The sequence below is a fragment of the Equus quagga genome, chromosome 1, assembly GCF_021613505.1.
Source record: "Equus quagga isolate Etosha38 chromosome 1, UCLA_HA_Equagga_1.0, whole genome shotgun sequence".
NCBI lineage: Eukaryota > Metazoa > Chordata > Mammalia > Perissodactyla > Equidae > Equus > Equus quagga.
Window position 1 is genome coordinate 2,646,209 of NC_060267.1, and position 71,585 is coordinate 2,717,793.

General features: G+C 43.7%; 3 protein-coding genes across 3 annotated transcripts; 2 read left to right on the forward strand and 1 right to left on the reverse strand.

The window, feature by feature from the left end:
• The first annotated feature begins 4,668 nt into the window (after positions 1-4,668).
• IL26 (interleukin 26) lies at positions 4,669-24,838 on the forward strand. The gene is given in 9 exon segments (XM_046674477.1): positions 4,669-4,839; positions 4,935-4,947; positions 4,950-5,002; positions 5,174-5,382; positions 13,189-13,297; positions 17,082-17,212; positions 21,981-22,103; positions 23,635-23,676; positions 24,691-24,838. Coding segments are annotated over 9 exon segments (999 nt in total).
• A 7,246-nt stretch (positions 24,839-32,084) lies between these two features.
• Positions 32,085-34,283, reverse strand: LOC124243326 (guanine nucleotide-binding protein G(i) subunit alpha-2-like). Its single transcript, XM_046668939.1, has one exon. It carries the CDS (start codon positions 34,166-34,168, stop codon positions 33,101-33,103), a length of 1,068 nt encoding a protein of 355 aa, XP_046524895.1. The 5' UTR covers positions 34,169-34,283; the 3' UTR covers positions 32,085-33,100.
• A 33,385-nt stretch (positions 34,284-67,668) lies between these two features.
• Positions 67,669-71,306, forward strand: IFNG (interferon gamma). Its single transcript, XM_046643351.1, has 4 exons — positions 67,669-67,851; positions 69,012-69,080; positions 69,174-69,356; positions 70,677-71,306. The coding sequence occupies exons 1-4, from the start codon at positions 67,738-67,740 to the stop codon at positions 70,809-70,811; spliced, it is 501 nt and encodes a 166-aa protein (XP_046499307.1). The 5' UTR covers positions 67,669-67,737; the 3' UTR covers positions 70,812-71,306.
• Positions 71,307-71,585: the final 279 nt, after the last annotated feature.

A 71,585-nucleotide genomic window follows, 5' to 3' on the forward strand; every position in this document is an offset into this window, starting at 1 on the left:
CTCTCTAGTTGTATACAACTTACTTATAACTTTAACTTACCTATAACTTTAACTTATAATCGCTCATGTCCAATCATTGTCCATTACTCCTTCCTCCCCCACCATTAGGGTGTGTTATGAAATCAAGAATTTTCTCTGTTTTGTTTATTGATGCACCCCGAGGCCCACTAAGCACCCAATAAGTATTCGGTGAATGACTGAATTAACGATGAGTGGTGAAAAGCTACAGGGTACGAGTCACCCAGCACAGGGACCATGGCTGAGGCTCGTGGTGAGTTTCCATGCACTTCTCGTCCCCGTGCAGCTCCATTTACTGAGCTTCCATATGGCCTTTCCTTCCCATCCAGACCATTTGCAGCACTCTTTATTCCTTCTCTAGTCTGTTCTCATCCCTCCCTCTATTGATGTAAGCATGTGAATGGCAGGTGTCCTGGTGGAACTGTCCAACCTCTTCTGGAGGGACAAAAGCAAGGTACCATTGTATTGAACATATGTGTCTATCTATAACTATTTCTTACTTATATCTTCTTGTTTTATCCTGGAAAAAACATATTGAATTTCAGTGTTTTTTCGGGATGAGTGGTTTAAAATAGATCCACCTGCTTCTTACTTATAGCCGTATTGATTTTAGGATTTATGACCCTATGTGGAATCATGCCAATCACTGAGGTAGTTAAATATCATATTTCGACAAATTTAAGATGCTATATATTGGAAATTGTACCATTATTTTATTTACCACTAAGATAGGAAAAAAGTGGTGCTGATTAAACTGTGATACAATGCTTTCTTAACATTTAACACTTGGTTGTTGCTTTGCGAGAAAATTTGTAGTTTTGATCATTCAAAACTAGACAGATACTTGTTTCTCTAACAACAGATTTGCATCCTGCTGCTGTCCTTTGCATTCCTGTGAACACATTAACTTTTGTTTCAATGCTGAATCATGGGGTAGTCTTTCTGAAGATATTCAAACAGCGGTGAACTCAACACCCATGGTAACAACCATGCCCACAGTTCAATCGAAGCGATGACATCATTAGCGCTGCACAGGAGAGCACACCTGCATGTGGACTGTGCCTCGGTGACGTAACCGTCGTATCATAAAACAGGTTGTGATTCCAGAGATATTAAAATGCAAAAAAAAAAGTGTCTTAGAGCCAGTTAAATGGTTTAGTAATTTAGGAATCACAGATGGGCTTTTTCCTCCTACAGTAGAGCAGGAATGAATTTGCATCCCTGAGGGCTCGGAGGGAGCTGTGATGCTCTGCATGCCTTCGCGAGCTCATTTTGCTCACTGGATATGCTTGACCATCCCAGAGGGCTGCTAGCATTCTTTTGGGTGGGAAGGGACTTAATTGTAAGAGAAATGGCTGCCGTGCTGGCATCTGGGAATTGGGGCAGCCGATTGTGCTTTTGGGCTGATACGTTCTCCTGTGCCTTACCAGGAGTGGTGGCCCTGAAATATACACTCCATGGTCCTGGGCCACTGTCGGGACACGGGTGGGATAAGTGAATTCCTCCTGCCTACACACTCTGAAAGATCATGGATCCCTGTTCATCCTTCACTTTTTCCACTTTCCTCAACCATTTCTCAAAGCTGCTGGAGGCTTGTGATGAACTTTAACATCATTCAGAGTATCACACATGCATTTTGCAGTGGTCTGAATGTTTGCATGTGTGTCCCCATGAAATTCATATGTTAAAACCTAGACCCCAAGGTGATGGTACCGGGAGGCGGGGCCTTTGGGAGGTGAGTAGGTCGTGAGGGTGGCACCGTCAAGAACTGATTAGTGCCGTTATAAAAGAGGCTCCAGAGAGCTCCCTGGCCCTTCCATCCTGTAGAGACACTGAGAGCTGGCAGTCTGCAACCCAGAAGAGAATTTTCACCGATGTGACCATGCTGACACATTGATCTTGGAGCTCCAGCCTCCAGAACTGTGAGACATAAGTTTCTGTTTTTTATAAGCTATGCAATCTGTGGCGTTTCATTATAGTCCCAAAACAGACTAAGAAACATTTATTATTTGAAAAATAACAATGCAATAGCTGCCACTACCAGGGTGCTTCTATAGCTGACATTGTGCCAAGTATTCTATATTCATTATTCCAAGTATTCTATATTCATTATTCCAAGTATTCTATATTTATTATTCTACTTTTTGTTCACGACAACACTTTGAAGTATATACAATTATTGCCCCATTTTAATGATGATAAAACCTGAAGCTTAGAGAGAATTAGTAACTTTCTCAAGGACACACAACTAGGAAATAGTGGATCTGAGGCTCAAAACCAAGTCTCCTCGTAATGAAATTCAGTTTTTATACAGTTCTGTATAAGAAACTTGTGAAGGTGATGGAAAAAAACACATCTGAGGAGCAGAGATTTGTCTTTCAAATTGGTGGCCAAGGCATCCTGTCCTTGTTCAAATGGTTCTTCTGTTACTGAGGAAACCTTTGGAACACTCTTCTGGAATTGTCTTCAGGACCCATGTTTTGAGTATTTTATTCGTTCTTTCAGGTCAGATCAGACGGTTTAGAGGACTCTAACGAGGCACGTCTGCTGACTGAGCTGTTGGATAACTATGATCAACCCAGTGACACCGTTTTCAGTCACAAAGAAATGACCACAGATTTCTTGAGTTGGCTGTAAACCGAAGCAGAGGCCTCCTTAGGATATGTGTGATCTCCCTTGGGGAGTGATGATTTGAGGGATACAAGATGTTTATGGAGATGCGATTATCAGAGGTTAAAAGACAGTCAGAACCCACAGTGACTTCATTTATCAATATTAGCAATCCGAGCTGCACTTATGTTTTGTTGGTGCACATTGGGGACTGAATTAGCTGCTCGAGGCAGCATATGGCTGCTAGAAGGATTTCTTGTGGTCCTTTTATTGCGTCCCCACCGAGTGTAAAAAGCCTATATAATTAGGCAGACTTTAGGCTTGGTGGCCATATAAGTTAGCCCTAATTGTCCTATATCCACCACTCATGGTGTTCATGTTAATCCCATGCTCTCTGAAGGCATTTGGGCTTCTGATCCCTGGTGTTCATGCTCTTTTGTCCCAGGAAACTTTGAATAGAAGGCATCCTTCTGCTCAAAAAACCCTCAGAGTATTTCATGTGCCAGTTCAAATGCCCTTTAAGCTACTCTCAGCTAAAAATACTTCTTCCTTTTCCTGAATTTTTATAATATTTCCGCAAGCCTCCCCTTGCACTCCTGATCAGCTGTCTTCTGTTGTAGCTCTTTGTGAAGAGTCCTCATCTCCTTTCAGAGGGTGTCTCCTTGACCTTGGGGAACCGAGGCTCTGGCTCTTCAAAGAGACCCACTCGCTTTTGGAAACAGCAGAAAGTACTAGCAAGTGTTTGAACCTCTCCCTTCGTACTTTCTCCTCACTTCTCCACCAGCCCTGATCGCCTTGACTTAGAGCTTAGTTTTGGGTTCTGATGCTTCTTACGGACTCTGCCTAGTTTTGAAGATTCTCGTCTTACTCACCACAGATCTCTGGGGTTGACCTGCCTGGTGCTTCAGTAACTCTGTTCATTCGAGACCTTGATGACCGATTTCTGCTTCTCACTATGGGATCCGGGGCTCTGTCCACCTCTTATCTTGAGGCTGCTACCCGGAAGGAACCACACTTATGGTCATGGGAAGAACTGGGATGGAACTGAGGATGGGAGTCCATGGAGCATGCACCTTTGTTGCCACCTAGTACCTAGCACTGTTCTTTTATGGGCAGAACCTTGATAAAAATCTGTTGATGGAATGAATTAAAAATGAAACTATGGTTCTAGCAGCATCTCCTGACGTGGAAGGACGTTTACTCAGCTAATATTGGGTGTGCTTCCTCAGGTGAGGCACCATGGTGGGCGCTGAGGATTCAAAGATGGCAAGGTGGAGGCTCCTCCCTCAAGGAATTCACACTCCACTGGAAGTCCAGAGTTAGAGAAACGTCTGGGTGGTCAACTTGGACAGAGATGGTAGAGAACCTATGAAAGTGTGGGCTTTAATCCCAGGTCCAGTTCCAAACAAATCCTGAATATGTAGGGGAGTTACAACCTCTGAGCTGGAAAAATTCCTGAGAAAAATCGGAAAACTTAGCTCTTGAGTCTTGATGCTGGCTGTAGAACTGTGGCTTCTGAGGGGAGGGGAGGAGCCAGGTGAGGGATTTGGCATGGGGGCAAGTGGAAGTCATGAACCGGTCTCCCAGGGCTGCCCCTTCTACCCTTGGGTTAAATTTTTCTGGGATACTGGTTAGAAAAGGAGGGTTTTTTTCATATGGGAATTAAAAACATTGCACGTCCTCCTGAAGATCAGGCTCTTTTATCGGCATAGCGCAACTTGTAAAATAATGAAATCCGTTCTGATGTGCAACTGAAGTTCTGAATCTTTTGGAGACGGGGCCCCAGCCTTACCAGTAAACTGAGCTTTTACTTAACATCACAGATGGCATGGTCAGCAGTTTTTGATTATGAAGCAAGCTCTACAAAAGTAGAACAACCAAAGTGATCTTCCTCTGTATTGAACTGTACGTTATCTTTCACAGCATCTCTTTGGAGAGGCAGCCTTGAGGGCTGGAGTAAGTAGGTTATCCTCTCATCTAACCAATGCGAGGGGCTTTGGCTGCTGTGAGTGACACTGGCCCAGAGCCGGGTGGACGGAAATGTGGGTAAGTTGCACTTTGAGGTCTGGGTTGCTCTTTGTCACTCTGTCTCCTGCCGTTGTCAAGCACAAACCAGCTGCCACCTCCAAAAGCTGCTACCCTTGGGGAACACTGTCCGGAGCTGTTGACATGCTGTGTGTCAAGGCGGCGTGGTTCAAAGCAACAATTCCAGTAAGTATTAGGCTCTGCTTGGAATGATGACGTGGAATTCTGGATAAAACATTTGTAATTCTGGATAAAACTTATTTCTCTTTGTTTCATTGTAGGAAGACCGCATAAAAAAATACGATTATTAAAAAAGAAAACAAAAAGGCTATTTATGGTAGGCTATAGGGTCTCTTCCTTTTTCATGCTTCTACTTGTTTGATGCTTTTTTCCTTGCATTTTAATTTTTCTGGATGGTCATTAAGTAATAGTCAGGGGGATGTTTCTGTGACATTTTACAAACGCTATTCATGGTTTACCTTATGCAATTTCTTTTATCTTATTTATAGAAAAACTGCAGATTCAAGGACAGCTTCTGTCCTTCTTCATGGAAGATGTTTTTGGTCAACTCCAACTACAAGTTCGCAGGGAAATACACTTTGTGGAAGAGTTTCACAGCCTTAGGCAGAAACTGAGCCGCTGTCTAAGTACGCACTGCAAATACCGGGAGTTTGATCCTGGAAACCTACCTAGAAAACAGTATGTAGAGAGCTGTCTCCACACCGAGGGGTGAGTACAAAGGGCTTGTGGTCCAGATGGAGAATCCTTCACCAGGGAAACAGCATCAACTCATAATGGCACTGTTCACGATTTCTTAAGGAATAGCACATAAAACATATTGAAGGGAGGTAAAATAACATGGAAAGCTCCTCAAAAAATGTTTATTTTTTATCATGCCCTCTTTATATGATTCCCAAGTAATTCCTTCATTCATTTAATGAATATTTCTTAGGCACCAACTATGTGCCGAGCGCTATTCTAGGCTGATACTGCTTTCTTCCTCTCTCTGTTTCTTTCCTTCTTTCTTCCTTCCACCCTTCCTCCCTTCCTCCCTCCCTCCCTTCCTTCTTTCCTTCTTTCCTTCCTTCTTTTTCTCTCATATTGATGAGAGATTTTAGCTTGCCTTTTTCTTATTTATTTATCCAGTTTTTTGTCGTTATATTCTTTTTAAGTCATAGTCACAGTCAAAACTTAAACAACGGCATATGTCGTCTTTGATACCTGAATTATTTGATGCTACAGTATGGTCGCGGCCACCATAAGTAATGGGGAATTAATTAAGAAAGCAAAAGTGACCACATTTCTCTGAAAACATCCGTAGTAATAAAGACAAGTACAGAAAAAAACCCCCCAAAACAAGCATAAGCCAATATCGGATTTGTGCAATATTAGGTGACTTTCCTCTGTAGGGAGTGTTGATCTTTTCTGTGACCTTGTCTGGGTTCCAGGCATGCTTTCTGCTGCCCCCTGGGCTGGGCCTTACAGGTGCGCACAGGTAGGGGGGTGCTGATGACTTCAGTCCTGGGGGTGCCCAGTGGAAACGAGCTGCCTACCTTTGGGCGTCATGGTCATTGAGACTTCAACGCTGGGCAGTTAGAGGTGGATTTTTATCCTTTAAGAGTTAGGGTGTTTTTTCCTTTTTTTTTTCTTGTAGTCCATGAAGTGCTCAGTAACTCAGATTCCGGTCCATGATACAGAGAATTTTTATGAGGGTTAGGTGGTCAGATAGGTAATAAATTTCAACAAATTTACGTTGTCTTTTTCTTTGGTTGGTTTGATTTAAGTTGTGTCCTTGTTTAGGACTTGGGTTGCGTGGCTTTTCATAAGCTGTCCTATTCCACTAAGGTGACAACAACAAGAAAAATTACAAAGCGGTCCCTCTTCGCAGAACACAGAGAGAACGCCCGGGGCCGGTGCCCTCGCCTGAAATAGAGGGAAGATCATTGCCCCTCTGTGCTTTATTCTGTACTTAACCTATGAAGTCACCTCATAAGACCGTGAATAGTATTAATGGTCTTAGATTAAATCGTTACACAATTTTATATTTCACTTTGCCCCCAGCTGGTTAGGTTATTATTACCCCAGTAAGAGTTTTCACCAGTAGACCCGGAGGGGAGAACAAACCCTCAAGGACTTAATGTTTGGGGAGATGGTGGGATGGTGAGGGTCCCTGCAGGCGACAGTGGAGTCCTCTGAGGGACAGCAAGCTTCTCTCATGTCAGCATCTGCAGACAGGATCCTCTTCAGGCTTTTTTTCTTTTTTTTCTTTAAAGTACTTTCGGTTTCTCTTTCTGCTGGAGATCTTAGTTCCTCTGTGTGGGTGCTGTCCAGGCATGAGCCATCTGATTTAATTTAATGTTATCCTGATGAAGTTTGTTAATGACGGCGAGGCGCTGGAGGAAATCTTTGCCTGGCACAGTACTGTGTATCTGGACACTGGAGCCCCAAAAGCCACGTCTGTGTTTTGCCCTTAATTCAGTTTCCTTGGGTCGAATAGCCAGAGAACAGATAACGACAGCGATAACAGATCCAAGCAATGTTCTAGATGAAAACTTACAAAGCGTAGAACTGCCTGGGAACTCTGGTTTTCCTCGGTTTGTTTTTGGAGGAGCTTTTTCCCATGGGACCTCGGTCTGTTAACAGTGATGCTTCTTTCAGGGCCACACAGCAGGATGGGCGCCGGGTGGCACCTGTCACGCTGGTTGTGGCGGCTTTCCAAAGCGGCTGGCTCCCCCTTCTGGCCGAATGCTAACACATCATCCAGTCGCCCTGGCACAGCCTCCCTCCTGAAGCCGGCGCTGTTGGCTTCTGTTCCCGTCTCTCAAGCTCTGGGGTACACCAGCCACCTCTGAGAAGAGACAGTCAGAGGACGGGCCTGAGCTCTGGCAAGCCTCTGCAGACGTTGCTTTAGGGAAATACGTGCTTGCCTTGTGTTTAATCTTTTGGCCAATCAGAATTTTATATTTTTGGCAACAGAAACTGGTGTCTGTTTAATATAAATTCACTGAGCATCTGCCTAGGTGGAATTCTACACTAGTGGTTGGGGCAGGGTTTAGCATGGAGAAGCTATAAAATATGAACTAGGCAGCACTAACTTAGCTGTGATATTTTCTTAATAAAAAATGGGCACTAAATATAGTCAATATATAAACAGCCAATATTTAGAAAATAATTACACTTGCTGTATTTCCCTTGTTGACTTGGTATTGGGGCTGTTACAGGAAAAATGCATAAAACACAGACCTTTGCCTCTAGGAGTTTTACAGTGTGTGTGCGTGTGTTTGTGTATTTTGTGTATATGTGTGTGTTTGTGCTTGTGTATATGTGTGTGTTTGTGTATTGTGTGTGTGTGTGTGTGTGTGTTGATAGGAGGATTCTAGGTGGAAGGAAGGGGAGTGCCAGGTAACTTCACAAACAGTTACAAGAGGAGGACAGGAGACGTGCTGTCGGGACAGTCCTAGCAAAGCTCTGGGGATTTGGAGCAGGAATGCTCACGTCTGGACGGACCAGGAAAGGTTTCAAGAAGGAGGGAGGGGCTTTGAGAGGGGCCCTGGATTCTGTGGGTTCTATTTCCACAGAACCTTAACATATTTCAAAACTGGTCCAAGCCTTCTTGCACGATCTGGAAACAAGAGGAAATGGCCCAACCCCTGTTTCCAGCATCCAGAACTCTCGGCTAACGTCCAGGTTAGCGTGATACTATAGGCTAAATAGGATGTCGAGGGTTTGATTTAAAAACCAGCAATGCATTCGTCATGTTGTTTCCAGAGCTAAATGCTATCTGAGTTCAAAACAGTTGACTTACATACAGAATTTTGGCATATAGTCCACTCGCTTACCACCGTATGTATTTGGGATTTGAATTAACGCCAACAATAAAGCGTTAGTGTGTGCTCTTCTGAAAATCATTTTTCCCCTCAAAACTTGGAAAAACAAAAAAAGCAAAATATATGGGGCTGACCCCGTGGCCGAGTGGTTAAGTTCGCGTGCTCCGCTGCAGGCGGCCCAGTGTTTCGTTGGTTCGAATCCTGGGCGCGGACATGGCACTGCTCGTCAGACCACGCTGAGGCAGCGTCCCACATGCCACAACTAGAAGAACCCACAACGAAGAATACACAACTATGTACCGGGGGGCTTTGGGGAGAAAAAGGAAAAAATAAAATCTTTAAAAAAAAAAAAAAGCAAAATATATGATACAGATTGCTCTGTATAATTTGTAGAATCCAACAATTATTTATTTTGTATCTTAATACGTTGAAGACACTTGTAAGGATTACTATTGTTCTTTATAATTTGTTACCTTGTAAAGGTATTTTTAAATGTTCTAGTTCTATGTGGATATTTTATTTCTGTTGCCACTTTTTAATGGACATCCAGAATTGTTAAACAGAAAAGATTACTATGCTAAAGACACAAAGAGATTTTAATTTTCGATAATACCTTTGCAGATCATATTCTGCCCTATTTTACCAAAAAGGCTTTCACTCTGGGTGAATTTGTTGATTATACACTGAACTAACTGGAATTTTTCATGTATCAAGAGCAAAGTACTAAATTCCTCCTTTAAAATTGACAGTGAACTTCCTTGGTGTTATTAGGACCATCAGGGAAATATTCCAGTCTCGGTGATGGAATACTGATGTATTGTATGACCAAATCTCATTAGCTTGGGGGTATAACCTGAGTTATATCTGAGTCATCCTTGGTGGGGGTTTTGCATCATCAGAGAAAAAACTTAAAAACTGAGTCTATACAATCAGGAATTAGACAATGGATCACATGCTGTCAGCTGGGCGTGATCAGTATTTCTTCCCTTGTTGCAGTTCACATGGAACCGTCAGATCACTGGCTGTAGAGAATGGCACAACTCTTCTGACATTAATACCACCAACCAACAATTGGACATTTCTAGACTTTAGATTTCTTAGTTCAAAATTCAGATACAAAATTAAAATGTCCGTGGCAAGTAAATAGTCCTGGTTTTTCCCCTTATTTGTTCTTTTCCAGATAACTTGGTGCCACTTATTACTATGTGATGAAGGCAAGGAAATACATAATTATCCACATTTTGAGGGTTGATGGATTTACACTTGACGGGCAGCCACTGTGTGGCTGGGACCAAGGGTTTTTCTTCCCTTCTTTCATTCCTCATTTCTTCCTTCTTCCCTCCCCCATCGCTCTTTTCCCCAAACATATTTTCAGAATATTCCGTGTACCTTCTCTAAGGCAATTTGCTAAATTGTCAATTTGCCAAATGGCCAACTTTGTGAATCCATTGTTTCTTTTACTTATTTGGGTTTCATTGATTGGCTTTTATTTTATCTTCATATGATAGAATTCCTTCTTTTTAAGGAATATTCTAATTTGTCTCAGTTCCACATTCCTGCTTTTGGAATTGGAGACTGACAGTAGAGAGAAGGGGGACTGGGGGAATAGGAGAGAGTCAGAAGAAGTGAATATTTTTGAATATGCAGAATTCTTAGGAAGACATGTAGCATTGGTATATTCTTATGCATGGAAAGAATGCCTTTGTAAGAATTCTCCAAAGTCAAGATGCATTCAAGTATGTGCACCAGTTTCAGTACTAGAAAGACACTAGCTGCTATAACAAACCCTCCCACAAATTTTAGCAGCTTCCCATTTTAGAACTTTATTTCTTACTCATGTAAAATTTCAGTTGGGATTTTTCTGGATGAAGTGTCTTTCCTCCACATTATGACTCAAGGATCCAGGCACCTTCCACATGGCAGCTCTGCCTTTCCCCAGGTCTTTTGCATTCAGCCAGGCCAAGGCGGATGAGGGCAGGAAGAGGACATATCAGCTACTTATAAGCCTTGCTCCCAGAGGACACCTTGCATTCTGCTCATATTCCATTGGCACGAACGGGTTGCACGGCCACAGGAAGTGCAAGGAATCCTGGGAAGTGTAGTCTAGCTGATGGCTAGGAAGGAAATGAAATAGATTTTGACTAATAGCCAGCAGTCTAGCTATCCAAGAACTTTTCACTGTATATTATATGACCAGGGCCATGCTTAGCTTATAGGGTACGTTGGTGCAAATTAGAGAAAGGATATAGCCTTGTGTGAGCATGGGGTAGTGAACGGAACACCCCCTTAGACTGAGCACTCGTGCGCCCTCATCTGGACAATGGTACAGGGCGGTTCTGTTCATGAGTGCAGTCAGCGAATTGTTTCTCCTTATGAATATATTCTTCTCATGAATAAGAGTGGAACTGAGGCAGACGAAAGTTGAACTTTCCTTGAAGTGGTGTTATAAGGACAAATGAAAACCCAATCAACTGAAACTAAATGGTTAAAAGAAACAGGTAAATGTTGTGATTTGACTTTCTGCACATCGGCTCACGGCAGCTTGGGCTGCTTCCGTATTTCCAGGTCCTGTGCTGGTGCTGGGTAGGAAAGGCCAGTACAGTTCTGTCCCTACTCTCCAGGGCCTACACTCTTCCTGGGAGTGGTGTAAACAGAGAAGGTCAATGGACCGCGATCTGCGACGCCTGGGAAGGCTGAGTTTAGGGTCTCACGAAGTCACTGTGGAAGCACAAAGGAAGATGTCATTAATTCCATCTGCTCCAGGGCTTGGGGTGTGTGCAGGGAGAGACTCAAAAGGGTGTTACTGAAGGAGGCGATGACTGAGTTTAATTTCTGGGGAATAAGGGGCAGGAATGGCAGGGGAGAAGCTTGAATAAGGGTTTGATGGTATGAAACACCATCCCGTATTCAGGAAACTGGATGTAATTGGGTATGAATGTAAAGTGGCTTGGGGAATGTGAGGAGGAGGCTGGTTGGTTGGATTTTAGCCAGGAGATGCTGATGGGGGCCAGGTGACGAAAGGCCTGGTAAGACTGGCTAAGGAGTTTGGATTGTATCCTGAAGAAAATGGAAAGTCGTTGGATGGCACAGCACGATGAAATATTCTATGTTTTAGGACGATCTCTTTGGTGACCGTGGAGGAGTGTAGATAGGGGTGAGACTCGAGGCAGAGGAGTCAATGAGAAGAGCCTTGCAATCATGCGCCCGGACTAAAGGGGTGGCACACTCTGGGACGAGCCCACGCTTTCTGCTCAAGGGCTGGCTGGTAGTGGTGTCATTCACTGAGTGCAGAGGCAGAAGGCCTGGAGGAAGGTAGGCAAGTTGCTTTAGACCTGCTAAAAGTTTGAGGAGTCCATGCGCAAGGATAATCATGCATAGGATGTATGCTCTCCATGGATGTTTTGTGTATTTGCAAAATTTATGATGCATTTATTAACAGATTTGTTGACACATAATCAGCATACAATTAACTGAATATTTGAAGTGTGTAATTTGGTAGTTTTGACTTGTATACACTTATGAGACCACCACCACAATTAAGATAATAAACACATCCATAACCCCACAAAATTTCTTTGTGTTTCTTGGTAACCCTCTCCCTGTTTGCCCCTGTCCCTCTGGCCCCAAGGAACCACTGATCTGCTTTCTGTTACTATAGCTTTGTCTGCATTTCCTAGAATTTAATGTAAATGGTATTATATGTGTTATACTCTTTTATGTCTGGCTTCTTACATCCAGTGTTATTTTGAGATTCATTCACGTTGTTGAGTGTATCAATAAGCCCTTCTTTTTGATTGCCAAGTAGTATTCCACTGTAAAGATATATTTCCATTTATTTCTCTATTCACCCATTGATGGATATTTTTTTCCAGTTTTTGATCACAAATAAAACTGCTATGAATATTCACATACAAGTCTTTGTTTGGGTAAATACCTAGGAGTGGAATGGCTGGATCATAGGTTAGGTGTGTGCCAAACTTTGTAAGAAACAGCTAAACTGTTTTCCAACATGGTTGTGGCATTTTACATTTCCACCAGTCATGTTGCCCAATATCCTTGCTATCACTCGGTGTGGTCAATGTTTACAAATGTTAACCAGTGTGGCTGGAACCTAGTGGTATCATATTTGTTTTCAGTTTGCATTTCCCCAATCATTAACAAGATAGAGCATCTCTTGATTTGCCTATTTATCATCTATATATCTTCTTTGCTGAAGTGTCCAAATATTTTGCACCCCCAGCCCCCTTTTTAAAATTTGATTGATTGTTTTCTTACTGAGTTTTGAGTAAGTTTGTTTTAAAACATATTCTGGATACAAGTCCTTTGTCAGATATATGATTTGCAAATATTTTCTCCCAGTCTATGACATCTTTTCATTATCTTAACAGTGTATTTTGAAGAGAAGAGATTTTAAATTTTGTTGATGTCCAATTTATCAATGTTTTTCTTTAATGAATCATGCTGGCGAGCTGTAGGGAGGCCGAGGGAGAGCGCAAAGATGGCATCTCCTGGCCTATGTTCCCTGAGAGCACCTCCATAGCCTTTAGATTTGTGGTAAATCTGAAGCCTGTACTTAGGCTGAAGCTCCAGGTCAAGTAAATGGCCTTTTTCACAGGAAGACTGGGGTGTGTTTTGGTCTGCTGTCTGTGCCATGCCCTGGAGATGATAACCTGTCAAGAGCTGTCTCTCTGATTTTTCCTTTTCACAGGGCCCAGAAACATGAGGCTCCATGGACAGACACCACAGCTGGTGCCCACAGTGTCCCCTGTGTGGACCGTGCAAGCCTGCTGGCTTTAGCGGATCAGTGGGCGTGCTTGGTAATTTTTCATTGAATATCAGACATTATAAATTTGACCTTATAGGGTCCTAGATAATTTTTGTATTTCTGTAAATATTATTGACCTTTGTTCCAGGACACAGGTAAATTATTTGAAAGCAGTTTGATTCTTTCAGATGTTGTTTTCAAGTTTCGTCAGTTAGGACCAGAGCCTTGCTTAGCTCAGTGCTCATTTTGCCCCGTGCTGAGGCAGCATGCTTCTGTCAGCTCTACCCAGCTCCCTGTGGCTGCTGTTTCCCCTCTCCTCTTTTTCCTCCTGCTTCTTCTTGCAATTTACTTGTTTAAAAAATCAGGTTATTTGTCTTACAGAGCTTCTCATACTCTATATTTTTCTGATTGCATTTTCATCGGTTCACTTAATATATTCTTTTATTTTTTTAAGTAATTTTTCTTTTTAAAGATTGGCACCTGAGCTAACAACTGTTGCCAATCTTCTTCTTTTTGTCCTTTCTGCTTTTTCTCCCCAAATCCCCCCAGTACATAGCTGTATATTCTAGTTGTGGGTCCTTCTAGTTGTGGCACGTGGGATGCTGCCTCAACGTGGCCTGACAAGTGGTGCCATGTCTGCGCCCAGGATCCGAACAAGCGAAACCCTGGGCCCCTGTAGCGGAGCACGTGAACTTAACCACTCGGCCACGGGGCCGGCCCAATATATTCTTTTCTTATTTCCCATAGATTAGTAATTACATATAGAGACTAGATCAGATTCAGTCTGAAGATGCTTTAAAGATTCCTGTAGATCTCACATACTCTCAGACTGTAGAGGGAACCTATAATCGCTTAGTTGAATTCATAAAATAACATACCTAATTGCTGGTGATCAACGTTGAAACTGAGAAAAAAAATTCCATTAGTTTTCAAGATTTCTTCATCTACTTTAATCAACATTTTGAGAGCCTGAATAGTAATTGGTAATTAGAGAGATACATTTCTTTATATTGATTGTATATAATTAATTGTAAAGTCTAACAAGTCTCGGCACATAGAATATTTGTGTTTCCATTTCTTATAGCATACCTGATAAGTAATTTGTATCATCAATTGCAACTAGCTTATCTACTTGTGAAGCATTGCCAACTATTTATCCTTCTAATTTCAAATATTTTTCTAATTACAATTGGTTAACTGATAAAACTAGAAGTAGGAAGTGAGACCAACCCTGTTCTGGTGTTTCCTTAACTGCGGAATCCAAAACCTGTCTTCAACCATACCAATAATCTCATCTTGTGGTTGTTGGAAGAATTAAATGAGATAATACAGAAAAGGGTCTAGCATGCAGCAGTTCTGCAAAATTGCCAGTGTCTTTCCTTACTGCTTTCCACACACAGAATACTCATTTTCTTCCAAATACATTTTCTCCACAATTTCCAAAGGAGTGGTTCTCTTAAACAATCAAATACCTTTTTAGTGCCTAATGTTAGTGTCGACTTCCATCATGTGTATAATATACAGTAGTACTCTGATTGACAGGTAAAGAGACAATTCGTTCCTGGTAAATATGTTTTCTAATTTTATTATAGAATCTCCTTGTTGACAAATTCATTCCTTGGTTAATGATATATAACTTCTCCATCAAATTGTGGGCACAGCTCTATCACTTCATGTGCTAAATTGCATGGACTTGTTCTTTTTTTTATTGAGATATAATTGACATATAACATTATATTAGTTCCAGGTGTACACCATAATGATTTGATATTTGTATCAATTGCAAAATGATCACCACAATAAGTCTAGTTAACTTCGTTGCATGGACTCATTCTGATACATGATAATTATGCTGAGGATTTATAAAGTTATGCTATCCTAGTATCTTTTTGTATTTAAGGTATTTAGAACTCTTCCTAGTTTTTTTTCTATGATTGGAAAATGGAGAAATGTTTTATGAAGGTCTAAGATTATTGTAGGTAAGTGAGATTATATACACTTATTTATGTCAGATGATTCTGCTAGTTATAGAGAATAGAAAAATGACATCATGCTTGCAAACTCTTCTGATACATATTTACTCAGGTACTGGTTATCCACCATTTGTTTTTTAAAATTAAATGTCTGACTATGAATTTGGTTTTGAAGAGACACTGGTTTATAGTTTAGTTACTCTTTCCTTCTTTCATGCAACCTCCTTGGTTGCAAATATAGTCACACTTTAATTTAATTTAATTAACTTATTTTTTGAAGTTTGTTCTTTATTGAGGTAACATTGGTTTATAACATTATATAAATTTCAGGTATACATCATTATGTTTCAATTTCTGTGTAGATGACACCATGTTCACCACCCACAGACTCATTGCCATGCATCAGCACACAGGTGTGCCCTTTTACTCCTTTTGTCTTCCTCCCCGCCTCCCCTCTGGTAAACATCAATCTAATCTCTGTAGCTATGTGTTTGTTTGTTGTTGTTGTTTTTATCCTCCAATGAAATCTTGCCATTTGTGACAACAATAAACTAATTTTAAAATTTTCTTTCTGACTTTCCTTTAAACCTTTCTGGTCTCAGTGGTTCTGTGTTAACGTCCTAGTGCCCACACTTTCACCAAGCTGACATTTAATTTTTTAAAAATCTATTTTCAAAACAGGCTACACTGATATACTTTTCTCAATTTTTATTTTAAATGCACCTCAGAGGCTGGCCCCGTGGCCCAGTGGTTAAGTTCCCGTGCTCCGCTTCCACGGCCTGAGGTTTGGGCGGTTCGGATCCTGGGGACAGACATGGCACCGGTCACCAAGCCATGCTGAGGCGGCATCCCACATAGCACAACCAGAAGGACCTACAACTAGAATATACAACTATGTACTGGGGGGGCTTTGGGGAGAAAAAGGGGGAAAAAAGGAAGAAGATTGGCAGCAGATGTTAGCTCAGTGCCAATCTTTAAGAAAATAAGTAAATAAATAAATGCACCTCAGATAATATTTGTAAGACATCACAGGAAAAACTGCAAGAAGTTACTAAGATTTACTTAAAACTCTACACCTGCTGCCATACAATAAAGTTAAGTTAATTTAATCTTTAATTCAATCCCGTATCTATCTATTTTTGGGGAAAGTTAGTTTCAGGAAACCAAGGCCATGGCCAGAGTACGAACTATCTTAACCATTAAGGTCAACTAAAAAAAATAAATAAATAACCCAAACTAATCAAAAAGAGATGGTTACAGCCCGGTCTGAAGTTGTATGCTGAGGTAGATAAAATATAACAGATCTCACATGTGGTTTTACACTCCTCCCGTGAGGGTGAGACTGTGAGGTTACTGTATATGTTTATAATAGGATATAATACAATAAAACTCTTTTCGTCGGAAGGATCTGAGGTGTTCTTTGTTAGAATACAGTATGAGTAGTTCCCTCTCCAAAGGACGGTATCGGTGCGCAGCTGGCCCCTCACTGACCCACGTGCTTCACTTCCTCAGAATTATCAGTGGTGAGGGATTTTCCATTTTCACTTAGCTGTCATACACAATACCAGTTTGTGTGATTTTTCAAACATGTGAGGATATTGGGGACACAAATTAAGGATTGTACTATTTGTTCCTCCCATTGTTTTAAGCAAAGCTCTAATGCTGATGAACGCCTAGGACACGCTTCAAACTCTTACTAAGCCAGCAGGCTTCCTGGACCCTGAGCCGTCAGCTGGGGCTTGCATTTCATTCACTGATTCATTCATTCAGCAAAACCTCATTGAGTATCTAGTATTTGCTGAACACTATTCCAGGTGCTGGGGGTTGAACAAAGATTGACAGGTAACACCCTTGTCCTTACAGAACTCCTTGAACACGCTTTCAGCCAGCTTCAGCCAGTCTCAGACTGAGACAGGGGCTGTGCTCCCGCGGGGCTGGAGGCTGGGGGCCACGTGCAGGTTGTCGAGTCTGGGGTTTCAGCTGGGACTGGAAGGGTGTGTCACCTCTCTGCTCTCTCCAGCCTCGGAGCATCCTGCTTCCTCTGCCTGCCTGTCCCATCTCCCTGCTCCTTCTGCTCCATCTTACTCGCGCTTAAAGTGCAACTCACTTGTCTTCTCCTTCTGAGAGCCCACAGTTGATCGCCTCTGCTCTGTCCCCCAGAGCAGTTGTGTTTTTTTTCTTTTGTGAATCACAGTATTTATCACATAGCACTGTAAATTTGCATCACTGTCTGTCTCAGTACACTCTGAGCCAGCACTTGTGCCCAAGGCGATTTTCATCTCGTCGGGTACTTTTATAAACTGAATAAACCAAGGCTGGGTGGGCATGGCTAGCGTCTGGTGAGTATGCAGTAAAACGTATGGACTTGACGATGAGGGACTGGGCCGTGGCCTCGGGTTTGTTCCGTGACTATCTCACGCTTCTCTTGGAGGCGGTCCTGGTGATTCCAGCCTACTGTAAACGGCCTCTAGTCTAGATGGCGTCTGCTTTGGCTGTTTCTCAAATCATCAGCCGTTTCTGCAGTGAAACTGCTGACCCTTCGTTGTGCATTCTGTTTTCAGCAAATGCAACTATACACAGAAATAAAAGGTAAAGGAAACTATTCTTTTACAAACTCCTCCTTCCAAGCAGACCAGTCTGAATACGGCAGTAAAATCTGGCTGTCCCATCGGGGCTGTAGACATCTTTAGAGCAGTGAGGAAAATGAGAACCTTCCGCGTCACATCTTTACCGGGATCAGCTCCAGGAAGTGGAGCTGGAGGCACCAGAGAGCGTCCCATAGGCTCGAGTGGCAACAGTGGAATTGGTAAGTGTTTTTGCTTTTTGGCCAAACTTAGTTTTTCTCCTTTTCTACTCACCTCGTTCCTCCTAGGGCAGCATGTGCCTCGATGGAGCGAAGTCAGAGGCCTTTCTGGTCCTTCCCACCTGCTGTAGGGCGCACTGTGGGTCCCAGCTCTCTGGCAGAGGGGCAGAGTCCACAGGAAAGCCTCAGTGATCTCTCGTTTCTGTAAGAACGGCCAGCGTTGCGTTGGCTTCTTTGGTCTCCCCCTCTCAGTGTTAAATCTTTAAATCCTAACACATGTATATTTTGTATCGTCCACGTGACTTGTTTCTTCTGTGCTTTGTAATTGATCCCTGCATCTGAGAACTTTGATATACTGCCTGGAAAGTAGGCAAGTATTGATTCTGCTTATGAAGCCCCCTTTTTTCCAGTTGCAATTGGGGCCAACTACTTTTATATTCGCTATTTCGGGCCAGAAGGACTTCGCGTCTCCTCAAATTCTCAGTTTATGAAATAGTGGGCGGACTTCTCTAAATTCTTTCCTTAGCTGCTGTCTTGTTTGCAACTGGACTTGGTGTTTCTAGAAGTTCTGTTTGCAGTTCTAATCTGAAAAAAAAAAATCGAAAAAGAAAACAACACCTTTCCACCCCACCCCATCCCCGTACCCATGGGATTTCTCCTTTTGTTCATTATCACATTGTCCATTTTCAGGTTGAAATCTTCTCCCTCTCGGCCAATTGGCTTAGGCTTTGAAAGCTATTTACATCATTTCCCCTCATGTCATCCAGAGCACGGATCTTGCAGCTAATCTCTCTTTGGAACCAGATTTTGCAGGTTTTCAACAAGAGTTTGCCTTAGTTGGAATATCTTTTCCAAGTTATGCTGTTTTTTTCAGCATAATATAGTTGTCTGAAATACAGACTCTGAGGGCAGACAGAGCGCTGGGGTTCAGATCTCCGCTCTTCCCTTTGCTAACTGTGTGAACACAGGCATAAAGCTGGCCCCCTGCTTCTGTTTCCTAACCTGTAGAAGGAGAATCATCATAGCGCCTGTCTCACAGGGTCCTCGTGAGGAGCGAACGAGATAATGTGATTACAGCCTCCAGATGAGTGACTGACGGGACGCGTGTTGACTACTGATATTTTCACCCTACAGTCTCAGGATTTCTGTCTTCACTTGAGGGGGAATTGGGATAAAGAAGGGAGCTCCTGGAACTACTGAATTTTTACCCTCTAATACTGATCTTGTGCTTTGCTGATTTTCCTAGATCTACAGCTACCTTGAACTTAGTGCATCACAGACTGCCTGACCCGTAGTAGGCCCTTGCTGACCATTGTTGAAGCAGTGACTGTGTTCTCTGACGTTGTTACCACTGTCTCAGATCTATCACGCATTGTTTTGGCCTCAAGGATTTGGTCTGGGTTGAAATGTCACCCTGTTGGTTCAGGGCCCTTCTCACACGGAGGGCCAGCTCTGTGCTATGAATTCTACAAGCTGCCCCCTGACTGGAATGTTCTGTGTCTGTAGCTCTCGGGTGCCTGAGCAGGAAAGCTGATTCCTTCCTGTGCAGCCACTGAACTGGAGGTCGGGTCCCTACCTGGGCGGAGTCGTGATGCCATCCCTACCTTTGAGCCGCTGCGACCGCCTTCAGGACCAACTGTCCTGTCTGTCAGTTGTTTTCTCTTGATAGGAAAGGAGCCTGGACGCCACCCCTTGTCCCCATCTCCTCTTTGGGTTCTGGCCTGAAAGGACCTATTGGTTGATACTGGCCATGTTTTATTTGTTTTACTAGGTGTTGTTATTTAACTGTTTCCACTTCATTGAATGTTATCTTTATTGATGCATCTGACACTATCTTGTCACTAGGTCAGGACACCCTGTGACACCTTGGGTGGGTGACTTAACCTCTGGGGCCTTAGTTTCCTTTTCTGTAATTGAAAAGAATTGGCCTGTACCATCTCCTTGGTCTATTCCAGTGCTAAGGTTTTATGAGTAAAGACTAGGTAGATAAAGGAGACTTCTTCACCTTTTTCTTCTCTTCCCTTTTCTCTGATTAACCCCATGAAAGTTTGTGGGAGAAGAGAGGATGGTGTTAACTTCCCCCAACTTGACTCCTAAGCAATTCCTGTGCTCAGATAGGGTTTGAAAATTCACCCCGTCCAAGGAGGCTGGCAGTTTCCCCCAGCCAGGCTACCAGCCATCTTCTCAAGACATCAGCCTGCTCCTTCTCCTGATTTAGAAACTAATATTAATTTTCTGGTGCTTTCTCCTAGCAAGCGATGCCTAAATATTGTACTGTGCAGTGTACATAACAACCAGGGTGATTTTTCAAAAAGTAAATTTTTTCTTGTCATTCCCACATCTCCCACGTTTCCCACGTCTCTCTTGCTCCATTGTCCCAGCCTTGCTGCCTCTTTCTTTCAGTTTCTGGAAAGCACTAAGTCTTTCCTGCCTCACAGCCTTTGCACGCCTTTCCTCTGCCTGAGATATTCTCTCCTGTGCATCCCCCCCGAACCCTCTGTTCTTCCTTCACTTCCTCACGTAGCTGACTCCTTCTCATTTTTCAGATCTTAATCTAAATGTCATTATTCAAAAGAGCCCTCCCTGGCCACTCAGTTGAAAGCAGGTCATTCCTATAAATCCTTGTCGTAGAGTCTGTGCGTTACACACACAGCTCTAATTGTAACTTGTACATTTTTCTATTTTGTCTGTTGTCATATTTATTGTCCGCTTCCCCCATGAAGCTGTAAGCTCCGTGAGGACAGGGACCCTGTATTACTTTATTGCCAGTGCATGGCCGTGCCAGGCATGCTATGCCTCCTCACTGAAGGCCTGTTGGACGGATGGAAGAGTGAGTGTGATTACAGCATCTTCAACAATATGATCTGTGTTTCCTGTTGACTCCTTAGATTTCCTGTGCCTCGTCGGCTAGAAAGATAAAACCCAGTACCAGGATGAAAAGAACATTTTATAAGGTAAGTATTCCACATCCTTGTTTTTGAATACTTTGTTTTTTAAAATATGAAAGATTTCTGCTTTCATATCTCTACTTCATCTGCAGATTGGAAGCGAAGGGATCTGCAGAGCGGTCAGGGAACTGGGTATCCTTCTTTCCTGGATTAAACAATTCCTGGAAAGCATTAAGCAATTCAAGAAGCCAAGTGCATTGATTTGATTGTTATTTTGAAATATAATGAGAATCACCAGAAGTAAATTTATAACAGTGTGTTTCTTTTTAAAAATTATGTACATAGTACTGACAGCAGGTTAGATGATTCAGAATAGACTAGAGGAATTTAACATCATAAAGTTTTGGAGATAAGCAAATTGTCACTACTATGTACATTTTCTGAAGTTTCAAAGAATGCTTTCATCATGGACATGTTTTGTTACTCCCAAGTACATTGTATAAATTTAATTTAAAAGTGTATAACCAGAATTAACTCATGTAACATTTGTGGAGGGAAAATGACAGCTTTCTGGGATACAATATAATGGTACTGAGATTTAAATAGATGCCCTGTATGTGATTATTATCTACTTAAGGGTTTGATGAGTATTAATTATGCCCAGTGTGAACTTAGCTGCTAATAGATTTTGATTTTAATTAAATAAGCTGTGTTTCCTTCTCCTGGATATCCTTCCTATGACAGCGATTTCACTGAGTGCATTGGGTAACAACAGATCGACCACATAGGACACACACGTAGACTAAGTACTGGAAATGGTTTACTAGGAACGACTTTGACAGATAACCCAAGCCACAGAAACTACAAGTAGCCAAGAAGAAATGATGCCTAACTTGCTAATGCTCCTTTGGGCGCTGAACAATTAGGAAAGTTGATAGAGGCAAACAGAAGTCTAAATGCACCTCAGATTCCACCACAGAAAAATTTCCATAGTGTCCCCAGACCTTACTTGCCCAGCCAGCCCTTCAGTTAAATGAGTAATAGGGCCTGACCATTGTTTTCCATTTTCAGACTCTACTTCATGGCTATTGGGCAGTTTCAGCCAGCAGCTTGTGTGATGGCCAACTCACTTTCACAAAGCATCGTCGTGCACCCGCTGCTCACCGACAACACTGTGATCTGGTGTGTTGTGATGTGAGTGGGGGGGCTTCTTGAAGGCCTGTGTGGATTTTGTCCTCAGCACCTCTTCTCTTCACTGCTTTCCCACCATCCAGGTCTTCTTGTCAATCATACGGTCATTTTTCTATTCACGAAGGGCCACCCTGTCTTGATTTATCTCATATTCCAAAATTGCCTCTTTGTTCCCTGTCCCTCCTCCTTTCTGCCTTCTCCATCAACCCTCTTAGGCCCCATGTCTTATCTCTAGTGGGGACCTCATTACTGGACAAATCCACAGGGAGGCAAAGGTGTGGGGAGCAGAGGGGACTGGCCCCGGGGAGACTGGAGGACCCTCTTCCTCACGTGCTGCTGATCTCCGGCCCCCAGTGCAGGCTCCAAGGCCGTCAGTAGTGGGCAGCCTTCCTTCTTGGGGAACACTTGGGAGAGCTGGCATCCGGGGGATCAGGAGCCTCCCCTGGGCTTTGCAGTGGACCTGAGAGGAGGCAGTGCACCCACGGCCTCTCATTGCCCCACTTCCAGGGCCCTTTGTCTTCCAGGAACAGACTCCCCTCACGGTTCCACTTCCACAGAGCCTGGAGTCTCCTCCGTTCTTAAGCTGCTGCTTTATTTAGGGACTCCACACATGAGAGGAGCTGCGAAATAGTCATTTGCTGGTTGGCAAACTTCAGGTCCTTATGGATAGAATTTCCCCTGTGTTCCCCAATGCCTTTGGTTGACTGAATTCAATGTTTTTGTTTGTTTGCTTGTTTCCCAAATTCTTTGGTTTGCTCAGAACAGCCAAAAGGCTGATAAACTCAGTCCGAAGCACTATGGGAATTTACAAGTCATCGCTGAGTAAAAAAACAATATTCATGTTCTGGTGCCTATCTGCAAGCAAATTTTTTTCAAATGCCGAGGAGAAAAGCACAGTTTTAGTGTGTTTGAGTAAAGACTGGTGTATTGAACAGGCAGCTAAAGAGAGAGAAGCTGGGGTCCTTGTGCACAGCGAGGGAACTGTGCTGGTGGGGTCCCTGTGGGCTCAGGGTCCTTCCCTCCGATTTATAGGTGCCACTCTGGGCTTTATCAGAACCAGAGACGGTTACAGTTTGGGAAATGGCCACATAGCCCCAAATGTTCATGGGATGCTCTATCAGCCCCAAAGCTATGGAGCATATTGCTTCTGATAGAGCCCTCCCGGATCGTACCTAGGAGACTAAATTCCCATCAAAATGTTTATCTGTCAGTATGTGATTAGAGCTAAAGGTGTTGAACCTGTCCTTAGCACGGGGTGGAGCAGAGGGAGCCTGAGTACAGTGAGCAGCCTGGAGTGGTGGAAAGAGCCGTTAGTGGGGTCAAGAGACCCAACTAGTCCCAACCCTGAATCATCAGCAGGTCACTCATAGAAAATATCAACGCCCTCGCAAGCCGACCCCTCACCCCTCATCCCTTCCTCTACACCACTTCTCTCCCGCTGGCATGCTTGTATTGACTTGTTTTTTATTGACTGTCTCCACTGTATCAGAATTGGCTCTGTGGGACAGGACTTCTGTCTGTCTGTTCCCTGCAGGGTCCCCAGCACCCAGAACGGGGCTTGGACACAGGGCTCTCGGTAAGCATGTGGTGAATGTGTGACCCCATGAGTGAATGGGTTGAGGCCTTGGCCCTGCTGCTCTCTTAGGACGTGTGGCCAATGTCAGGTCACTTCGCCTCCGGGTCCTCCATTTCTGGATTGGTCCTGGGTGAAGTTAGTAACCACGGGTGACCTATGCAGGTATCTGCACAAGGAGGGTCTTCCCTTAGTCCAGCTACGCTGCCCTCTCAGGGGCTCACACACTCTTCTTCTCTTCCCACCACCTACCCCCAAGGCCTGCTTTGCCTTGTTAATTTCTCCGGATGCTTTAAGGTTTCATTCAGACATCATCCTGCTGTTAATGGTTTCACCCATGCTTTTCTTCTTCACAGAACCTATCATAACCTATAATAATACAGAATCCTCTGTATGTTTAATATCTGTTTCTCCCACTAGATTGTCCTACTGTCTGATTCACTGCAGTTCTGCCCAGACCTTTATACACAGTATGTGCCCGATAAATATTTATTGAATGAATAAGTGAGTGAAGTAGTGAACTGGATTCGACAGCCTGCGAGGTTTCTTCCAGTTTGGGCACGTCTGCTGCCGTAATTTTCACTGGTTGGCGTGAACCGTGAGGAGGGTAACATGACAGTGCTCACCCCCTTGAGTCCTCTATGAGCACCATTTTATTATCTGCAAAACAGTGTATTTAAATCAACATAATTTTTACTTGCCCCAAATAAAAGGTACCTGTAAATAAATATATGACTCTTAAAATTGGTTACTGAACTTAAACGAACACGTTCTTAGCTGAAACATGTTCGTTTGAGTACCGTGGGGAATCGTGCAAACCCCAGGTGGAATGTGTCTCCTACATTGGGAAACACTGCATTATAATGAATTTCCACTGCCTCATTCTGGTCCAACTTAGAAATAGTTGCCAATTAGAACTTGGTCATTTTAACCTACCCACAGATACCAGTTTAGAAAAAGTGAAGCCACGATGTTCAGGTTTCAAACTGGTTTCAGAACTCCTGTCATTGTTTCCAGAGACGGAGGTACCACAGACGCTCACGCAGTCAGTCAGTCATTCCGTGGGGCTGATGAGTACGGCTCTCGACAGAGGAGGCTGGGATGGTGGCACAGCCCTCGTCCTTCCCCCGTCAGCCTGCGGGGTGAGTGGGCTCTGCGCAGGTAGCCGAGATGGATGCCGCTCCCCGGGGAGGGTCGCTGTGGGAGTCCCTGTTAGCGGTCAGATGCGTGCGTGGTGGCAGGAACAAAAAGTAAAAGCTCAGCCAGGCTGAGGAGAGAAATAGAAAATCCCGAAAGCAGATGCAGAACTGTGCTGTGACTCCCCACATGTCATGAAGACTCATGAGAGTGGAGTCCTTCACTCGGGCTGTCAGGTGTTAACTGAGAGGAAGTCCAATTGCTTCTGTGAACATTTACTGAATGCTCACTATCTGCTAGGCACACGGTCATGGCTGAGGTAATAACGATAAATAAAACTCAGTATCTCTCCAGCAATGTAGGACCTAGGAAGAGAGATAGTAGACAAACAGTCACACGGTGAAATGCGAGCACTGACGGAGCCTCGTGGAAAGTGCGGTGGAGTGGCCATCAGGCCACGCTGCCCTGAGGAGTGGAGTTTAAGGTCGTGTATCCTGTAGGACTCGGCTCAGGTGTCGTCTCTCCCAGCAAGGCTTCCTTGGTGCCCTCCTCCCAGCCTGGCTCCCTCCTGGGTTCCAGGCCCCTCGCACAGCACGTTTCCAGAACAGCAGTTACCACGTCGTCTTATAGGTTTCTGCCTCCTTGCTCATCTCCTTCTTGAAGGCACAGCCAGAGACTTACTTAGCGTTGTGTCCTCAGTGCTCAGCACAGTGCTTGTCACACAGCAGGCACTCAGGAAATATTTTTGGAAGGAAACAATGGCAAACAACAGTGGCAGTGAGGCTGGAAAGGGGAAATGGATTGGGGAGAAGACAGGAGGTAAAATTGGTAGAATTTGGTGACCAACTGGTTAAGGAGGGATGGGTGCGGAGGAAGCAGTCTGAGACGACTCTAAGGTTTTGTGTTTCTACTGATTTGTAGTGAACGAGGACTCAGAAAAGGGCATTGTAGTGAGATTCTAGCATTTCCTTTTGGCCAAACACAGAAATGCTTTGAAATTTGGACTTCATAGGAGCATAGAATCTCATAATTTGAAAGGACCAGTCAGGCCACATGGTCCAACTCTGCATCTTATACTAGACCCTTCTTCGTAACACTGCTCCCATCTAGCGTATGCTTACATTGAGAAGAGCCCTCTGTATCTGTAAATAATCCTGCTTTTGGAAAACTGTTTCTATTGGTCTGAAATCTGTCCTCTTGAAACTTATCGTACATTTCTCCTAGTTCCCAAACTCGGGGTTTAGAGTGATTCTGACCCGCCTCCCACAGGACAGGTGGAGTCTTTAGGAGGATGCTGGGGAAGAGGAGGTTCTGCCCCTTCCTCTTAAAGGCTCAGCTGGAAGTGACGACCACCCTCTGTGCGCACAGACCAGGCCAGAACTTAGTTACAGAGTCACAGCCAGCTGCAAGGAAGTGAAAATGCAGTCTGGATTTGGGGTAGCCACGCATCCAGCTAGACATCGAGGGCTCCCTGCTCAGAGAGAGGGGAGAACACTGTCAGGTGACACAGCCACACAGTCAACATTTGCAGACAGCGCTCATTTCCTCTTGCTTCCATCTCAGCTTCCTCCCCTCCTCCCACCTGGTCTCTCTCCAGGCTGAGCAGCTCCGGTTCCCCCTGTTCTCCGTGTCATGGTTTTGGGTGCTTTCAATGGCTGGAGCAGATTCCCTTCCAAATGCGTTCTTGACACAGCCTTGCTGGCTTCTTGGGGCCTTGTTTTCTCAGAGTCATTCCCTTGCTTTTCTCTTTTATAGTTTATTAGGGTTTTAAAAAATCATATAAATAATATACGCTTGCTGTAAAATTGAAACAATACCCCAGCATATAGAGAAAAAACAATCGCTTCTCTCTGCCTCCCTACCTCTGCCTTCCCGTTGATGTCAGTTTGCTAGGGCTCTTCCCCAAATTTTTGTATTTTTATCAACAACAACAATAAAAATAATATGCATAGATATCTTTCCCTTTTCAGAAACAAAAATAGTATGACGCCCTTTATTCTATCCTTCAACCAGCTCTTTCCACTTAACGTGTCAAGGACAGCCGTCCAAGTATGTATGTATATACATCAAGTTCATTTTAGGAGCTGCAAAATATTCCATGGAATGTGTGCAGCAGACTTCATTCCATCACTCCAGTCTGTTGTTTTGGTTTTTGGTCCATACAAACAGGCTATAAGGAGCATCCCTGTACGTATATCCTGGTCTGCGCTTTTATTTTATAGGAGTGCTTTCTAGAAGCAGGATTGCAGGGTCAGAAGATATGCTAAATACTGCCACATTATTTTTCATAGCTCTTGTATTGCTCATTCCCCCCATTCCTGCCAGGACTGGATCTTATTGCTATTTTCCATTTTTGCTGGCCTGATGGTTGAAAATGGCATCCCATTGTTTTAGTTTGCATTCCCCCAACAACTTGTTAAGTTGATCATCTTTTCATGCGTCTATTCCATTTACACTTTCTTTTTCTGAGATGTATACCTCAAAATGTCCTATGGGCCATTTACTTAATAATAAGTTTGCAATCTTACCTGAACCTAACTACAAACGCCTGCTGCCTAGGATGCTGGAAACCCTAGCCAGGGCTGGCTCCTAACCTCAGCCTCTGTGACAGGATAGAAACTCTTACAAAGGAGTGGGTGAAATGGCTTCCCAACCATGCGGTTGCATTTCCTTTAAACGGAACTGTTTTCAAAGCAGTTGATTCGAAATGAGGCTCTGGTGATTTTCTGTTTTCCACTTCCCCATATCATTTGTGAGTGCGTCCCGCCTAGTTTAGCTCAGGCTTACAGGGGCTTAGCTGAGGAGGCACAGTCGGGGGCTGGAGACGAACAGCCACAGCTTCAGTAGCCTCTGCATGGTAAGATGATATTTTGAGACTCAGGAACTGGAGAAAGCTTTCTCTTCATAGAAATCAGGCCCCTCTACGCCTTTTTAGCTACGATAATTTACAAGATTTGGTGATAATTTCCTGCAAAGTACAAGCTACAGTGGATGGTGGTGTCTCAGCTTTTCATCCATGTATCATGGATGGGGCCCTACCCTGGGGCTCCCTGGTTGCAAGGATTGGTGCAAAATTCAGGAATGGCCTGTGATCCAAAAAGGTCCAATCAAAGTGCATTCCAGGATTTGCTCCCTGGGGAGAGAGTCTCTCTCTTTTCTATGAGCCTTAAGCTTGAAGGGTTGCAGGCTGAACTGCTGCAGCCATGTTGCTACCATGAGGACAGAGCCTGGCTGAGAATAAAGCCAACATTTTAATCACTGTGGTTCTGGGAATCCACCTTCCTCTAGCTTCTTTCAACCTCACGTGGGTGCTGCTTTGCAGTCTCTTAAGTGAGCTTCTATTTGAAAACTACAGATAGGAGGACCCGAGGGCTTGGTTTTGGGCCTCTCCAAGTTTCTATTAGAGCTTGCTGTTACATCCAGTTCAACCCCATGGCTTTAAACACTGTCCATGTGCTGCTGACTCCATTAATGTCTCCAGGCTGACCTGTCCGCTAAATTCTGTACTCGTACATCCAACTGTGTACTTGACGTTTCCATGTAAGCATCTCAAACATAATATGTCAAAAACAAAAATTTTGTTTTCTCTTCTAAAATCAGCTCCTCGTCTAGTCTTCAGCAACTTGGAAAACAAGATGGAGTGACATCACAGTTCAGCATAGACTCTGGAGCCGGCAGAGCCTGGGTTCCAGTGCAGGCTGTCTTGTAAAGGCTGCGGGAGCTTCATCTCTCTAGTCCTCTCTTGCCTTCTCTGTGCAATAGGAGTGATGGTAACAGGACCTGTTTTGTAGTATTATTTATGAGGATTAAATGAGATATTATATATGTAAAGTAGTTAGACTCATGACTGGCACGTCATAAAACTATAAAGCAAGAGTAATTATCACTATATGATAAATTACCACCCTCTCAATTGCTAAAGCCAACCATCTAGGGTTAGTCTCGATTTCTTCTCTTCCCTCATACCCCAAGCCAAATTCATCATCATGTCCTTTCAGTTCTACCTCCCAAACATACCCCGAATCTTTCTGCTTCTCCCACCTGTGTTAGTGTACTCTGGGCCATGTCGCTGGCCTCTCTGCAAAAGCCCCCGCTGACTGCTCGCATCATCTCCACGCCCCTCCTGCCCTGAACCTGGGCTCATCAGTTTCCAGAGAGAACTCGAAAGTGCAGGTCAAAGCATAGCCCTTCCTGTTTGCTATCTTTTAGTGGCTTCCATTGCACTGAGAATAAGCCTTATTATTTGGCCTAGAAGGTCCTATTGGAACTGCCTGGCCTTTCTCACCGACCTCATCTCTTGGCTGACCTTTCCGATTCTGAACCATTCAAGTCCACTGTCTGGGCCTTTGTACTTGCTGCTTGTTCCCCCTGGAGCGCTCTCCTCCGGTTCTTGGCACAACTGGCTTCTTTCACTCATGTCTTGGCTCAACTGTCCCTTGCTTCTAGATGATGTTCCTGACCATCTTCACGAGAACAGGGGACTTGTGCAAACAGTTTGTGACCCTACCTACTCATTCATTGTTGGCACCTCTCTTATTCTTACCCCCAGTCTTGCCTGGGTAGATTTCTCCTCAGAATTCTTGCTACCACAATCCCTGCAAAATACTCATGATATGCCCTTTGTCACACACACTGCACCCTTGGACTGCCTCTTCTAACTCTCTCACCAGATCAAGAGCTCGTGGAGAGCAGGGATGGCGCCTCATTGATCTTTGTGCTGCCAACATTCAATGAGAGCCTGGAACTGGTTAATTTGTGGCAGAAGAGTGCACCACGGAACATGACATAGATTTGCTTTTTTACGTTTTTTTTGTCGATATTGGGTTTTGCAGACAGCTATCAGTTTCCTTTAGTCACTTGCAATTTTCCATTCGGCAGCTTCTCAGGGAGGTGACCGAAGAATGTTTCATTAGTTTCAGAACAGATTCTTCTTTAGAGTCTGGGTCCCATCTGGGAAAGGTTGAGTTTATTACTTATTTCTAGCAGTTTCTGTCCTTAAAGCATGAAACAGGTCTGTTTCTGGATGGTGCTCAATCTATTTTATGGCTTTTCGACTTTCCCCACAACTGTGCTTTCTAAATTCTGACACACTGTGTGATCTTCAGACATGTATTGTCTGTGGCCGGCTGGTTAAAAGCATGGTGTAGCACGAAGCTTTCAGCCGATCAGTCTCCAGCTGGTCATGACACAGATGTTTGTATCATCACGGGGTATAGTGGCTTTCGGAGCGTGCTGAGTATGCGAGCTATTTTGTTAATTCTGAAAACAACCCCATGGGCTAGAACGAGCATTTTCCGAATCGTTAGCCTGACGTTCAAAGGGCCATCAGCAGGTCCTCTACCATCACCAGTCCGAACAGTGCAGAGTCCAGCAGGAGTGGGTGCTCAGCAAGCTTTTGTTGAACAAGTGGCTGAGTTTACAAATCCGTCTCTCACTAGCCCTTGACGCATGCACTGTCCTCTAGATCGGGCCATTTTTTAAAGCCCCCTCATAAGACAGGCTGATTCTGCTTTCAGAATCTTGTATATGCTGTTTTGTCCCTTGGCTACGCCCTCTTCACTCTTCCATTTCCAGTCAAACTCTACATTTTTTCATGATCTCCTCTGACCTAGAGTCTTCTGTGGCTGCAATAGCCCACATGACTATTCCCTGGCAGTTATTTCCCAGAGTTATCAATGATTGGTTAGAAATACATATTGAACTTTCACATGCACCTGATTTTGTTGATATTAGTTGCAATTCTGCAGATTTATTCTAATATCACTTTCCAAGTGTTTCCATTAATTTGATCACATTGCTTTTTGAATTCATTTAGCCAACAAAGATTGATTTGTTTTACTTGTTATGTAAGGCTCTATTTTAGAAGTTAACCAGGTGAGAAGACCATTCTAGTTGGGGGGATGCAAACTATAAACAAATAGAGAAGTAAATATACAGGCAACCTATGGGAATGGGAGAAAATGCTTGCAAAGCATGTCTGATAAGAGGTTAATATCCAAAATATGTAAAGAACTCACACAACTCAGTAGCAAAAAACCAAATAATCTGACTAAAAAATGGGCAAAGAACTTGAACAGACATTTCTCCAAAGAAGACATACAAATGACCAATAGATACATAAAAAGGTGCTCAACATCACTAATCATCAGGGAAATGCAAATCAAAACCACAGTGAGATATCACCTCACACCTGTTAGGATGGCTGTTATCAAAAAGACAAGACATAACAAGTGTTGGCAAGGATGTGGAGAAATTGGCAGCTTTGTCCCTGTTGGTGGGAATGCAAAATGATGCAGCTGCTATGGAAAACAGTATGGAAGTTCCTCAAAAAATTAAAAATAGAACTACCATGTGATGTAGCAATCTCATTTCTGGGTATGTATCCAAAAGAACCTAAATCAGGATCTCAAAGAGATAGAAATCCTATGTTCACTTCAGTGTTATTCACAGTAGCCAAGATATGGAAACAGTCCAAATGTCCATGGGCAGATGAATGGACAAAGAAGATGTGGTGTAGACACACAATGGGACATTATTCAGCCACAAAAAAGAAGGAAATCCTGCAATATGCAATGACATGGATGAACCTGGAGGACATTATGCTAAGTGAAATAAGCCACTCACAGAAGGACAAATACTGCATGATTTCATCTATATGAGATATCTAAAATGGTCAAACTCACAGAAACAGAAAGTAAAATGGTGGTTGCCAGGGGCTGGGGGAGGGGGGAGTTGCTGTTCTGTGGGTATAAAGTTTCAGTTATACAAGGTGAATAAATTCTAGAGATCAGCTGTATAGCATAGTGCCTGTAGTTAACAATATTGTGTTGTGCACTTAAACATTCGTTAAGGGAAGATCTCATGTTAAATATTCTTGCCACAAAAAAAGTAAATATCAAGTATGTCAGACGGTGAGGATGCTAAGAAGAACAACCAAGCTGGGAAGGACCATGGATTTGGCAGGGCAAGGGCTGGCTTGCTCACTGATAAGAGAGCATTTTTGCACAGACCGGAAGAATCCTTACAATGGCTGAGTAGTAGTCAGCCAAGGTATCGTGTAATGATTTTGTGTTCTTGTGGATACAAAAACTGAGGCTTGAGGAGGTTACATATTTCTAGTAAAAACACATAGTTATTAAGAAGTAGACTAAGACCATAACCTACAAGACTTTACATTTCTCTGAGCTGCCTTTTGTACTTTCTCTCAGGAAATTACTTAGTTATCTGATGACTTTTAATAAATAGCAGAAACAATTTCTGTTTTTTTTTTTTTATTTTTTTTTTATTTTTTCTTTCTACATTTTATTATTTCAAACCAGGTGAACAATTCCATAAAACATGTGAAAAAAGCAAGGAAGTGTTCAACGCTGAAGGACCCGGGCCTGGGGCGAGGGCATGAGGGGCATGGCCCCTCAGCAGGCAGCAGCGGTTCCTAGGTTAGCGCTAAGGAGCTACATGTGGGTTAATGGAGCCAGGGCCCAGGGCCGCTGGGGCGGGGCCCTCAGTGACGTTGGCAGTTGTCTGGAACAGCCCTTGGAGCCCAATTCTGTGGAGGGCAGGGCAGGGGTGCCACCCGCACAGGGGGCAGCCAGCGGAGGGATGGGTGTAAACACGCAGACACACTGAAGGCACGGAATCACTGGAAGGGGGTTGGATGGGTGCTGGTCAGGATCTGACAGTTTTAAATAGATTTTCTCTAAAAAGTTTACTAGGTCTGCAGTTTTCTTTTTTTTTTTCCTTTACTTTCATTTTTTTAAAAAGCTACTAGAATGGACTGTGGTCTCCAGGAATGGTGGCGTCTCACGCTTCTTGTGTTTTTTCCTTTGGGGCCTCCAAGCGGCTGGGGAGGTGGGGTGGGCAGGAGGCTCCCTGTAAACATTTGGACTCGGGCTGGGTCAGGGGCTGGTGTTGGGTGAAGCCAGGGGTCCCAGGCTGGAGAAGTGGGTGCCCCTCCAGACGCAGGCCTTGGGAGACTCAGCATGTGCTCCCCTCCCCCATGAGAGAACAAGACAACAGTTAAAACCAGAACAGATGCCCAGGAGGGGGTACCGCAGCCATTCCTGGCACCTGGACAAGGGCAGGCTTCAAACAGGTATGCCTGTGGCAGCCCCTCCCCCAAGTCTCTGGAGGTGAGGGAGGGGATGGGGGAGCCAAGAACAGAGAGAGGAAAGAGGGGAAAAGCGGCCAAGGGGGGAAAGGTGGGGAGCGTAGTCCTCTTGCCCACATCTTCCTCAGGGGCTGGGGGGGAGCAGAGTCAGCAGTGGCCCATCCTGCCAGGCCCTGCTGCCCCTCAGAAGAGGCCGCAGTCCTTCAGGTTGTTCTTGATGATGACGTCGGTGACGGCGTCAAACACGAACTGCACGTTCTTGGTGTCGGTGGCGCACGTGAAGTGCGTGTAGATTTCCTTGGAGTCCTTGCGCTTGTTCAGGTCTTCAAACTTACTCTGGATGTAGCTGGCCGCTTCGTCGTACTTGTTGGCCCCTGTGTACTCGGGGAAGCAGATGGTCAGGGGGCTGTGTGTGATCTTCTCCTCAAACAGGTCCTTCTTGTTGAGGAAGAGAATGATGGACGTGTCCGTGAACCACTTGTTGTTGCAGATACTGTCAAACAGCTTCATGCTCTCGTGCATGCGGTTCATCTCCTCATCCTCAGCTAGCACCAGGTCATAGGCGCTCAAGGCTACGCAGAAGATGATGGCTGTGACGCCCTCAAAGCAGTGTATCCATTTCTTCCGCTCAGACCGCTGACCACCAACATCAAACATCTTGAAGTGTAGGTCCTTGAAGGTGAAGTGTGTCTCTACGATGCCTGTGGTCTTCACGCGGGTTCGTAGCACATCCTGCTGTGTGGGGATATAGTCACTCTGGGCGATGCGCTCCAGGTCGTTCAGGTAGTAGGCGGCGGAGTCGTTGAGCTGGTACTCCCGAGAGCGGCCAAAGCAGGCCTGCACACCATGGTCAGCCCAGAGCCTCCGGATGACGCCAGACAGGTCCTCAGGGAGCACGCCCTGCTCCTCGGCCGTGCAGGAGAGCGCAAACAGCTGCCTGGCATCGTCCGCACGAGAGGGGTCGGCAAAGTCAATCTGCAGATTGCCCATGGCTTTGACAATGGCCATGATGGACTGGATGGTGTTGCTGTAGACGACTGCCCGGTACTGCCGGCATTCCTCCTCTGAGTAACCATCCTCATGGATGATCTTCATCTGCTTGACAATGGTGCTCTTTCCTGACTCCCCAGCACCCAACAGCAGCAACTTCACCTCCCGCGCCGCTTTCTCGCCGTCTTCCCGCAGATTCTTGTCGATCATCTTGGAGCGCTCGGCCGCCGCCTTGTCCTCGGCGCTCACAGTGCAGCCCATCCCGCCGTCCGCCGGCCCGGCCGCCGCCCGGCCCCTACACGGCCCACGGCCCGGCTCGGCCCCGCCCGACCCACTCCGCTCCCGCCGCCGGCCCTCTACGGGTAGCTCTCGAGTCGGCAGTTCCCAGCGTCTGCGGGCGGTGCCTTCCAGGCCTCAGCGCACCGACGGCTCCAGAAACAATTTCTTAGCTATGGAAATCCGTGTCCTCTTGATTGACCAAACTATTTTTCTGTATATGTAGTAAATGTATTTTCTGAATCAAAAATTGGGCAACAAATCCTGAAAAGTTCTGAAGTGCTTAGAGGGACAATGGGACCAAGTAATTGAAGCTGACTCCAAATTAAGACTATGTGGTCACCATAATAATACAGATGCTTGGGACTTGACAGCAAGCATTAAACACACACAAAAGGGTACCTTGCTCCCGAGCAAAAAGCAAACATATTATTGACACCAGCGTTTCTCACTTGGTTCATGGAATATTAGCATTTCCCCAACATGTTAATAGTTTTTTTTTTAACTTATAAAACTGTTTTATTCTTTAACAAGTTTGGGAAATGATGAAGACTAATATCTTCTAGCTGAAGAATTTTACTCCATATCAGAATATCAAGGGCTTGGTGAAGTTCTGCATTAAAATAACTCTTTAACTTTGTTTAACCTGTTTCCAGAAGTTGTTTGATCCAAAAACATGTTAGCTTTATCACTTAGCAGCATCTTCTGTCTTTGTTTCACAGAAAATAGTTTGGGAAACACCCATCCATGCAAATGATAATCTTGAGATAATGCAGAACTAGAAAAGGTTTAGTACTTCTGACCCAACTCTAGATGTCACTCAAGGAAAACAAGATAAGGGTTAAGATGGATTTACTTTGCTTCTTGAAATAAGAGATGGAACCCCATTTATCCTTCCAGTTACATTAATTAGGAAAAGAGTGTGCAGTTCACACATCAAACTATCTCTCTGGATCTCTTTCCTCAGCATATAAATATGTAGAAATCTCTCGTCTTACAAAAAGAAACCTTGCCTCAAGTTCACCTTCAACGTCTCCATAGCGCTGTCGTTCTTCTTTCATTTATAGCTAACTTTACTGTGAGAGCAGTCTGTGCTTGTCCTCCACTTCCTCAATAGCCGTTCACTACTCACACTACTCCAGATCATCCATCCATTCATTCCTCATCCATCATCCATCCATCCATCCATTCATCCATCCATCCATCCATTCATCCATCCATCCCTCATCCATCATCCATCCATCCATTCGTCCATCCATCCATCCATTCATTCAACAAATAGTTATTTGTGCCAGGCACAGGGAACAAAACAAAGTCTCTACCCTCGTGGGGCTTACCTTCTTTTAATGGAATATAGCAACAAATAAACCCCTACAAGTACATAATAGAGTGAATGATCAGATCTATAGAGTAAAAATAAAGTCAGGTAAGGAGGACGGGAGCAGGGAAGGATGAGGATGGAGGGTGTTCATGTCTTTGCCACAATGAATGGTTCAGCCAACACAGGATCAGTGGAGTTAACCTGGCCGTGAAGATTCATTGATAGGGGGTCCAATCATTTTGAAGCTCACAAATTTTGATCAATAATTGAAGAAAGGAATACTATCTCTTCCTGATGTGAATGAGAAAGATTGTAACACCAGTTATTGTTGTGGGCAGCTCATTACCATGAAGAAATTCAGCCTAAGAATGAAGCCAATACAAGGAGGACAAAGTTTAGAGGATCTCTGACATGGAGCTGGGTTCCAGATTAAACTGTGCCCCAAACCTGCTCTCTATTTTAGTCAGGTGGCATAATTAATCAATGTTTTAGGCCAATTGGGATAGAATTTTCTGTTACTTGCAACCAAAATCTTCCTAACTCTACAGTTTAGATTTCAACCCTCTCAGACACGGGATCTGGAGGCCCAGGTACAATCACTGGGATTCTGAGCTATTCCCAGAGGTTCTTGGGTTGTCCCTACTTCCACATTATTGCCCTCTCTTTGGAGAGTGATGATGTTAACGTCCAGGTTCTTGGACCAGGTTTCAAAGGCCCTGTAGCTGTCCAGGACTATTCTTGGCTTAGGAGCTGGGCCCCAGGTAGCCATGGATCCCGGGCCACATGAGTCCTAAGAGATAGCATTTAAAGTGTGAATGGGCTGTGAGGGCCAGTGATGCATATTTGGGCGAGTTTTTCCAGGGAGCACATATGATCTTCATAGCAATCCTGAATCCCCTGGAGCAGTGAATGATCTGCATTCCCAGCCAGGCATTGCTTCTTCTAAGCACCATCTGCTGCCCACACTGGATCTTCTTGGCCAGCTTCTTCCTTGTCTGGATAGCCAGGGAGAACTTTTCGAAGTGCAAATGCTATCATGACATCCACCTCCTTCACCCTTCAAAATGCTTCAGTGGCTTTTCATTGCCCCCATCAAATAAGCAAGCTCCATGCAATGGCCTCCAGCGGGGCTTACACTACGAGGAGGCCAGTGGGGTCCCTGGTGTGCAAAATTTAAGGAGGCACTCACTCTCGGCATTGTACAGATGGTGCGTGCCTGATCCTGGGAGTGAGTGCCTCCTTTCATTTTGTACCTGGTCACCTCACTCTCCTCACCTGTTCTGGCCCTGGTTCCCAGGGGGTTGTGTGTTCTCATTCAACCTCATCTTGCAACACGCTCCTTCTAACTGCCCTTGCTCTTTAAGCTCTAGGCCCCTACTCTTTCAATTCCCTCTTTTCAGGAACATCTGCAAGGCTCAGAGTTGAAGCATAGATCATGTGCTTTGGCCAATCAGAACGGATGGTGACTCTGTCAGAGTGTGCGAGCATCAGCCCTGGGAGCCTGCACATTCTGCTCCCTCTCTGTGGGACACATTTCTTTCTCCTTTGAACATTTTTTTTTTTTTTTTTGGTAAAAATCCTTCCATGTGCATATTATGGACCGGGCTCTACTTTAAATACTTTACAAATATTAACCTACATAATCCACTTAATAATACTGTTATTATACCCATTTTACAGATGAAGAAACTGAAGCAGGGAGAGTTGTGAAGTACACAAGGGCGCACAGTGGCTGACCAGCAGCTGGTATTGGCATCTTGGCATCCTAGCTCCAGGGTCTATGTTCTGAGCTGCCCTACCAAGCTTTTGCAGCTTCTCTTGATTTGATCAGATTTGTTTGTCGTATGCTCTCAAACAACTGTTTTCCTTTCCTTCGTGGAATTTTATTATCAATCAATCAATCAATCAATCAATCTAGGCTATCATTTCCCCATCTCTGTTAGAATTAAGCTCCAAGATGCAGGAACTTTTGCCTGACTTGTTCACCAAACCTTCCCAACATGCAGAGCAGCTCCCAGCACCTAGGATGCCCTGGAAATGCCGGTTAAATACTGACTGAGTTATATTCATTAGTACATTAATTTACTTACTGCCTGTCTCCCTCTCCGCAGACTCTAAGCTCCGGGATGGCAGGAGCTTTGCTCATGGTTGTACCATCAGCCGGAGCCCAGTGCTAGGACCTTGTAGTTCTCAATATTTTTTTGCTTAATTAATGAATACAAAAAATGAGAGGATTGCTTGGAGAGGAGGCTCCTCTGTTCCCACTTGATCTCCTTCTGGAGTAGGCATCTGCTGAAACCTAGAAGATGTCAAAGTCCAACAAATAGCTCAAAGGATGCAATTTGCCTCACCCACTAGGACTGTGGGGTTGGTCTTGATTATTCTAGACTTGAAGATTTGAGAACATGCTTGACAAAGGTATTTTCTTCCCTTAGAGATGCTCTTGATGACCAATGTTTCTCCTTCTCTCCTGCCATTGGTGGCCTCTCCTGGAGCAGCTTTTTTGGGAACTCTTTTCTTAAATGGATGCAGGAGCCAGGATGCTGCTGAGGCATTGGGGAAGAGCAGATCAGAGGATTAGCCTTTCAGATAAGGCCTTCGTCCTTCAAGAAGCTGTTACCAAAAAGGCCAAAACAGAAACATAAAGGATGAAAAAGGAAACCAGTATAACTTCACAAATTACTAGAGTATTTTTACTTGTTTCCAGACTCCTAATTAAAAATTTCCAGCACCTAATCTTGTATTCTGTTAATATCTTAGCTGGATAGAATGTGACCCATGAATTCCACCTCCACGTCCTCAAATAAAAACCTAAGAAATATAGATATTCCCAAATAAGAACTCTGCCCTTAACTGGAACAGAGGCAAGGCACAAAGGCGTAACTGTAGAAAAATTTCCAGATTTATATAAAGGACCTGAATATGTAAGTAAATATGTCTCAATCAAAATAGAGGTAGTTAACTGATTTTGGGTTGATGACCAATTTTGTAAATATAAAACTAACAGGCAACATCATAAAGAATAGATTAATGGGGCTTATTAAATCAAATTTAAAAAATTATACTCAAAACGCTACTTTTAGCAAATTTAAAAGATAAAAAAGATATTGGAAAAAGATTCTTTCAAAAATTATGACAAGGTTCACTATCTTTAATATATAAAGAGGTCTTATCAATAAGTAAGTGTAAAAAGTGATGTAGATAAATGACAGGAGCCTAAAATTTTTTTTTTTTTTTAAATAGCAGGAAGGGTGCCAGCCCCAGTGGCCTACTGGTTAAGTGCAGTGTATTCCACTTTGGCGGCCTGGGTTCAGCTCCCAGGCACTAACCTATACCACTCTGTTAGTGGCCATGCTGTGCTGGAGGCCCATATACTAAATAATAGAGGAAGATTGGCATAGATGTTAGCTCAGGGCAAATCTTACTCAGCCGAAAAAAAAAAAAAATAGCAGGTAGGGATGTATGTCAGTTTTTTATGGTCAAAAAATCCTGTGTAACAAACATCCACCAAATCTCTGCGTCATACACAAGCGTTCATTTGGCTCTCAAGTCTGCAGGCCATCTGGAGTCCACTGACCAGGGTTTGACTTGTCTAGATGGCGTTGCTGATCCTGCCTTGCCTCTGCTCCCAGTACCTCTCTCCTCCTCCAAGGATGTAAGGGGGTGAGAGTAAAAATGTATGGTCTCTTAAGGTCTAGGCTCAGAACTGCCAAATTGGCATGTCCTCCTTATTTGATTGACCAATGCAAGTCCAATCCAAAGACAAGTGGCAGGGAACTATTTATGCCCCTTTAGTGGGAGGAACTGTAAAGTCCCATGACCAAGGGTGTTGATGAAAGTTAGGGCCAAGAATTTGGGCCAATAGCATAATCTACAATAGGAAGACATAGTTTGGAAGCTCTTGTAGGAAGTAATCTGTGAGCTAGGAGTACTTATCAATGACTTACCTCCATTTGCAGGGGCTGCAGGAGCAGAGTACTGGAGAACAAAGTATCAACTCACTACAGGGCTCTTAAAAGAACTTTATTGCAAAATTGCTTTGAAGTTCTTGGAATACTAGTGAGAACCTGTGCTGAGGCCACCAAAATACCTTCTTGATCAGGCAAATCAGGGATAGCATAGGTTAATTCTCCAGATTCCAAAGGAAAAAGGACATAGGTCTCTTTTGATGGAGTTTTATAGCCTGCATTAGTTATACTTTGCATAATTGGGGAGTTTTCATTGGATGAGCCCTGGTTCATCATCCATGGACTGCTGACATACTGAAACCTTCCTCAACTGAGCAGGTAACAATGACAGTTCACTGAAGAAGGGGACAGAGCTTTGATTCTTGAAGTTCCATGTTGAGGATTAACAAGTCCTGCGATAATGCTGTGTAACAAACTACCCCCAGATCTCAGAGTCTTAAAACAGTGCCTGTTCATCGGGCTCTGGGTTGGCTGGGGCTGTTCTGCTATAGGCTTCAGGCTGCTGCTCTAGTTTCAGGCATGTAGTTTCCACATGTCTTTCATTCTGCAAACTAGGACACAGTCTTTTCATAGCAGAGGGCAGGAGTGCAAGAGGCCCAGCCAAAGCATGCAAGCATATTTTAAACTTCTGTTTGCATAATGTCATGAAGATTCCGTTGGCCAAATCCAGTCAGATGACCATCCCCAACATTACTGGAGCAGGAAATAAACTCTGCCTAATCTAGTGGTTGTGATGTGGCATGGGTGAATAGTTCTAATATGACGATAAAGTGAAGAATTCAAGGGATAATCCAATTTTCATCAGGGGCCTCCCTGAGCTGCTGGAGTTTATATCCACACACTTCCCCGTTATCTGATGGGACGGGCCCAGGATGTGTGACACTTTGGTGACCTGGGTGACAGTTTTAACTTTGAGTTGTTATGCCAGTGCACCATCTGCAAACCTTGCTCAGTTTGTCTGGTCTGCCATGGATGTGCCAGAATTGTCCAGCCAGCTTGTGATCTTGGAAAGGCATTCTTAGAGGAGGAAGCCAGAGAACTGCTGTTTTATCAGGACTGTGACTGCCATCACCCTCAAGTCAGGAATCCAGGTCCCAGGTTAGAAGAGATTCTCAATTTTGGAACTGGGCCCAGTCTTCTGGGAATAAATCAGGAAGAAGCTGGGCTTGTGGTTCCCTAAGTCTCACCTGGTAATACTTGTAAGGATAACAATAACAGGACTTATTGCCGTGTTAATGTGTTGGTGCTTTCTCTTGCTCATTCCTACTCTGATATGCCAGTTTACTTCCAGGAGTTCAGATGTCCGTGAATCTTAGTCTCTGAGAGGCCTGCGATCTCATGCACCTCTAAGGGAGTAAGGCCTAGGGGGCGGGAGAAGTTACGTGAGCCCAGCTGTGCTCTGCCTCCTGCAGCACCTTTTAGCTGGTGAAGTGAGGGGGTGGTATTGATGTATTTAGATACCATGTACCGCTCAGATCTAGCCACATGATGACCCCACTACTCCGAGAATTCTGGGTTTCATGAGAGAGTAATCATCTCTGGCCCAATTGAGAGGAACATCTTCGAACCCTCTGAGGTTGTGCTCCTGCCTCATTTCCGTCTAGGGAATCTGGGTCATCCTCCACTTCTGACTGTCTAGGTTTTCAGTTTGAAGTAGCACTCAATTGATTAGCCAACTCAAGTTCTCTGACGTTGGCTCTTTTCCCTGGTTGTTTGTTCATTTTCAATATCCCATTTGTTTATTCAACATATATTTATCGAGTGCTCACTGCATGCTGGGTGCTGTTCTGATGCCAGGGAACAGCCACGAAAAGAGATAACATTCCTGCCTTCAAGGTGCTCACAGCTAGTGGGGAGCAGAAAACAAACAAGCTAGCAACAAAAAGAGGAAAACAGACAATTCAGGGCGTGGTCAGTGCTATGAAGGAATAATCACCAGGGTAACATAACAAAAAGTCCCTGGCGGGGCGGGTGGGTGGTATGCAGAGGGTTATTTTTGATGGGGGTTCAGGGCAGATTTCAGAGATGAAATGACACGGATATTTGAGCTGAAACTTGGAAGATCAAAGTTGAGACAGCCACATGAGTTGCTGGAGGAAGAGCATGCCAGGCAGAGAAAACAGCAAGTGCAAAGACCTTGACGTGGGAAGGAATTGCAGTATTCAGGACACAGAAAAGGGGTGCAGGTGGCCGGAGCATAACAAGCAGTAAGAATGCTCCACAATGGGGCTGTAGAGGCACGCAGGAACCAGGCCATGCAGGACCAGGAGGACAGGCAAGGAGCCTAAAGCTTATTCTGAGAGTAAAAGGATGTCTTCGAAGGGTTTTCTTTCTATTAATACTTTCATCTCTGTGTTATAAAATCTCAGAACTTACAAAAAAGTAGAGAGGCTATTGTAAACAACATAAAAACAGACACACCCTAGTACATCCAGCATTCAGCTTAAAACATTCTCAACATCTGGCAATCTTGGTTCACCTGTACCTAACACTCCTTTATCTCAGATTATTTTAAAGAAAATTCCAGATATCATAGTTTTAGCCATAAATACTTCAGTATGTCTAAGAAATAAGAACTCTTAAAAACACAACTGTATATCACTATCACACACACAAATTGACAATAATTTATTAATATCATCAAATTGAATATCTCACAAACACCTTTTTATAGATGGTTTGTTTGAATCAGAATCCAAAGCAAATGGATAGTCATATTCTTAGCTCTATAACAGTACCCACACTCTTGTCTCTCCCAACATTTATTTGTTGAAGAAACTGGATCATTTGTCCTACGGAATTTTCCACCCTTGCATTTTGCTGCTGACATCCCCAAGAAGACATTTAATGTGTCTCTCTTCGCCACAATTTCCTGTAAACTGGTAATTGGATATAGAGGTATGATCAGATTCAGTTTCAAGCTTTTGGCAAGAATGCTCCACGGTGGTGCTGTGAATGGCCCATTGCATCACTTCAGAAAAGATGTAATGCCTGCTTGTTTCTCTTTTCTTGATGTTAAGAGAGATGAGTGGTTTCAAGTGTTGTCAGCCAGATACAATCATGAGAATCAGGGGAGTGACGAGCCATGATTTAGCCTGTAAAGATCACTTCGGCCATATGTAGTGAAAGGATTGTGGGCAGGGATGGTAGTAAAAATATTTAACAAACTGTGTGGCATGGATTTTGACCAATTACTGTGGGCTGCAGGCCTACTCACTGACCGTCAGCCCTCATTGTGGGAGAGGAAGCTCGGGAGGCGATTGAAGTCACTTGCAGTGGTGCCTGTGAGAGACGGTGGAGACCGGGACCAGGGAGGAGATGGAGAGAAGGGTGGCTTCAGGGAGCTTTGGAAATGTCTAAGGATGCCCAGTGTGTGGCTGTCTGAACTGGAGCCGTCACTTCTGCCTAGCAACTGTGTATTTATAGGACTTCTGATTTGAACCCCAGCCAACTTATTGTCACTGGTTCTCCTACGACAGCCTTAGATCAAAGCCTGGGTCTAGAAACAAAGATGGTAGTTCTCACAGTCTCTTTTAGATACAAACTGTGTAGGAAAACAGAAGAATCGGTGTACCATTGATGGAAAGAGAAGAAATCTATTGGATTTCTCTTCAAGGAAGAAGAAAAATATTTAAGCAAGCAAAACATTAATACGGCATGTATTGTTTAAAGGAGATTAGACAGACAAAGTTTAATACGTCTATAGAAGCTATTTTTTATGTTTGCTATTTGTATTTATTAAGACAAATGAATATCATAGGTGTAAAATTCACTGCTGATGGCTTCTCAGGTCCTGCTTCCTGCTGAGCTCATCTCCTAATGAAAACCCGGTGTGTGTCACCACAGCAACCTGCCTGTAACCGCAAATGAAGAACTCAGTTTTATTTCCTAGTCAAAAAATGTACTAGCCAATATTATTCACTTTTTTTCTGTTCGTATGTAACATCTTGGGAATGACCAGTGACACTTTCCTACTGAGAAAGACAACATTTCATGGTAGTCATAACCACAGCTTCGGTGGATTACTCACATTACTGCATGAGTGACAGCTTTTGTTCAACACTCCACACAAGGGAAAAAGGGCTGAGACCTAAACCACAGCCCCAGCTGTCGGTGGAAATGATAGTTAATGGCACCACCGCTGCCTCCGGGGGGCGATTCTTGGTAGAGAGGATTATCTTGCCTGTGGTTTCCAAATCAATGGATAAGAGTGAGTTGTGGCAAAAGTTAAGTAATCCAATTGCTTATCACACTTTAAATATAGACTGATTTTTTTTTATTTGGTAAAAGAAATCTAGTTATAAATTATATAAAAAAGATATACATATAAATTATATAAATAAGCATATATATAAATTATGAACAACTCAAAAAAGCCCTAGGTATGGAATCAGTGGTACTTTCTACAAGTTATTTCAAAAGCTACTCTAAGTTATGGTGGGAATAATTTGGGGCCTCAAAGTATCAATTTGGAAGTCTAAAAACCTATATTGGAAAGTTAAGGTCCTCAAAGTAGCCAAGACAGATCATAAGAAATAACAGCATTTAGTTGAGAGCCTTCCAGAAAATCTAGATTTATCAAATAGTTTGCCAAATTTCACAAACATCAGTGAAACAAAATATGTTTAAAAATAATATAGGTTTTCTGTAACTATCTCCATATTGGCAAAGTATAATTTCTAAAATTCTTAGGATAATATTTTTTTTCCTCTAGCATCACTTAAAAGAAAGCTTTTATAGGTATAATCCACTTGGAGTTTTAATTTCTCAATAGTTTTCAAACTGTTACAAACAGTGTTGGAATGGTAAATCCTAAAATTTATCATTTGAAATTTGTCATGTGATAGAACATTTTACTTCAGAGCTCATAATTGGTGATGATAACATCAAATGTACAAGAAAACTCAGTGATTGCTATCGTGTAATGTGGGTTTATTCGTGCCACCACGGGAGCAGCTAACCATAATAATGCTGCCAACAGAAATTTTAGGTGGATTACGACGAACATTTTTAAACAAGTTTTTGCCTATTTGCCATAAGCAAATTTCCCAAATAATAAATCAATTCTCCTTTAAGTAGTTCATCATTTTGTTTTGGATAATTACTTTTGAGGAGAACTCCCTAAGATATATGACAGAGGTCCCTACTTCTAGTGGGTTCACTCTGCTTCTCTGAAATCCGGTGCCCTCCTCGCTGAAGCGAGGCATTCCGTTCAGACCCCCAAGCTCCCTGTTACAGCTCTCAGATCTCCTCCTGGCTCCAGGCCTGCCGGCCTGTGAGCCTGTGCCGTGTTCACTCCTTCCTTCCTGTCTGTCTGTCCTCATAAGTTTTCTCCGTGTCAGGAGGCCTTCCTCTTATGGCTCCATCTGTAGGTGCTAAGACAGAAGTGACATCCTCTTCCCCAGGGAGTCCAGAAGGAGCCCGGAGCTCCTGTTCCTCTGGGAGTTAAGACCATTGCTCCCTAACCTTCAAATAACCATGGCACGAGTGAAGAGGGGACCATAACTGTGTTCTTGGTAGGATCCTCAACACTCACAGCCTCCCTCCCACTCTGGGCTTTGAGACCATGAGGGATCATCCCACGGTGCTCTTTATGCCTGTTTAAGACAGATGCCACAAGAAGCCTGGAGTCCCACATCACCGCTCATCCTCAGGCCTTCATCTCCATAATGGTTCTGCACTTCCTTTTCTCTGACTCCATCTCCAACTTTTGAAACTCTTCCATCATGTTCTCTGAACTCCCTGTCAGTCACCAGCAAAATTCCTTGTAGCTTTAACACTTCCCCTGAACTGTGCCTTCTTGCTGTGGCTGACCTGACTGCTTACCTGGCTTCCTGGCAGCTCTCTAGATGTGGCTGCTTGCCCTCCCTTTCCTCTTAGACCCCTAGGCCTGGAGGCAGAAGGAGCTTAAGGGCCCTTTTGCTTTTCATCAAAGCATCCATGGCATTCTCCCTGGCTTTGTCCTGAAACTTGCTAGCTTCTTCCTGTTTTAAATATCATATCATCAGACCATGTCACCCACTAGGTCTCTAGTGTCATTATGTAATGATCTTTCCTCCTTATTCTAGAAAGCTTTTACTCTGTTCACTGTCATTCTCTCCAGCACCACTGCTGACACAAGCTTCAAGACCCATGTGGATGGTGCTTCAAACATGCTGCTCTGTCAATTCCACGTTTTCCTTCCATCCAGATTTTGCTTTTTGTCCTACCTGAGCCAGCTGTTCCCCTGGGCAGATCCTACAACCTGCATTATAATGACAATAGCCCCCACCACCGACGTTATCTCAATTTCATCAGTCTCACCCAGTGGCTTCCCATCTCATCCCCTCTAGTACCCACACCAGCAATCATTCGACCACAGTGACTGACAGTCCATCGATCCTGACCTGACATCTTTTCATTGTCTCTCACCCGCATTGTGTCTTTACTTCCCTCATTGTCCAGCCTAAATTCCTTGGCCTATCCTTTGCCTTTCTCTTCCTTCATTAAGTTCTCCTGGCAGAATCTCGGTCACGATTAAACCCAGCTCTCTGCTGCCGGCTCTGAGCTCTGCACCCTGCGACAGATCCTCAAGTTATAGGAGAAATATTTATCTTTGTATAGGACTCGCATTACAAACGAAAGCTATCAAACCGGCAAGTGACAATAATAATGATGATCGTCATCAATAAGACCAGCAACAAGAACAACATCCTAGCTCACTCGAGGCCTGGCAGGGTTCTCCATGCTTTATAAACATTGGCACACCTGTTCTTCACAATAACTCGGGCAGAGGTGCTGTTATCTTCTCTAAGGTCCTGAGACGCTAAGGAACTTGCCCGAAGTCACGTAATTAGTGAGGGGTCGAGTTAGGGTCTGAACCACGCTTCTCTGCTCTCAGGTCTGGGCTCTATGCCTGCTGCCTCCCAACTTGGGATGGATTCAGTAAAACGCATGAGTCAAACCAAACCAAAAAAAGAGAAAAGAAAAGAAAAGAAGAAAAGCAGATGTGTTTATGCAGGGGTGTTTCGTTAAGGGCAACCCGTGTAGGGAGCCAGCCCAAGTGCTTCCTGCAGGCTCTCTGAAGGCAGCTGCTTAGAGTCTCTGCATGTAGCCAGTGTGAAATACTCCCCAAACTCGCTGTGCAGATCCTATGACGCCTTTTCTACTCCTCTCTGTTTGCCCCATTGTTGGGGTGGGACTTCTCTCCCCACTCGTGTAGGGGAGCTCCGTGAAGACAACACCCAGTATCTCTCCACCCGCTCGCTCACTCCGCCCGGGGCAGTGGAGTGTCTCATCTGGCTGTGAGTTTGGGAGGGCAAACAGGGCAGACATACCCCAGCCCCTTTCTCTTCTCTCCTCTTTTCCTCTTGTCACGAGCACAGGTTCTGTTCTGCTTCCCCGGGAGCTTGGTGGGGGGGCGTCCATCCTGTCCGGCACTGCTGGCTGGGTAAGTCTCTAATTCTGAGGTGCAGTTTTAGGGTCCCCACTTGCCCACAGATTTGAGTCACATTCACAAATATCAGCTCCGTCAGCAAAAGAATATCTATTTTGCTTTTCCATTTGTTCCATCTGTTGTCTTATTTTTCAACTGGCACAGAACCAAGAAGAAAACAGGGATGTTATTTATTGGGTGTTACGTTGAATTCTAAAATCCACTCACCTGAAGGCCAGAAGTCCAGTGTTTCCTCTTATAGCTTCTTCACACCTCCCCTACAAAAACCCTGAGGGATTATAAATCCAAAAGCTAGTCACGCAAGGAAGCAGTTCTCTGTGGCCGTTTCCTCCGCTGCTGCTTGGGGTCATTGCTGAAGCGTGGCCCCACTCTGTGCGAAGAGCGAGGCTGGCCCAGATCCTCACACAGGCTCCCGAGGCGCTCCAAGGCAAGCGGCTCAGTCTCCTGGGGATGAGCTGCCCAGGGTGCCCCAGGGTGGGCTCCCAACCTGGCCGCCGTCAACACTCAGTTCTTCCCGTGCCCGCTGCTGGCCGCCTCTCGGGCGCCTCCTGCCCCAGGAGCACTTCCTCCAAACTGGCTCCAGCATCCGCCCCTTCCAGGCTCGGCCGCCCTCCTCTGCCCCAAGACCCCCTCCAGGGCTGGGCGGCTTTTCTCTTTTAAGTTATCAAAGCACAGAAGGCTGCTATTCTCTTTATTTTTTTCTTTCTGCATAATAGCAATATTTGCCCTTTTTTTTGGCTCTCTGTGCCCGTTTGGTCTCTGCAAAATGGAAATTAAGATAGTACCTGCTTCACAGAAAAGAAATGCCGTATCGTGTTTACCTTTGAGAAAAGAATCTCCGTTTGGAAAGTGGAGTTGAGAGAAATACAAGGAGAGGCCGGGAGCTGCTCAGGCAGCTGTTGGGGTTCAGGAAAGACAAGGCTGCTTCCAAAGGATGGGCTGGAGGCTAAAAATATTAAATTAGTAGATACAATCGGCCGACCTGAGAGACTGATTGCATGTAGGAGGCTTCTCAGTAGAGGCGAGGCCCCTGTCACGGAGCAAGCACAAGCGGAGGAGGCTCAGGGCGGACAGACGGTGCTCCAGGCCACTGTCCCACAGCCGCGCGCAGCTCATCTGGGTGTGCACCCCACTCACAGCTGCCCCCTTTGAGGCCTACCCTGCACCCGGCAGCCACGTTTGTTGGTTTTCTTAGGTGTAACAGTCAGGGTTTCATCGGGAAAATAGAAGCTGCTTTAGGTGTTTCACGTACACAAGGTTTAGATGAAGAGAATTAGAGCTTGGTTCACTGGTTGCGAGCTGTGGCCAGGCAGGCTGCCCCAACTGGCCATCAGCCTACAGGCTTGAGCTGCGGGCTCTTCAGGTGGCCCCGGGGCAGCCGTGAACCTCGAGGCTTCTCTGGACCCTCTCAGTCTGCAGAACTGACGTGGGAGACCCTCAGGGAGCTTGCCCAGAGCTGTCTTGACCCTCCCCTCCGCCGTGTGCCTGCCTCTGGGAACGTGGCCTGCCTCTTCCACCTTCTAAATCTGGTGTGTGTGCCTTAACAGGCCCACTCCAGCCAGGGGGCACACAGAGCAGAGGGCTCTGGGAAACGTGGTTTCCGGCTTCATTGTGTCATGGAGGGGAGAGACCTCTGTGTGGGGTCTGCAAGGCAGACAGCAGGCATCCAGATGGGTCAGTTGATTCCACTGGAAATTCTTTCTCTCTTTTTGAGGAAGATTAGCTCTGAGCTACCTGCTGTCAATCCTCCTCTTTTCACTGAGGAAGACTGGCCCTGAGCTAATATCAGTGCCCATCTTCCTCTACTTTATATGTGGGACACCCACCACAGCATGGCTTGCCAAGTGGCGCCATGTCCACACCTGGGATCTGAACAGGTGAACCCTGGGCCGCAGAAGTGGAAATTGCACACTTAACTGCTGTGCCACCGGGCCGGCCCCTCCGCTGGAAATGCTGACTTATGATTCAGAGACAGTCCTGTCTTTGCCTCTGGCCAGAACCACAGGACAAGTAAAAAGTCCAGAGCTGTGGGGTGGCCATCCTTTGCCCTGTGAGGGGAGAAGCAGATAAACATGCAGGAAGAGAAAGCAGGAAGCGAAGGTGAACAGAAGGGCAGTGAGGAGAAGCCCCGTGGCCCAGAGCAGAGAGAGGGAAGGAGGTCGCTTGAACCGTGGCTGGACTTCCTGTCGTGGATTCTCTGAGCAAAACCTAGGTCCTCAGAACAAATTTTCTATTTTTTTGCTTGAGGTAGCTCAAGTTGGTTTCTCCTCCTTCTCAACAAAGGAACCTTAAGCAGGATAGCATCCACTCAGGGATGTCTACGCAGCAGTGGGATGGGCGGGTCAGAGGTTCTGGAGAGAGGTCTCTGTCGGGGGAGGACTGAGAGGCCGTCAGTAAACAGAAGCAGAGGAACCGTGAGAATGGAGGAACTCAGACACGGTTACGTTATTCAAAGGTGGGTGATCCTGTGGATACTGGAAGAGTTATGGCTGAGTCTTCAAAATACGTTAGTGCTCGTACAGAAAAAGAGAATCAGTGTTCTACAAACAAATGAACAAAATCATAGTGCGAAATGAAGTGGGAAGGATGAATAGTATAGACAAGTATATAAACAAACACGTCTCCTGTGATAAACACTACGGCAAGTGTGTTCACCTGCAAGAGAGCTTTTCAAGCCTTGATTTTTGGCATACAACTCCATAAGGAATGAAAATAAATCTAATTTTGAACTTGTTTTCCAGCACAACTAGTAATAATTTTGAGTTTAGTGGGATTTTTTTTGTTTGTTTGGTTCTGAGAATGCTGTGCATTTTTATATACTAGGTTATAAAACTTAAGAATTACCAATTAAATTTTAGCCTGTATGCTTAAAGGATGATCATACTGTCATCAAAGCAATATTTTAATAATTCCTTTTTATTTTAGGAAGAAGACACAGTCCTATGTTCAAAAAACAGAAATTTCAAAGCTGTAATAACACATTTCATTTACACACTGATGTTGAAATATGATCCTGAGTTAACAGGATATGAATGTCTATGTGTTTTTGTTTTTGTTTTTTTTGTGAGGAAGATAGGCCCTGAGCTAACAGCTCTTGCCAATCTTCCTCTTTTTGCTTGAGGAAGATTGTCACTGAGCTAACATCTGTGCCAGTCTCGTCTATTTTATGTGGGACGCTGCCTCAGTATGGCTTGATGAGTGGTGCTAGGCCTGCGCCTGAGATCTGAACTTTTGAACCCTGGGCTGCCAAAGCGGGAGGTGTGAACTTGACCACTATGCTACTGGGCTGGCCCCTCTGTGTTTTTTGTGAGGTAGTTTATAAGTTAAACCCATGTGATGGTCACCTATTATCCACCTGCCCAGCTTCTCCCCTTCTTCTGTATAACCTGGCTTCTCTGGTACACATGATTTGATGGGGGAGTCACCATGTTTTTATGACTCCATAGTTGATCGCTTCTGAGGTGCCCCCTGACTGAGGTGACTCATCTCACTTGGCTGTCTGTGCAAGTGCAGTGGCCTCCTGGTTGGTCTCTTGGTTTCTATTCTGCCCTCCCTGGAGCCTAGTTTCCTTTCCCCAGCCACAGAGATCCTGTTGAAACATGTCAGACTACTTTACTGTCTTGTTCAAGCCCAGCAGAGACTATCCCATTACCCCTAGAATTAAACCCAAATTTCCTTCCGTGGCCGCATGATCTGGCTCCTGGCTACCCCACCAGTAGAAGCCACTACCCCACTAGTGGCTACCCCACTCTTTAACCCCGATACCTGCTCCTCAGGGCCAGCCACACTAGCTTCTTGCTACAACTTAGCCCTGGCTAAAGATGCCCCATCTTGGGTCTTTCTATTTTGCTATTCTCTCTGCCTGGAACACTCTCCTCCCAGTCATGTCCATGACTCACTCCCTCCCCTCAGTCAGGTCTCTGCTCAAATGTCCTCTCTTCAGAAATCCTTCTCTGACCCTCTGTTTAGAATAGCACGGTCCCTTGTTCACTGCAGACTTCTTCACAGTAGCCAAGACATGGAAACAGTCTAAATGTCTGTCAGTGGAGGAACGGCTAAAGAAAATGTGCTCTCTACAGATATGTGCTACATCTATCTACATCTGCATCTGTAGCTATATAATGGAATGTTATTCAGTTTAAACAAAAAGGCAATCCTGCCACTTGTGACAACATGGGTGAACCCAGGGACGTTATACTAAGTGAAATAAGCCAGACACAGAATGACAAATATTGCATGATCTCGCTTACACGTGGAATTTAAAAAAAGTTGAACTCATAGTAACAGAGAGTAGGATGGTGGTTACTTCTGCTGGGGCATGGGGGAAATGAGGGGAGATTAAAAAAAAGGAGAATGATGTCTGCCAGGGGCTGGGGGGCACTGGAGGGGCAGGGCTCATGGGAGTTATCGGTTACGGGGAACAGAGTTTCAGTCTTGTAGGACGAGAAGTGTGCTGGAGATGGACGGTGGTGATAGTTGTGCAAGAACATGAATGAACTCAATGCTACCGAAATGTACACTTAAAAATGGTTAAGATAGTAGGTTTTATGTTATGTGTATTTTACCACAATAAAAAAATTAAGTAAAACAGTACTATCCTCTTCTCCTACTTTACTTTTTCAAACAATAATTTCTGACGTTATCTGACAAAACTCTGTGTTGTGTATTGTCGATCTCCCCCACCAGCGGGTAAGATCCTTGGAGACACGGGTTGTGTCTCTTTTTAAAAAATTATCATTGCTGTACCCCCAGTGCCCAGAATGATGTCTGGCATCAACAAGTATTTGATGAATTAGTACATTTCAAACTGGAATTGAAAAAGCAAGTTATTCTATCTTTGGTGGCAAAACTCTGTGAAATATGAAGCTTTGGAGGAATATCTTGATGGCCAAATTTCCCTCCCAATGGAGGATTCTGCTGTGTGGTGGGCGAGATTGGAATTGTCTCAAGGAGAGAGGCAGAGGTGAGAGCCAGAGAGACCAGTCCTGTCTACGTGGAAGCCCTGGCTCCAGGTGTCCCTGAGGGGCTCCCTCTGTCCCCGTGGTATCTCAGCTTCCTCCCAATAAACACTTGTCTCTGATTAAAATAGTGTAGCTGGGGTTTCCATCACTTGCTGCCCAGAGAGTCCTGACAAAGCAGCTTGTCAGTGTACTGTCACTATTCCCAAAAAACAAAGGCTATAATGAAAGTGGGAAAAAACGTATTAGGAAATAATTAAGGGAGTGTTAACTGAATTTACTACAGCAGATGTTGCCACTGCCTCGCCCGCCTGCATCTTCTCAGCATCCTCTCTTCTTGTCCTTACTCGCTGCTGTGTTGAACTGTGACAACTTCCTAGTCCCGGCCTGAAGGCTTCCCTCCGTCTGAGTGCGGGGGATGCCAGTGTCCCTGGGAGCAGCTCTCAGACAATGAGGAAGGGAGTTGGAAGATAAACACCCACCTCCTCGCCCCTGGGGTAGGACGTCCTTGAGGCGTGTGCCGTGCCATCGCCCAGAGGTCTTTCGAGGGTTGAGTCCAGTTGCCGACAAGGTTCCTGTTTGGTACCTCCTGTGTGGACTTCCTCCCTCCAGTCACCTCACCAGCCCCTGCCTGTGCCTCCCTGAGTCACCACCCAAATGACCCTTGGCTCAGGCTCTGCTTCTGGTGTAACCCACCCTGCCTGAGACAGTTTCTATATACAATAATTTCCATTTAACATGAACAAATAAATTAACAATGAAGAACGAATAAATACAGCTTACTGTAAATCAGTTTATAAATGAAAAAAACATGAAACTAAAATAAAACAGTGAACACATATAGGGCTTACTAGATGCCAAGCATTGTTCTAAGAGCTTCCCATGTAACTTTTTTGATTCTCGCAAAAACCCTGGGAGACAGATGCTAAATTGAGACAGTTTTAGGAACTTTCCCAGGTTTGCACAGCTGGCAAAGCACGGAGCCAGGATTCACACTCGGTCTGGCTTCTGTGTCTGTGCTATTAATCAGGATACTATATTAAAGAATAATTTTAAAAGATTAGTTTTCATTAATGCCATGCTACCATGCAAGTATTGCTTATACACGTAGTGTCTATATAAATAGTGTAGAAAACTAAGGACAGTTGAGATCACCACAATCTCAGGAAGTGAGAGTCACTGTATAAATGGGAGCAGTTATGACACGAGCACTTTCTTCAAATCCCGTGATAGTCAATCAGTTGTTCATGAAAGAGGTTTGTCATCAGTGTGTGACGGTGAGTGACCACCAGCACAGCCTTTGTGATGGGCGGCAATGTGGCTCTCGGGAGGAGAGTGGGCAGCCACAGCGCACAGCTGAAACCAGCCCGTGCAGGGGGGGATGGCCCTGTCAACCACATGAATTTGGACTGGGCTGCAGCTGAAAAACTGAGGTTCTTTGGGCTTGCGGCCCTGACCAAGCCCTTGCTGGCCTCGCCCTCCAGGCTGGTGGTCAAATGACTGGACACTCACAGTGCTGGGCTGGGCGCTCTGAGCTGGAGGAGTGCGACCACAGGGCGGTGTGCACCCTCTCGGGCCTCACAGTCTCCTGGGGGAAACAGGCTTGTGAAGATAACTCAGATTTTCTTCTTTTATGAGAAAAACTTCAGGGGAGGTTGTTCAGAGCGTGTGACTGCCTTCTGCAGCTTCCACTCCTTGGCTGCAGCTGTGGCCGCGAGTGTGGTTACTTCAGAAGAGAGAAGAAGCAAAACAGAGAGTCAGAGCGCCGGGAGCTCTGCGGGTGTTTTCTTACAGGTCTTCAGAGCAGAGGAAGTCGAGCAGCCTCCCGGCTCCCGCGGAGGCCGCTGCCCTGGGAGTCTGAGCGCCTCCAGGCGCCCGGAGGAAGGGAGGAAGGGTGACGTCAGCCAGGTGGGGGATGCCAGCCGTTTCTTCTTTCTCGGGGTGACCCACAGGAAGGAGAGAGGAAGTCAGGTCAGCAGGGCTTGACACCTCCGTCCTGGGAAATCCTATCAGGTGACTGAAGAGAAACCTAACGGCCCAGGTCGCTGCGCGCTGCCAAGAGATGGAGGTGCTGGGGGAAACCCCAACCACAGGCCCGCGGAAGGGAGGAAGGGAATCAGGTCTTGCCCAAAATGCAGACAAGAAGAGCGCTTCTTCAAATTCACCTGGAGTGACGAGAAATATTTCCGTCTCGAGTGTTTTCACTTTCCCAATGGCAGTAGAGACTTTGTAATATGTCATTAGATTTCCCCTCTTGTGATTAGCTTTCCTTTCTGTTTAGGAAGAAGATGGTCTGGGAGGATCCAGGCCATGCCTTTTGCGTGTGTGTTTAATAGGGTTCCTAATGAAATCGTAAATGTGACCAGAATGGAAGTCATGATCAAAGATTCTAATCAGCAAACGATGTTTCTGATGTTCAAAAAGGGCAGATCATATATCGTGAAGTTTGGAGATGTTGAATCTTAATTAAAGACGTTGACATATGCTTAAAATTGTCTGGAGTGGTAAGTCTGCTATAATTGGGAAGAAGCAAGAGCATTTGAAGAAGGAAAAAGATGAGAACTTTACTTCTCTTACTTGGCATTGTGGTACCCATTGCCTTTCAAAATCATAAGAAAGGGCAAAAGCTTTCAATGTCAGCCATCTCAAATCCTTTGTGGAATTAGGGAAATTACAGTTAAAACAAGTAGGTAAGCAAACAAACAAAAACACAAAACAAAGAAAAATTTAAAATGTGAGAAAACAAACTTGCAAAATGTGATGAGTAGCAAATACACAGAAGGGCCAGACAGGCTTCTCTGATGGGAGAAGTCTTGAGAAGGGGGACCTAAGAGGAAAGGATATGAACAAACATGCTTCCTTAAATGTGGAGAGAATGGGTGTCAGGAGCAGTAGAATTCTGAGTAGGCAGTGACAGTGTTTGCTTTAAAGCCTTTAAAATGCATTTAAAAATCTATTTAAAATATGAAATACACGTATTTCTTTACTTAGGTAAAAACCATAGTCAAGATATGGGGCTTCATGGGGCCGGCCCAGTGGCGCAGCAGTTGAGTTCGAACGTTCTGCTTCTTGGTGGCCCGGGGTTCGCCGGTTCGGATCCCCGGTGCAGACATGGCACCGCTTGGCAAAACCCATGCTGTGGTAGGCGTCCCACGTATAAAGTAGAGGAAGATGGGCACGGATGTTAGCTCAGGGCCAGTCTTCCTCAGCAAAAAGAGGACAATTGGCAGTAGTTAGCTCAGGGCTAATCTTCCTCAAAAATATAAAAAAAAAGATACGAGGCTTCAGTAGCTATGTCAGGTGAAGTCCAACATGGATGTACCAGAGCAGCAGGTAGCTCTCCTATTAGGAGGTCCAGGATCCTTTCATTCTGTGGTCCTCCACTTTCAGTACTTGGACTGTGAGGTCACTGTGCATACTTATGTCAAGCTGGTGAACAGAGAAGGAGCATGCAATGTTGCACATAGAGGGTGACAAACAGCACTTCCCTCCCATTCCATGGGCTAGACCTCGGTCCTGGTCCACACAGCTGAGAGGAAACTGGGCAATGTGGCTGCGCTCTGTGCCAAGAAGAGGAAAGAGGTTCAGTGAACGTTGAATCAGGCTCTGCCCCAAAGCACCCCCCCAGGTGGGATGCACAGAAGCTGAGTCAGCGTCTGTGATGAGCATCTCTGCTGCTGCTCATTCAAGAGTTAAAACCTTCAGAGATTGTCCTAGAATGTTAAAAGGAAAGATATTTCATAAATTCCACTGAGGTTTCTGCCATTCCTTGAGGTCCTTGGCCATCCCACAAAGTCCCTGCAGATGTCGTTTTTCCCCTTTGGCAACCAAACCTCTTCCTCTTTCCTAATGGTGCTTGTGTTTTCTTTTGGAGAATCTCATCAGCCTCAAAATGTGTTGTCAGTCTGGTACGTCTGGGTTTCCTGTACTCCCACCAGGGAATCCAGAGGAGTACCTGGATGAGTGGCCGTGAAAGTGCTGAATAGCGGCAGAGCACTTTGTGATCCAGTGCTGGAAGGGGAGAGGAGGGTACAAGAAGACTGGGCAGGGGTCTGCTCTGCTGTCCACGGGGTCACTAGGAGTCAGAGTCCAGTCGATGGCACCAACAACAAGCCTGGGAGATCCTTCTACCAGATTTTTCTTTCCTCATCACTATAGGATTGACTGCCACGCAGCAGTCAGCTGAGCCAAGATCAGCTGATTTGACTGCCACCGTCAGGGTTTGATTCTGGAGCAGGGATGCAGAGATGGGAACAAAAGTGTCTGAGGTTACTGATGGCTTCCTTCCTGGTGTCCTGCAGGAGGGCTGAGTAGTTTCTGGGGCTGAGACCTTGTGGGATTGCCAGGTACACCTTGTCGGTTTTGAGCACGGTTCTTCAGTTTGGTCATCCATCCATGAGCTCCGCCATATACCTTCAAGAGTGTTATCCTTTAAAATTAGTCAGAATTGTTTTTTAATACGTCTGAACAAAGAACCGTAAAGGATATAATGTTGAATGCATCAAGCTTTCAGAATCAGATTAGAGAGCAGCAGACATTCCCAGATGAGGTGCGGGCTTGGCTGGAGCAGAGCAGTTAAGGGCAGGAGCGGAGGTTTCAGCCACACTCGGCTTTGTCACTTATGAGCTCAGTGACTCTGGACGAGTTGTTTGACCTCTCTATAAGCCTCATTTTTTTCCCTTTATAGAATGAAAATAAGTCTATCTTCCTTAGATGGTTGTCATAATTAAACGAGATGCTGCATATGAAGCACTTAGCTTGGGTAGAGATGACTTACTGTTAGGAACCATTGTTTTTACTTGCGGAAATATTTGGCTGCACAGACCTCTTCTCTCTAACCTCCGTTTCCCTGAGGCTAAACATGAATTTGTTAAGATTTTCTTGGACTTTGCAGTCTTCACATTGAGGTTATAAACCTTCAGTTTACACACAGTTTTGACTTGTAATTTGAGAAATTGTAACATGTCGGTGAGGCTTGCCCTTAGCAACTACAGCAAAGTAGGAATAATGACTACATATATTGTTGAAACAGTAGTTTTTAAAATCATTTATACTTCATCAAAGCACTATGCGTACAGGCGTTGCTGCTTTAACGTTTTGTATGTTCTTGAAAAACCTCATGTTCTGCAAAATCTCAAACTAAAAATAACAGAGCCTGTGGAGACAACTAGGTTGAGGACAGTCCATTCAATACTTCTTGAACTTTCTAATCAGAGCATTAACAAAAACAACAAAAATTCCAATCAAATACAAGCATTTTTTTTTTTTTAAAGTTTGGCACCTGAGCTAACAACTGTTGCCAATCTTCTTTTTTTTTTCTCCCCAAATCCCCCCAGCTGTGTATTTTTAGTTGCAGGTCCTTCTAATTGTGGCATGTGGGACACCGCTTCAACAGGGCCTGACGAGCAGTGCCGTGTCTGCGCCCAGGATCTGAACCAGCGAAACCCTGGGCCGCCTAAGCAGAGTGCGCAGCCTTAACCACCCGGCCACGGGGCCGGCCCCACAAGCATTGTTAAGAAGTTTCCACTTGTCATCACAGTGAATCAACCCTTTGTCGTAGGCCTAGGGAGAACATTTTCACCCCAATTAAAAATCCCACCTGCAGTGCAGCCATTTTTATTAATCCGTTGTTTTTAAACAAGAGGGAAAATCCTTTCAGCTTCTTCGTCTGCACTGGCTGCTTCCCAGATCGTGGAAAGTTTGGCAATTCTTGAATCTAAGTCTATGGAACCAGCCACTACTTGCATGGAAGTAAAGCTCTTCTGTAACTTTCCGATTTTTCCTTAAGCTTTTGAAATATCACTGAAGTTTTCTCCTGATGCTGAAGAAACATGTCCTTGATAGACTTAAGGTATTAATGTGCTGGGAAGAATCTGGTGTGAACCGAAATGAAGTCCACATTTTACCAACGTTATGTTCCTATTTGCCAATTGGGTATGAGGTAGTCGCATATTAAAAAAACACATGTTACAGCAGAACAAACTGTGTAAGAGGAAAAAAAATCATTTAATACTGTGCAGTAATGGATTAACCTTGTCCAAAGAGAGATGTGGCCTTTTCCCTCAGCTTCTGGGAGGTCACCTCTGAGCCCTTGGACTGTCCTACCTGATAAGAGTATTGTTGTTTACCTGGGGCCCTTGGGCCATGCCAGATAGCCTATGCTAACAATGTGGTTTATGGGGGTGGGGGCCTTGGGTACAAGGTATCCATTTGACTTTTGAAAGGGCTGGATACTAAGGTCAGTCATATGGGTAGTCAACCACGTCTATGTGACCACGCCCCAATAAAAACTGTGGACACTAAGGCTTGGGTGACCTTCTCTGGTCTGTGCATATTGCCTAGCATTGTCACTGGGGAAACTTAGTACTGTCTGGGAGAGGACTGCTGGATGCTCTGAGTGTGGAACCCTTCCGGACGCTGCCTTATGTGCCTCTTCCCTCTGCTGGTTTTAGTCTGTGTTCTTTTGCGTTTAATAAACCATAACCATGAAGATAATGCCTTTTCTGAATTCTGTGAATCCTTCAAGGGAACTATTGAAACTGAGGATGGTCTGGGGATCCCCGAACTTGCACATGATGTCAGAAAGGAGGGTGGTCTTGAGGACTCCAAAACTTTGCAAATACTGTAGAATCTATTAAAAAAATCAACAGCTCTCTGATCCATGTGTTTTCATTCCTGAAACACACTTCTCCAAGGCAATCACTTTCAATTCATTTAGTTTCAGTTCTTAGCTCAATTTCTATTTACCCGTATATCACTAAAAACTTTTAACATTGTGGTTTTCCCTGTTTTAGATAGCATCTATATGCTTCAACTATAGAAAATTATGATTCACTTATTTTACCCTACATACATATATGCTTAGCCTCTCCTATCTTCCTGTTATAGCTATATTACATTTTTGGAGATAAAGTTTACATTATCATGAATAGGTAATATTGCTCACAATATTTGTTTTACATTTTTAATTGTTTTCTTGCATAACATTTGTTTTCCAGGAGTTAATAATTGGTGTTTGGTGGGTTTTCTTAGTTTTCCACATACTCATCACAAATTCACCATCTTCCAACCCCAATCTCTGACAGAGGTGAGATTTCTTTGTAGTACAGGCAAACACATATTAGTTACATCTTTTTCTTGGAGACATCCCTCTGGGATTCCTCAGTCCTTCAATTCCAACAAGTGCTGGTTGGTCTTGAGGTCTACCCCACAACTGTCTTCTCAAGATGATCATGGTAACGTGCTGGAAAATCTCCTAACTTCTTTCCTGTGTTGGATTCTCTGTTTCCTGGATCCCAGGTCTTCTTCCTTGAATTAACTTTTCCTTTTGGTCAAACGCTTTCTTACCTTTCTCAAGATCCTTCATGAGAAAGGGTACATGGGAAGTAAAGTTATGGGATCTTGCGTGAATGAAAAAATATCCTTATCGTAACAGTTGATTGATAGTTTGGCTGAGTATCAAAGTCCAGTCTGGATGTTACTTTATTCAGATTTATTCAGATATTTGAAGTATTGCTTCATCAACCTCTAGCTTCCAGAACTGCTACTGAGAAGTCTGATGATGTTCTGTTTCCTCATCCTTTGCATGTGACCTGCTTTTCTGTCTTGAACTTTGAAGCTCTTCTCTGTATCCAAGATTGTCTGAAATATAATGATGTACCCTGGGTCTGTCTTTTTTACTCATTTTGATGGGAATTCATTGAGAAATTTTCTTAAATAATTTCTGTGATGATTTTCTTCCTTCAGTTATTTCTTTTCTCTTTCTGGAGCTCCTATTATTTAGGTATTGGACTTTTTGGCTCAGTTCTTTAGTTTCCCTAATTTTCTTTATACTTTTTTCAGCTCTTGGTCATTTTGTTCCTTCTTGGAGATTTCTTCAAGTTTATCTTTCAACTCTTCTATTGATTTTCAAACTTCTGTTGCTATATTTTTAATTTCTAAGAGATTCTTGTTCTCGAAATGTTCTTGTTTCATGAATCTTCTCTTACTTTTTGAGTTTTTGTTCTGCATTATTTTTTTACTTTGCTTTATCTCTGTTTCCTCCAAATTTATTTTTTCTATTTGTTTTTTTGAACTTTGTCTTTTACCCCAAAATGTTTTCTGATCATTTGTGTTTTTAGGTTTAATACTGAAGTCCTGGTTATTGGAATGGGTACATTATATGCATAGATGGATCTTCTTGACTTACAAGCATCCTAGTAGAGTGATACTTGAAACTACTGTGCTTCATGTGGGGAGCATAAGATGTCAGTTTGTCTTTTCCTTTGGGCTGGTCAGTTTTCCTAGAGGAAATCTTCCAGTCACCTGCCTGAAGGATTTAAGCCTGCTGGTAAGCATTTTGGAAGACTAATGGTCTCACCATTCATGCTGAGTCATGGTGACTTTCAATTAAAACCTAATCTTATCGAGACACTTCACTTCCTCCTCAACTCTGATAGATTTCTAGAACCTTGCTGAAAAGTAAGTTGCGAATCTTCAAACAAGATGTGGCAGGGTAGTGGTTGGCCTGACCAGGCTGGAAGGGATCTAACTTCTTCCTTTATGTATTTTCAACCAGTTGTCCTATTTTCAATCCTACTCTGAACTTCCTCTTTCAGAGGTGATTGGTAGCCCAGGGCTTGGTTCTTCTGCAGATCCAGTGTGAACTGACTTTCAGCTTGTCAGATTCCTTTCAGCTTTTTGGGTCCTTTTCACAGTGGGGAAATCGAAGTGGAAGTCAGTTATTACCTGCTCATCCTCTTTCTGTCTTCCATAACTTTAGTGACATTTACCATCTGCTATTGTCTTGTTCTCTTTCTCTTTGAGGCTTTGTAGCCTTTTTATCTCTTTATTATTGTGGTCCGCAGCCACAAAGGGCAAGGAATGACAGGTCCTGCCAAGGCTACTGGGTTGTTTAAGCAACCAGACTTTATTGATAAAGGGAAACAAAACGAGGAGCAGGGATAAAGGAGAACAACAAATTGATACTTACAACATCCACAGCCAATCGGCCAGGGAAGTCCCAACTGTTTGTACGGTGGGTGGGAGTGCTGATTGTCCGGGTCTGAGGCAAAGCGGCCTTTCCTCAGTGCGACACCCGATTGTTCTATGCTTGTGACTTCCTTTCATCTTAAGGTTTCTCCAGGTTTTGACTCAGGGTTTCAGACATTTGGATACTTTGAGTTATTTCTTCTTGTTCCCACGGATGGGGGGTTTCTATCTTTTTTGTTCCCACAGATGGGATGTTTCTAAAGTCCAGTCAGGTGCCCGTCAGGGTGGCCAGCCTAGACAAGGAACATGACACAAGACATATTCTTTGTAACTTGTGCCTTAGAGTCAGGGCTGAAGTGGCTATCTTTTGCCCCGAGCCCAGACACATTCCTTTGTGTAGGGCCCGGGCCCCGTGTCCTCGGAAGGCGGGGAGGTCAGTGAACTCTGTACAATTGTTGTTACAGGAGTTCTGAAAGAAAGTTCTGAAAGGAGAGGTAATACACGTATTCCATCTTCCATGTTTCATGTCTTCAAATGCATGACCTCCACCATCACTGCAGCAAGGGAAGAGGGAACTGGAAGGCTTCCCATGGGCTTTACTTAGTCTTTGGCCCAGAAGTGACACACATTACTTAGACTCAAAATAGACTGGCCAGAAAAAGTCAACAGATCCCATTTAACTGCAAGAGGCTGTGAAGTGTTGTATCCCATGTGCCAGAAGGATACGAGATCTGGATATTAGACGGCACAAGTGATGTTGACCACACGTTTATTGAGCTCTTACTATGTCAGGCATTGCGTGATTACACAGATAAACCTACTTTATACTCCTGAAATTCTTTGAGGCAGCTACTATTTAGATCATCTTTTTATATACAAGGAAACTGGAGCACAGAGAAATTAAGTGTCTCACTTCCACTCAACAGACAGTGGGGAGAAAAGTCATGATTGGACCCAAGCAGCCTGACTCCAGAGCATTTGGACATAACCACTGGGCTATTTTTTCCTCATATTTAATTAATCCACAGAAGTTTATTAAGGAATAATTTTGTGCCAGACACTGTGTGAGATATATAGAATAAAATATGAAAGAATTTGTGTCAAAATGCTGGCAGTACTCATCTATGGATAGTGAAATCATATGCGATTTTTTCCTTTTTTTGTGCTCTTCTGGATCATCTGGTTTTTTTTTTCTTTCTTTTGCTTAGGAAGATTGGTCCTGAGTAATATCTGCCACCAATCTTCCTCTTTTTGCTTGAGGAAGACTGTCCCTGGGCTAACATCTGTGACCGTCTTCCTCTATTTTGTGTGTGAGATGCTGCCACAGCATGGCTTGATGAGTGGTGTGTAGGTCTGCACCTGGGACCCAGACCTGTGAACCCATGAACCCCAGGCTACTGAAGCAGAGCATGTGACTTTAATCACTACACCACCAGGCTGGACCCTGGATCATCTGATTTTTTATGTAAAAGATCCTGCATAATTTTATAACCATTAAAAACTATTTTCATTTGAAAAACTAGTAAATAGGAATTTGGCTCAGGTACTTTATGAATTGGTTCAGGGATTCAGGAAACAGTAATAATGACTTATCAAATCCTAATAAAACAAAAACAAAAACTTATTATTCATTGGACGGTTATGGATTCAGAATTCCTTCTTCAGGTAGTCTGGGGAAAATCTAAATCTGCTGTATGCAGCTTTGATGATGGGAGCTAAAGGGTCAGTATTCTTTGGAAAAACGCACATTTTTTTCAAAGTTTTTCAAAGCTTAGTGCCATTTCAGGGGCCACCCAGAGAACAACTCACTTCTTGAGATCATTGGGAAAGGAAGCGCATGGCCTGGAGGGTTCAGTACAAACTGTGAGGGCTATTCCTTGTCTGACTTTACAAGTTCCATGTATCTTTTCAAGCCTCAAGTAAATTCAAAGCGCAAATTCAACTTAAATTCAAAACTTAAAGCTTGGATGAAATGCCTCAACTTTCCCGTCATTCAGACGGTCAGTCCCCTCTGAGTTCCTGAGTCTGTTGGCATCTCTACCTCATGTAATCTTAGTAACGTTTCATATTCTCCATGAATCATGGTCATAGAAACACAGAAGATTAGAAATGGAAGAAAACACAGTTCACTGGATCCAGTTCTTCTTTTTCAGATGATGTCGCTGAGATGTAAGGCGGGCTGAAAGCTTTGCTCCCAATCACACATCATACCCGTTGCAGATGTAGGACCAGAATTTGGGACTCCTTCTTAAGCCAGAGGTCTTTCTGCTATAGTCCTTCATGGGTTGTGGTGTTTTTTTCTCTAATACTAATGTTCTTGGAGGAAGAGATCGTGTCTTTTTCTTCTTCGTGAATTGAAAGAACTCATTTAGCAGATCAAGCTGAGAGGCATAGCAACAAGTAAAGCTTTGCCCCAGGAGGGCAAAGAGGTAACGGAACATTCACGATTGGTACTATCTATCTAGATCTCAGCGTTGAAAAGGATTCAGAGGCTACCTCTAAACCTAGTAGGAAAGAATGTCATGACAGACTAGTGACGTCTGCCCCGGGTATAGGAGGAGGGGATGCGATGCATATGCCAGATATGTGTTTTTCCCTCTGGGTAATAATCAGTCCTCTTCAACTGTATGAACCCCTGGGAAGGTTGTATATGGAGGAGAGGAGAATATGGAGACCTACTCGGTGATCAGAAGAGAGGAGTCAACCCTAGCTACCAATGTGGCGACGTATGCTCCTGCCAGCTTGTCTCTCTGTTCTTCTCTGTAACCTCTAAAGCTATAGCACGTTCTAGGTGCTCAGTAAGGACTTACTAACTGATTGAAATTAGGATATAAAGAAATATTTTCACAACAAAACTGTCTCATTCTTCTCTGATAACCCTGTGCCAATCATAGTACTTGGCACTTAGTAGGTGCTTTAAGATCCCTTGTGGAGTAGAAATATGACCTTCAGGGAATGACCATGAATCTCTAGATTATCAATGCACAATCCTATCTGACTTAAAACTGAGACTATTGTAAGCTGATGACTGTATTATGTGAGTATAATGTCTTCTGTATTCTTTGAACCGCCTCTCAAAGTTGCCCAGATGGCATGGAAGAAAAAGGGGGATTCAGAAAAATCTTCTTCAACATACGGGATTTTATGAGTCAAATTTCAGGGAAAGTCTGACTCCGCGTGGACTTCCATTCGGTATGTCATTCTTCTTCCGTAGTCTCGGCTCGCATGATGTCAGGAGTTCCGGGAGTCAAAGTAGCGTGGGGGCATGGATCCAATATTGACTCATACTCAGTGGAAGAAATCTACACCAGAGTCTGGATGAGATAATTTGGTTGTGAGTGCTAGGGATATGACTGCTGATCACAGAGGAAAAAGGGCAACCAAGGTGTAAGTTTTGTCTCACCGACTACCTACTCAGTTAAGACCGAGGATAGTACGAGATACGATCGAAAATCTTGCTGACGTTTAATGCATAACCATAGCCAGTTTTCAGAAAGAAAGTCTAGCTGAAAAGGAAAGAAAGTTTTCAGCCCCTTTGTTTTAGTAATATGGTCACACTTTGGCTCCTGGTGGGTTTGCAAAACTTTTAAAAGGATATCTTGGTGGTGAATTATTCTGCAGTCTCAGTGTTGGCTGAACCAACAAAGTGTGAAACCTCTAGTTTGCATGTGCAACATAAGGTGTTTTACAGGCAGAAAAGAGAGAGAAACGTCTTCTTTGGTAAAGTTGACAAGACAGGAAAAGACATAAAAGAGTTTACTACTGTAGTGACAACATTCTGAACCAAAGAACCATAGGTTGAAAAATGAAAATCTAATAGCATGTGATTCACTTCTAGCCTGGGATGCAGGAGCACTTTCATAATTTGCAGGAACCAGTGCAAAATGAAAATGGGGGCGCTTTGTTAAAAAATTATTAGAAATTTCAAGAAGGTAATGACAGTGTGGGCTGTTCCAAGTGCAGGGTCTTCATAGACTGTACACGTCTCGTGTCATGAAGTTGGACCTGCCGGGATGTCTAACCAAGAATTTCAAAACTGTTATTTGCAGTCTTACTATTTTTAAGGAATTAACGAGTGACTACTGCCTCACAAATTATACAGGAAAAAATCCCAGAAATCAAAGCCTGATAGGATGTAATTATTTGAATTCACATATCTAACACAGTTGTAGGCACATACAATAATCTTAGTGGATATTGATTGATTAGGGAGACAGTTGGATTAGGGAAAAGACCTTGGTTCTACGCTCAGCTCTGCATCACCCTGTTTAATGAATTTAAGCACAGTACTTTGTTTTTCTGGGTCTTCATTTAAAAATCTAAAAAGTGAGGGAATAGACCATTGATAATCTCTATAATTCCATAATTCCATGCTGTGCTTGGTCATGCCATCAAGAGTTATTAGAGCTTGGATTTTAGCCATGTAGTTACTAATCCTGAACATCTGGCCATATGGTAAACATATTCCTAGTATATATCTGCAATTTTGATTAGGCATTCTCAATTTGCAAATGCCCAGACAATATATAATTCTCAATTAAGGATCCCCAATCCTTAACTCCTCATCCCCACACCATATTCCACTGGATAAATCAAGAGATGCACAGAACCAATTTTTACTCCTTTCCAGAAGGTTGGGAATATTCCTTCCAGTAACTCGGAGTTTGGCCATTGGTTTCCTAGATGATATTGAGGCTTTGGTAGGTTTTCTTGTCGCTGTGTCACACTGTAAGCACGTAATCTGGGCCATAGTTCTCCTTGAGGAGAGCTACACCAGAGCTTTGCGGGCAGCAGCATAATTTCCACACGTTTCATTTGCTTAACATGATGCTTTATTCTCACAGAGATGTTTTGACATTGTTTATTCTTTGGGAAGATAGCCCCTCAAAGAGTTTTCTGGCCTTTTTCACATAAAATAATACATGGAATTGCCCCAGGAAGTAGGAGTTGGCTAAAGAGACATAGCATCGTGTTTCCAACATTAGTCACAAATCCTACTTAATTAAAAACTAGTTTCCTACAGGTTAGGTCTGATAGCATTGGGATTGGAACTTGAGGGAAAATATCTCAAAGGAGATTCCTATGTTAGCACTCAAATTCACATTTACTCAGTGCTGTCTATGGGCAAACCTCCATGCTTAAATGTCTGTAGGGAAGAAAAGGGTGTTATAGAAACAAGGAAACAATTTCTGATTCTCAGGAGCTCTGTGTAAGATGGGAGAGTGACTGACTCTCATATGATGTTGAGGGGTCAGGACTCAAAGAAGAGTATGAACCAAGTGCTGGGCCCGGGTAGAGGGTGTGAGATTACTTTTAAGCAGGATAATTTTGGGAGAACTCATGGAGAGAATGGTTTTTAGACTGGGCTTGGATGGATGGGTACCACCCTGAGGGGCACGGATGAGGGGAAAGGGAACTCAAGGCCAAGGAGCAAAGGTTCAGGGTGCGTTTTCTTAGGGATGACCAGTTTCCAACATGCCTGAATAACAATGGATAACTTCTGTGGAGTGCTCACTGCCTGCTAGGCAAAATTCTTAGCACTTTATTTTTCTCTAATTTCATTACTGATAGAAGGCTAAACTAAAATTAGGCCCATTTTAAAGATAAGGAAACTGAGTCATAGCAGAGTTGAGAGGCTTGCTCAAGATCACATAGCTAGATAGTAGTGGGGCCAGAATTCAGTCTGCATTTATAACCACGTTACTCTGGTATATACAGTGCAGGTTGAAATGCAAGCTGGACTGGAACCAAAGAGCTGAGGGTCTTCCTTGCCACCCGGAAGTGTTGCGCTTCATAAATAAATTACTAAGGGAGGAGAAAGAATCCTATTTTTTGTATTTGAAAGGAAAATAAAGAGTTAAAAAAAAGATTCTCCGCTATTAGTGATTATTTGGAACAATTGATCATCTAGTGCTATATTGTTCAATATGGTAGCCTCTAGCCATGTGTGGCTATTGAGCATTTGAAATATGACTAGTCCAAATTGAGGTGTGCTGTAGGTATAAAATGCACACCAGATTTCTAGGATTTAGTATGAAGCAAAGAATGTAAAATATCTTAATAATTTAGTGTATTGATACATATTGAAATGATATTTTGGACATATTGGTTTAAATACAATAAATTTTAAAAAATTATTTTTACTTCTTTCTTTTTACTTTTATTATGGGGCTGCTAGAAAATTTAAATGTAGCTATTTGACTTACATTATATTTCTATTGGGCAGTGTTGGTCCAGAGCAATTTAAAAGCTGTGGTAGATGTTTTACTAACCAACTTTGATGAAGAACTTCTTCACCACATCGGTCTTTTAACCACATTCTTTCCTTGCTTTCTGGTCATTTGCAAGAAAATTCTTAAAAGGTATCCCCTTTGTAAAGGTTTGAGAGCCCCTAGAATTTCCTTTTTCGCTTGCTCACGACCACAAACAAATGATCAACGTGCTCTGTGGATGAGGAGTCAACATTTGACAAGGAAAGGGAGGAGGTGCAGAAAAATTTCCCATCCCCAAATGGTGTGAAGAAAAAGTGCTTTCAGAGGATCCCACAAGAATGGCACGGGTGGGCATAATGGGTCTGTCTCATCGTCAAAAGACCCAAGGAGTTGAAAGGAAACTCTAACTACAACACCAAAATGCCACAAAACCATAGTTATTAATACAAACTAACTAGCATCTGTGCCTATCTGTCACCATCTCATCTGAAAAAACTTGTGAAAATACGTAATCCTGATGAGACTTCAATTAGGTATAAAAACCAGCCCCAGAAGGCGAGGCAGTACACTCTTCTGATCGCCGGTAGGGCAGCTATTAGAAAAGAAAGATCAGCTGAGGCCTTGGGACCTGATCAGCTTAGTACAGAAGTGACTGCTTTCAACTACTTAGGCCTAACTCCCTCCGAAACAATGAATTATACAAGTTTTATCTTGGCTTTTCAGCTGTGTGCGATTTTGGGTTCTTCTACCTATTACTGCCAGGCCGCGTTTTTTAAAGAAATAGAAAACCTAAAGGAATATTTTGTAAGTATGACCTTTTAATAATACTTACTTGTGGTTGAAATGACTGAACGTTGTCTTGGAGTTGGATCTCTGATAGGCTGTCCTCTCTACTCCACAGTCATCTTGAGAAGACTGGGTGTTATTTTCTCTGTTTGTTGACTGGATGAGTTTTTCTTTTTTTTACTAAATGATCTAGATATTGCTTTAACCCTCTGCTCAATTTGCTATGGAGACTTAGAGAGGGTTCATGAATCTTCCAAAAGATGGGCTTAAGAGGTTTATAAAGCATAGTGAAGTTGACAATTTTGTGGTGAGAAGCCACTGAATTGTGATAAGTCAAGTAGTGTGGACATTGAAAAAATGACTAGCTATTAGTTTCTAACTTCTCAGGTTACTATGACGGTGACAGTAAAAGGTCAAGATTAGCATTAAAATGGTAATCTGAAATAATTGATCAGTTAAAGAAGGCGATGTCCTGAAAGGTTTGGCTGAAAAAAAATCGCTTTCAGGTGTTTTCCTCCAAAAAATGATTTTAAAATCTTACTGCCCCGTTTGTGTTAGCTGTGAAGTACTCTGGAACTCAGTCAATTGCTGAGATTTTGTATGAGTTATAAGCTGGCTTATATTTAAAAAATTTTTTTTGTTTTTGTTTTATGAGTTTCTTTTAAAATGTTATTTATGGTTAATTAAAATAGTTTTTGCATTTTAAATATTTTATTATTTGTCCAAAATTTAGCTATTTTAATTATAGTTGGAGCTATCGTTTAGAGCTGACATAAGACCACAGGGGAGGCACAGATAGATATGATGGAGCCCTGTACCAGAGGGGGGCAGTATTTTATAGTGGGTTGCCTTTGCTGATCTTTTTACTAGACTTGAAAATATTTGCTTTTCCTTCCTATGGTTATTTGGCACTACTGAAGTATCACCAGCCCTGTTGAGTTCATCTGTAATATTGTAATTCAAGGGTTACACTAGAAAATAAGAAAGCTAAAACAGCACGATAATCTTTGGCTACATCCAACACAATAGCTTTTGGGAATACTTATTGTTAGAACTAAACAGCGGGTTGAAAAGAAAATCAGTGAATATCGTCAGCATCTGAGTTCAATAAAACGTGAAGTACATTTTTAGGGCAATTCATGGACTAATTGTAAACCAATTTTTCCTTCCTTTTTCAGAACGCAAGTAACCCAGATGTAGGGGATGGTGGGCCTCTTTTCCTGGATATCTTGAAGAACTGGAAAGAGGTAAGCTAAGTATTTCCATTTGGTTGATTTTCCTGTTGCTTATTTTCTGGTGGATGAATTCACACCAACCTCTCTGTGCTCTTTTCTCCCTAGGATAGTGACAAAAAAATAATTCAGAGCCAAATCGTCTCCTTCTACTTCAAACTCTTTGAAAACTTGAAAGATAACCAGGTCATTCAAAAGAGCATGGACACCATCAAGGAAGACCTGTTCGTTAAGTTCTTCAACAGCAGCACCAGCAAGCTGGAAGACTTCCAAAAGCTGATTCAAATTCCGGTGAGGAGATCTTAATTCTTTCTTTGGTTTCATTACAGAGGTTCTTGCAAAGTGCTTAAGTCCCAGAAAGTAGAAATGAGCTATGAAATGAACCCGTGGCCAAAACTCCTCCTTCCTAATTCCATTTGTGCTTTGAGAGACTTTGCTAAGTCAGTATGGGAATCATTTAAATTTGTGATTTGGGGAAATGCTGGCACTATGACTACTGCACAAAGGCAGGTGAAGGGACAAATCCAGTGAGGAGGGGGCAGTGAAGAAGTGGAGGGGAGTCTGGAGAAGCAGGTCTCTCCTTGCCCCTTGTTCGTAAGATGAAATCCTCCTGCTTTGGATGGGAGGCTGCATGTCTTGGTGGAAAGAGCAGTGGGAGGAGGGAGAAGATTTGTGCTCCTCCCAGCTCAGCCACCAAGAAACTGTGACCTCAGATGAATCACAGGCCTGGCTGGGGCTCAGTTTCCTCATCTTAAAAGAGGCCTATTGGGTTCACTAAAATTTCTATGATCTTCGTTGCTCTATAATCCTACAATTCTGTGGACAGAAAATGAAATGAGGTAGGAGAAAGAAATAGCCTTTGAAGAGGTTCTGGGGCATTCCACTGCCAGGCTCTGGTCAACCTTCATACTCTGCAGCCCAAGAAGAGGCAAGACCATTTGTCTGTTTTTGGAAAAGAAAATAGGCGGCATTTATACCTCACGAAAAAACTGTTCTGTCAACTTTTGGATACTGGGCTATCTTGGCTGGAGAAATCCTTAGGCTCCCAAACTTTCTCTCATGAAATTGTCTTGAGTCTTTAAATTTATGGCTTCTTGAAGCTGAAAGATAACTTTAAGCATAAAGACAAATTACATTTTCCAACATTTTGTCTAAGAGACAAAGACCTCCACATGCCTTTTGGCTTGGCCTGGATCTAAATGGGCTTGAATGAGAAGGGGAGGGTGTTGTTATGACTATGTTTAGAAGAGAAACAGAGGTTTGGAGAGGTTAAGTGGCTGGTTCAAAGTCAGAGTTATTGCACACACAGGATTCGAACCCATATGTTTTGTCCCTCCACTTTAGGGTTCTTTTCGCTACATAATTTTGAGAATTCTGTAGCAGTCAATTTAAGGACGTGTGATGTTCCCCATCCTATTACAGCACAACCAGCAATTTAATTATAATTTTAGTCTTAACTGCTGAAGAAAGCAGCATTACATATTAAGCTAACATATTCGTGGTGAAAGTAACTTTTTCAAAGGAATATTTCTATTTTCATGGACCATGACAGCAGCATAGCCTGATGGCTTGTATGCCAGAAACTAATTTTGCTGTTTTCTTTCCCAATAGGTAAATGATCTGAAGGTCCAGCGCAAAGCAATAAGTGAACTCATCAAAGTGATGAATGATCTGTCGCCCAAAGCTAACCTGAGGAAGCGGAAGAGGAGTCAGAATCCATTTCGAGGCCGGAGAGCGTTGCAATAGTGGTCATCCTGCCTGCAATATTTGAATTTTTAAATCTAAATCTATTTATTAATATTTAATATTTTACATTATTTATATGGGGAATATATTTTTAAACTCATCAAAGTATTTATAATAGCAACTTTTATGTAATGAAAATGGGTATCTATTAATATATATATTATTTATAATTCCTGTATGGTGTGACTATTTCACTTGACCCTTTTTTTTCTGACCAACTAGGCAAGATTATATGATTACAAGGCTTTATCTCAGGGGCCAACTAGGTAGTGGGTAGCCGACCTACCAAGACCCTGTGAGCTGTGTGTTTATTTCCCTCGATGATACAATGAACACTTATAAAGGAAAGGAGGGCCTCCAGTCACTGCCTGTTGGAGAACATGTCTGCATTGTGAACCACTGCTTAATGGCATGTCAAACCACGCTTGAATGTGTCAGGTGATAGGGCTTGTCCCCTGATAAAGCTTAGTATCTCCTCTCATGCCTAGTGCTTCAGAATATTGTTGACAACTGTGACTGCACCCAAATGGAAAGTAATTTATTTGTTTAGTTTACCAATATTTAATAAATATGAATAAAGTATAATTTCATAACTATTTATGCTGTGTCCGGCTTTTTCTAAGTGAGGACTGGGGTAAATGAACTACAAACTAATGAATCAGTAAGAGGGAACTCGTTTTTAGCGGTGGAAATCTTAGCTGGATTAAGCCCCATGAAACGTGGTATTTCTCTCCACTGGAGATTTGTTGGCTACTACTCCTCCATGTAGCAGCT

Excerpts from the sequence above, each read along its gene's own strand:
- IFNG (XM_046643351.1), top strand. The coding sequence starts at position 67,738 with ATGAATTATACAAGTTTTATCTTGGCTTTTCAGCTGTGTGCGATTTTG. Across the intron at positions 67,852-69,011 it reads AAAACCTAAAGGAATATTTT|AACGCAAGTAACCCAGATGT; the intron begins GTAAGTATGACC and ends TTCCTTTTTCAG. Across the intron at positions 69,081-69,173 it reads TCTTGAAGAACTGGAAAGAG|GATAGTGACAAAAAAATAAT; the intron begins GTAAGCTAAGTA and ends TTTTCTCCCTAG.
- LOC124243326 (XM_046668939.1), bottom strand. The coding sequence starts at position 34,168 with ATGGGCTGCACTGTGAGCGCCGAGGACAAGGCGGCGGCCGAGCGCTCC.